The 71,846-nt window shown below is 44.5% G+C and overlaps 3 protein-coding genes across 5 annotated transcripts; 2 read left to right on the forward strand and 1 right to left on the reverse strand.

Moving 5' to 3' along the window:
* Positions 1 to 10,059: 10,059 nt before the first annotated feature.
* LOC142661426 (izumo sperm-egg fusion protein 1-like) lies at positions 10,060 to 18,522 on the forward strand. Of its 3 annotated transcripts, none has more exons than XM_075838820.1 (7): positions 10,060 to 10,164; positions 10,723 to 10,770; positions 11,120 to 11,194; positions 11,303 to 11,403; positions 11,599 to 11,740; positions 16,603 to 16,780; positions 18,303 to 18,522. In XM_075838820.1, exons 1-7 carry the CDS (start codon positions 10,086 to 10,088, stop codon positions 18,361 to 18,363), a joined length of 684 nt encoding a protein of 227 aa, XP_075694935.1. In that variant the 5' UTR covers positions 10,060 to 10,085; the 3' UTR covers positions 18,364 to 18,522. The 3 variants fall into 3 exon arrangements, with proteins under 3 accessions (XP_075694935.1, XP_075694937.1, XP_075694936.1); XM_075838822.1 differs by lacking the exon at positions 10,060 to 10,164 and adding an exon at positions 10,419 to 10,437; XM_075838821.1 differs by lacking the exon at positions 10,060 to 10,164 and adding an exon at positions 10,575 to 10,642.
* A 12,258-nt stretch (positions 18,523 to 30,780) lies between these two features.
* Positions 30,781 to 38,429, forward strand: LOC142661428 (protein kinase C delta type-like). The gene is made up of 7 exons (XM_075838823.1): positions 30,781 to 31,014; positions 32,667 to 32,755; positions 35,639 to 35,797; positions 35,980 to 36,071; positions 36,573 to 36,635; positions 36,945 to 37,404; positions 37,525 to 38,429. Exons 1-7 carry the CDS (start codon positions 30,810 to 30,812, stop codon positions 37,621 to 37,623), a joined length of 1,167 nt encoding a protein of 388 aa, XP_075694938.1. The 5' UTR covers positions 30,781 to 30,809; the 3' UTR covers positions 37,624 to 38,429.
* A 21,000-nt stretch (positions 38,430 to 59,429) lies between these two features.
* LOC142662026 (ferritin, higher subunit) lies at positions 59,430 to 62,683 on the reverse strand. The gene is made up of 4 exons (XM_075839845.1): positions 62,423 to 62,683; positions 60,903 to 61,049; positions 60,337 to 60,462; positions 59,430 to 59,768 (listed from the first exon to the last, which is right to left on the reverse strand). Exons 1-4 carry the CDS (start codon positions 62,522 to 62,524, stop codon positions 59,613 to 59,615), a joined length of 531 nt encoding a protein of 176 aa, XP_075695960.1. The 5' UTR covers positions 62,525 to 62,683; the 3' UTR covers positions 59,430 to 59,612.
* Positions 62,684 to 71,846: the final 9,163 nt, after the last annotated feature.

Consider the following 71,846-nt stretch of genomic DNA (forward strand, 5'->3'; position numbering starts at 1 on the left):
CGGGGTAAAGAAAATAAAAAAAATAATCCATAGATGTGTGTTACCTGGTGACACAATCCTTTCTGCACAGGCCGGTGTCTCACTAATAAATGGTCCTTACTTATACCCCTTTTGGTCCACACTGGGCATCTTTGCAGTTTGAGGAATTTTGCTGGGAAGTGTTGTCCTGGTATAATACGGGCACCCTTCCAGCAGATATGTTTGGGCCCTCCCCTTCCTGGTTCCCTAATTTTAGGGGCCTTGATAATTCGCCACTTGAAACAGAAGAAATGTTCCCCTCGGGTCGGCACAACTGCATATTTTTTCTTTCCTGACTTATTGGAGTCTTAACTAATTTTATTGTTTTATAGATGTAGTGGTATGAAGGCTGTTTTTATGCGGACGAGCTGTAGTTTTTATTGGTATCATTTTGGGGTACATGCGACTTTTTGATCACTTGTTATCCTTTCTTTTTTGGGAGGCAAGGTGACCAAAAAACAGCAATTCTGGCATAGATTTTTAGTTGTTTTTTTTATACAGCGTTCACCATGCGTTATCAATTACATGTTACCTTTATTCTGCGGGTCAGTCCGATTCTGGCAATTCCTTATTTATAGCACTTTTTTATGTTTTACAACTTTTTGCACAATAAAATAACTTCTGTAAAGAGAATGGATTTTTTTTGTCGCCAAGTTGTGAGAGCCATAGCTTTTTAATTTTTTCGTCGACGGAGCTGTATGAGGGCTTGTTTTTTGCGAGACGAGCTATAGTTTTTATAGGTACCATTTTTGGGTACATGCGACTTTTTGATCACTTTTAATTTCAATTTTTGGAAGACAAAGTGACCAAAAAATAGCAATTATGTCAGTATCTTTTAGTTGTTTTTTTTTTTTTACGGCATTTACTGTGCGGAATAAATAACATAATATTTTTATAGTTCAGGTCGTTACAGTCGCAGCGATACCAAATATGTATGGCTTTATTATTTTTATCAATAATAAATGACTTGATAAGGGAGAAAGGGCCATTGTGTTTTATGTTATTACTTGAAACTTTTATTGTATTTTTTACAACTTTTATTTTTACTTTTTTTACTTTTTTTTTACACTTTTCTTTAGTCCCACTAGGGGACTTGAAGCTCCAACTGTTTGTTTGATGTTCTAATACATTGCACTACCTATGTAGTGCAATGTATTAGAACTGTCAGTTGTTCACTGACATCAAGCTGATCAGGCGGGGCCTAATCGGCTTCCGTAATGGCAGATAGCAAGCCATTGTTAGGCATCCTGTTTCCATAGTAACAGTCGCCAGCCTTGCCATCGCATGGCAGGCTGCCGATTTCATACAAACCACTTTGATGCAGCGATTGCATTGGATCGCTGCATTTAAGGGGTTAATGTCAGGAATCGGAGCTAGCTCCGGCTCCTGCCTTTACAGTGGAAAGTCCGCTGTAACATACAGCGGACACCCACTGCTGATGATACCGGCTCAGCTTCTGAGCCCGAATCTGAGCCGGCGCTATCTTGCCAATGGTACCGGAAGCCTTTTGGGCCCCGCCGACGATGGGGCATAGGAGGATTTCGTTGCTGGCAGACCGGGAGGTAAGTATTAGGCCTTTGATCACCTTTGGAGCCACCGGTAACCCAGCGATCACGTTGCTGGGGTGCCGGTGGCTATAGACTCCTCACATGCTGCGATCTCTATTGAACGCAGCATGGGAGGGGTTAATCGGTCGGATCGGAGGCTAGCTTCGGTCCTGGCCGATACCTCAGGGTGCCAGCTGTAACATACAGCTGTCTCCCGGCGGTGATGTCGCTGGCTCAGCTCCTGAGCCAGCTCCATCTCCTACACGTACAGTTACATGGAATTGCGGGAAAACACCAGCTCCCATCGCGTAACTGAAAGTGAAAATGCGGGAAGGGGTTAAACTGTGTGGGTAGCTGATATGTGGGGCATTATACCGTGGGGGCTTATATGGGGAAAATTATACTGTGTGGGGCAGCTATGGGGGGCATTATACTGTATTGGGGCATTATACTGTGTGGGGGCAGCTATGGGGGCATTTTACTGTATGGGGCCAGCTATGGGGGCATTATACTGTGTGGGGGGCAGCTATGGGAACATTATATTGTGTGGGGGCATTATACTGTGTGGGGGCAGCTATGGGGGCATTACACTGTGTTGGGGCATTATACTGTGGAGGCAGCTATGGGGGGGGGGGCATTATAGTGTGTAAGCATCCATTGGGGCTGTTGGGCAGGGCGGCTGAGCATAGGCATGCGCAGGGGTCTGGTGGTGTTGGGGTAGGGAGGCTCATGCTGAATTCTTGCACCAGGGCCCAAGAGCCTTTAGCTACGCCCCTGGGTTTATTAAAACCACATTTATCTGCATTGTGCTGTACTTTGTTAAAGAATAAGGGTATGTTCACACTACCTATTTTCAGATGTAATTCAGGCGTTTTACACCTCGAATTATGCCTGAAAAGACGGCTCCATTACGCCTGCAAACATCTGCCCATTGCCTGCATTTCTGTTCCCACGAGCCTTTATTTTACACGTCGCTGTCAAAATATGGCGCGTAAAATGACGTCTCGTCAAAAGAAGTGCAGGACACTTCTTGGGATGTTTTTGGAGTCGTTTTTTCATAGACTCTATTGAAAACAGCTCCAAAAACGGCCGTAAAAACGCAGCGAAAAATGCGAGTTGCTCAAAAAACGTCTGAAAACCAGGAGCTGTTTTCTCTTGAAAATAGCTCCGTATTTTTAGATGTATTTTGTTAATCGTGTGAACATACCCTTAAAGTGCAGATTCCACAACTGAAATTCTGCATCAAGAATGGGATGTGTGAATCCATCCATAGGGTATGTTCACACGCAAACTCAAAAACGTCTGAAAATACGGAGCTGTTTTCAAGGGAAAACAGCTCCTGATTTTCAGACGTTTTTTAAGCCACTTTTCATTTTCGCTGCGCTTTTCACTGCGTTTTTTTACGGCCGTTTTTGGAGCTGTTTTCAATAGAATCAATGACAAACGGCTCCAAAAACGTCCCAAGAAGTGACCTGCACTTCTTTTTCGCAGCCGTTTCTTTACGCAGCCGTTTTTCAAAATGGCCGAGTAAAATAACGGCCCGTCTGAACAGAACGCCGTTTTTCCTATTGCAATCAATGGGCAGATGTTTGGAGTCATTCTGTTTCTGATTTTTCTGGTGTTTTTCTGCCATTTACGGCCCGAAAAACAGCCGAAAATAGGCCGTGTGAACATACCCTTATTATTAAGAATTCAACCTACAAACACTGGAGAAATAAAGCCTCCTACACGCAATATTCCTTTAGGTTAATTCCACAAGGGTCGGATATGCTGCAGATTATTTCAGCAGCAATTTTGTAGCAGTAATCTGCAGAAAAATCCACAAAGCCATTACATGTGGATTTAACAAGATCTGTGGGGTTGTCTGGAAATGTGGTGGTTTTTCATACAGATGACCTATCCACAGGACCCCGGACCCCGCACGAACAGCTATTCCTGCTGCCTCCTGCACCGAAAGTTGTGCAGTGGTCGGTGCCGGAAGCAGATGGCTCCGACCAATGTATAGCGACTGTACAATATATAGCGGTTGTACTAGTATACAGACACTGCTACACTGAGAAATATACAGACCACTGCCAAGTACTCTAAGGCTGGATTCACACGAGCACATTAGGTCCGTAATGGATGGAACGTATTTCGGCTGCAAGTCCCGGACTGAATACAGTGCAGGGAGCCGGGCTCCTAGCATCAGAGTTATGTACGATGCTAGGAGTCCCTGCCTCACTGCAGGACAACTGTCCCGTACTGAAAACATGATTACAGTACAGGACAGTTGTCCGGCAGCGAGGCAGGGACTCCTACCATCGTACATAACTATGATGCTAGGAGCCCGGCTCCCTGCACTGTGTTCGGTCCGGGACTTCCAGCCGAAATACGTTCCGTCCATTACGGACGTAACATGGTCGTGTGAACCCAGCCTAAGGTATATAGAATCAATACAGCAGTGTATATATATAACTCAGTGGCGGATCATCATATGGGCGGTTCGGACGGACACCCGGGGCCCACACATGTCCGCGATGCTCCCGTGGTTAAACCGACATCCCAAGATGGCGGAAGCCGCCCTGCTTAAAGTTGTTTTTTGTTTTGGTTTCTTTAGTCCGTTTACGGCGCAGACTGCCCCGGTTTTGTGTCGGAATTTGAAGTCGGCTTTGGAGTTTCCAGATGCCATTAGAAGTAAGGTGGCGAAAGAAGTCGAGCTTGCCCGTTTTCTGACTTGCCCTAATCTTAGTGTGTCGCGGCTGGGCGTGGTTCCTAAGAAGGAGCCTGGTAAGTTCCGTCTCATTCATCATCTGTCTCATCCTGGGGGCGGTCGGTGAATGACGGTATTGGAGGTGAGTTGGCAACGGTTTCCTATGTTTCTTTTGATTGGGCGGTCTACTTAGTGTGTCGCGCGGGGGTGGGCGCCCTTATGGCCAAGTCCGATATTGCGTCCGCTTTTAGTTTATTGCCTGTTCATGCAGATTGTTTTCATTTGTTGGGCTGTGCCTTGGAGGGGTTTTTCTATTGACATGTGTTTGTCTATGGGCTGTTCGATTTCTTGTTATTATTTTGAGGTGTTTAGCTCATTTCTGGAATGGGCGGTGCGGGATCTCACCGGTTCTGGGTCAGTGACTCATTACCTGGATGATTGTTTGTGGGGCCCGCTTCCTCTGAGCAGTATCAGTTTTTGTTGAGGTCTTTTCAATTTCTTTCACAGCGTTTTGGGGTCCCCCTTTCTGAGGAAAAAATGGAGGGGCCCGTGACGGTGTTGTGTTTCTTGGGCATCTATATAGATTCTGTTGCTATGGTTTTTCACCTCCCGGTCGAGAAGGTTGTGAAGTTGCGTTCTGTGTTGGAAGTGGCCTTGTCTGCGCGTAAGTTGGAGTTGCGGCAGATCCTTGTTGGGTTTGTTGGATTTTGCATGTCGTATTATTCCCATGGGTCGGGTATTTTCCAGGCAGCTGTCCTTAGCTACAGTGTGCGGATTTCTAGTTCGGTTAAGGCGGATTTGCGCGTCTGGCGCACCTTCTTGGAGGATTATAATGGTAGTATAATGGATTATAATGGAGGGCGCCTCCTATTTCCAGCGTTGATCTCGAATTGTTTACGGATGCTGCTGGTGTGGTGGGTTTTGGTGCATTGCTCGTTTCATCGTGGTGTGCTGAATCTTGGCATGATTCCTGGCGGGACAGGGGTTGGTGTGCGAATTTGACGTTGTTGGAACTTTTTCCCATAGTTGTCGCTGTTGAATTATGGGGGTTGCGGCTTTCCAATCGGTCTGTGGTGTTTTGGTCTGATAGTTTGAGTGTTGTTTTAGCTGTTAACCAACCACCTCAGGTCCGGTTTTGGCTTTGCTTCGTCATCTGGTGTTGCGTTGCTTGCAATGTAACATACGTTTTCGAGCTCGCCATATTCCAGTTATTCATAATGTTGTTGCTAATGCTTTATCTCGTTTTCATTTGCAGGTTTTTCGCTCCCTTTGCGCGCCGGTTGATCTGGAGGGGGCCAGCTGCCCAGAGTTCTTGTGGAAGCTGCTGGATCAGAGTTAGTTCCATTGGTGAGGTCGTCCCTTGCGCCCTCTACCTGGGCTACTTACGGTAATGCGTGGAAGGAGTGGTTGGGTGCTGCGGAGATAGTCTTGTTGGGGAGGATCCGGTGCTGCGCACAACTGTAACACTTGAGTATTTGACTGCTTTGCGCGAATGTGGAGTTTCAGGGGTGGTAGCGCAGCAGCGTTTGGCCGGGGTTGCCTTCTTTTCTAAGTTAAGGGGTGGTCGGATGTTACTAAGTCCTTTTTTATTTTGCAAGCGTTGAAGGGTTGGAAGAAACTGGTCTCCAGGAGGGAGTCACGTCAGTGTCGGTGGTTAATTTATTTGAGAGTATTTAAGTAGACTACCAGGGGGTTACGTTTTTCTATATGCATACAGTCCGGTATGGATCAATAGAAGGGTCTTTAAGCTGATAGAAGTAATTCCCAATGATCTTATTTGGGGCAGGAAAAGGGTTAGGATCAAACAGAAGTACTTATGGATAAAGGTAAGAGAGGGAGGTTTAACCCTCCCATGGATGCAGGTTTAGGCCCCATGCACACAAACGTATTTCATCTATCCCGAAATACTGTCTGTAGTCATCCGTAACTTGTCGTATATACGGAAGGGTGTCCGTAAATACGGTCCGTATTGCATGCGTCTTTGATCCGTATATACAGATACGTAAAAAAAGAGGGAGGCTGCAAATTATGTCACCAACATGTTGCATAGTGGTTTACGGATGCACATCCGTAGCCGTCCGTATTTACGGAAGCGCCCATAGACTTCTATGGGAGAGTCCATGTCTTAATTACGGAGAAGAATAGGACATCCCGGCGTGTGACGTCATTGTGATGTCAGAATGTGAGCTACGTGCGCTGATGCGTTTCATTACCATGTGAACTTATCAGTGCATGCGCAGCATTGTGAGTATAGGGTAATCACTTAAATAAACAGGCAGCCAATAAGGGGCCTACTTCAACATCAATTCAGTTAACCCTTAGTAAAACAGAAGAACTGCAATAGTCATACAACACAATATCAAACTTTTTGAATCATTCCCTGGTTATGTATATAGCCCATCTTGTCATTCATTTACGAAAGCAGCTCTGGACTATAAGGCCATATACCCATGATGCGTATTACGCGCTTATTTTCCTGCAGCAAATCCGCAGCGTAATACAGTACCAGCAAAGTGAATGAGATTTCAAGTAATCTCACCTACATGTTACAGATTTTTTCTGCACGTAAATTGACCTGCGGTGCATATTTTAAAATCCACCTTATGTCAATTTATCCTGCGTTTCCGCCTGGGAATTGTATCTGACTAATTTATAAAACAAAGCGCACCAAAATCAGCAGCATAAAACTGCACCTATTTCTGCATCAAAATGTAAAAACTGCACCTAAAAACGCATCAAAAAGCGTTAGGTGTGGCTTTTAGCTGCAGAATTACCTGCAAATATTTACCTGCGGTTTTGATGCAGATTTTCTGCACCAAATTACTCAACGTGTGCATGTAGCCTAAAACACCAAGCCAATTTCAGCAAGCAAAGAATTTTTTTTCCGTTTCCCAGTAATATGGTAGTTTAAATGGTGGCATTAGAAACTACATCTCCTCCCGCAAAAAATAAGCCCTCGCACCACTCTATTAACAGAAAAATAAAAAAGTTATGACTCTTGGAAGGCTGGGAGTGAAAAACTAAAATGAAAAATAAAGAAATGCCTCAGTCCTTAAGGGGTTAACTGGTTGCCGACACATGTCAAGAATACTCGCCCTGAGCGGCGGGTACTTGGCGCATTAGGATGAGTATTCTCGTCCTGTGTGACAGCCAGTGTCCGCGCGCCACGATGAGCGGGGCAGCAGCTGTAATGTCTGTAATACACAGCCGCAGCCCTGCTCTACCGGCGGAGAGAAGAGAAACCTCTTCTCTCTGCCGTTAACCCCTTCAATGCCGCGATCAAAGCTGATTGCGGCAGCATTCAAATCTTAAGTGAGAAGGGGGTCTCCCCTTTGATCGCATCACAAGAAATCCCTGTGACGCGATGAATACCTGGTATGGGCAGACAGCCCAGGGTCCATTGAAGGACCCCCGAGCTGTCTGACCATATTTCCTGTTGTCAGGGCATACTTAGGTAGATATATGCCAGTAAATTAAAGTTCAAAAATCAAAATGAAAAATCCCTTTATGGGATTAAAAAACAAAAGTTCAATTAATAATTATTTATTTTTTAAAAAGAAGGATATAAAAAAAATAGTTCGGTCCTCAAGGCCAAAATTGGCCTTGTCCTTAAGGGGTTAAAGGTAAACATACTATTCAATTCATCTAATATCTCATGAGTCCAGAGCATCATTTGCGTATGTCATGGGATGATGTCATAATAAAAATTTTCTCCCTAGTCTTTCTGATAGCTCATAGGTCACAGAGCATAATTTGCATATTCCTTATGACATCTCGGGTTCCATAGTGATGTCACAAAGACATTTTCCGGTAAGGCAGTGCCTGAGGTTATCAAATGTATCAGTGCTGTGTCTTCTCCGTGGGACATAGTTCTGTATTTTGCAATTTATAGCGACTAGTGGCTACTAGAAGCAATTTATTTCAGAAAGTTTGGTTCTTACCAGATCATGATTGGCCTTGTACTTATGATAACATCTTGCTTCATCACAAGATCCCTCTGCTGCATCGAATGCGACGCAAGAGGGAAAATGGCTATGGCTAAATATCATACTTTTATCAGAAGCCAAGTGGATGAAAGCACAGAGGCCTATGTGACCATCAGGCAATTTTCTAAAATTGCAGAAAAAGAAATCCTAAATTACCTTGAGGATGAAGTCGAAATGCTGGGTAATTGTCTTATTAGTATTACTATTATTATTATTATTACCATTATTACTATTATTATTATTACTACTATTATTATAATTTGAATGATGATATATAGATAATGACTGTATCTTTGGTGTTTCCATTCCAGATGACTATGCTATTTCAGATATAGTTTCTGAGTATAAAAAGTCTGTGGATATCATTGAGGCAATAGATTTTAAAGGTAAATATTACATTTTGCTTCTCTTATTAATAGAAAATAAAAATGACCTTTGTTTTGGGGGTCCAGACTAATAGATTGGGGAATTAGCTGCCATTATTATTTCTCTTCATTTATTCTAGATGTCCAGCTTCTTCATATAATTATATATCAATTTAAAGAACTTAAAGAAAAGCTGAAGGTGATAGCCCAGGAGTCTCAGGAAAGTAAGTGAAACATTCATGTCTAGCCAGTGTTGCCAGTTTACCCACCCGAAGATGACAGATCTATATAGTGGGAGCTCTGGTAATACTGATGCGGTGTGCCAGTGTCTCTCCCCGGTGCAGCGTGTAACAGATTAGGGTGCACTCCCTGTTGACATTTCTGAGCAAAGTTAAAAAACGTCAGGTCGGACCTTTTACTTGTGCAAACAGAAACTTCATGACTATAACGCTCGGTCTGATCACCATATTTTTCATATTTACACCAGGCAACTTACAAATGTACATTGATCAATTCCCTGCTTCCCTTCACACTGTGCATTATAAAACTGTCTGTCTGCAGCCACCACTAGAGGGAGCTCAGTGCATATAAATATATACAGATACCATTGAACTCAATGAAAGGTAAACAAATCTATGTCAGGAAGCCAAAAGAGTAAATTGTCAGGCTCCCTTCTCACTTCGGGCCCCATAGCAGCGGCCGTGGTCTGCGTCTATGGTAAGTGCGCCACCGGACCTGGCAGAGAATGGGTATCGAATTCAAATAGTAAGAAACCTGACTGTTTCTTAGATTGTCAGAAGTGACTTTTTTTCTGTTACTTCTCCTTGTCAGTGTAGCATTCGACATTCTATTGACAGACGGGAGCAAATTTGCTAAAAATATAATATTGAGAACTGCTATTTGTGCAGTTCTGTAATGTATATATGTGAACCTATACTATACGCCGCGCTTTCAGTGCCATTTTTTTTATAATTAGTAATTTTGCATTTCTTTCACTTTTAGGGAGGTGCCCAAATAAAAAAGGTGAGTTCTTATAGATATATTATTACCCCATAACATGCTGCAACATTATTACATGTGACTGTACTAGACGCCTGCGCCTCATGTAGAAATACTGGTGCAGGCAGAAACTGCAGGTCTTCCCCATAGCCACCAATCACATCACTGCTTTTATTTTCTACCCTACACTGGACACATGACAGCAGGAATCTGATTGGCTGCTGTGGATGTCAGTTCTAGGAGCTGCTGGGCTCTATATAGGACCCGGACTCTACTGGGGCAGCTCAGAGATTTCAATGGAAATTTATAAGTTCAATGTTTATGAGTCTGACAACGACAACATTAAGTAACAAGTTCTTTTTTTCTTTATTTCTCAGGTGAAGACAGCTGTGGTAAGTACATCTTATACTTTTTATTTGTTTTTGATATTTTCTATAACATTGTACGTTTTTAAAACAAGTGTATTTCCCCAGGTATAATGGTGCAAACGTACACCAATTGTAAGACCTGTGACGAGGAAAATGTTGTCTGCGCCGGGGGCCATCCAAAAAATCAAGGTATAGTATGAGTTTTATTCATTGGCCAGAGGAACTGGGATTATTGTTAATATAATATGTGTGAATTGTGACTTACCGTTCATGTGTATGGAAAATATATTTGTATTATATATTTATGGTGTTGTCAGAACACCTCTATTATACATGGATGACAGCACTATATAGACGCTGCACACCTCCCCCCGCAGAGGACAAAAAAGTTACATGTAAGCGGCCGCTGACTGGTTACTTACATATAACTATGAGAGCGGGCAGCACTGTAGAGAACGTGAAGTAAGTAAACAGAGGCTGCTGTATTTTGGGAGGTTATTGTGGTTGTCACTATGTACGGGGGGGGGGGGGGGTTGTGACTGACGTTGTCTTTGAGTACCAGCCGACACTTTATGAGGGTCATTGTGACCAGTGCTCTATGGGGACAACTTTGCATAGCGCTATATAAAGGGCACTGTCGCTGGCACTGTTTAGGGAGACACTCACTGTATGTGGGGACATTGTAATGACAATCTTCTCCTGACTGGATGATGAGAGTTGTAGTAAAATACTTTCCTCTCTTCACAGAAAACATGGATAGATGCAGCTGTGTGTGCACCGAGAGTGGATGCTCTGGTAAGTAGCGGCTTTTATTCCTTTATATAAATCCATATATTAAATTAGTAATAAACACCGGACACAAAGCGCTCACTGTCCACTCTGTAAATATGCAGAACACTTCCAATAATCCATAGTTCATGCCGGAAAATCTGATTTACTGAACCAGAAGGAAATTTAGATTCATGTGATTCTGTCCAATGATAATCCTGCAGGAGCCACTAGTATAATAGGAGCGCCATTTGTGGCAGCCTGTGCTTTCTCCATGTGACAGGGGGATACACGTCAACACATGATTATGATATTTATTCTAAAGAAATCTTATAAACTCCTCCACTCATATTTGATATTTTTCTTCTTTTATCAGATTTGAAAACTGGACTTTTCTGCTCTCCATGTAAAGATCAAAAAGCTTACATTGCCGAGACGATAAACTGTGGACGTAAGTAGATGGTATAATAATATCAGTGACTGTGAGTTACAATGTAGTGTACAGCGCAGGGGCCGAGTAGATACATAACTAACACTCTAACACTTTCTTTTTGTCTAGAAATATTTATGCAAGTTACAGAGGACGAAGATCTATATCTAGACTGTAACTTTATGTGGCATGCCAGGCTGCAGGAGCCCTATAAGAATGTGTTCATCATGGTAAATATTTGACATATTTCTAAGGGAATGAGGGTAAAATGGGAGATTTTTGATAAAGTAACCAGGAAAGTGCCTGATATCATTGTACATACGGCCATCAAGTCAAGGCGTTTGTTTCTCCCCCAGTGATAATGACATTGATATAAATAATTGAGACATAGAAGGTTCTAACAATTGTCCATATTATCTTTTCAGCCCGGTGAAAATGAACCAAAAGTCACCGAGGACAGCTTTTTAAGAATCATAGGCGTACAGATGCAAGAGTCCGGTGTTTACCAGTGTACCACCATGCTGCAATCCGGTGTGCCAGTCAGCCACCTTGTGTATAATGTGAGAGGTAAGTGCATATTATCACCGCCACTATGCGGAACTGTAATACATAGACGGCCTACGCTGATATATGAGGGATGGATTTCCCGGTAGGAATATTGGATGTAGCAGTTTGCCACTTGGCTCATCCTTTCATCTCCAGCGCACTGTATTTTGTAGACAGTTTTCTAGTGACGGTGCTGTCCTTTATAATTCTACATTTTTATGGTAAGAGTTTATTATGAACTATAATGAGAACAGATAATTGTGATGTCCTGATATATTATATCTTTATTATTATTTCTGTCTTAACCCCTTCCCGCCGGATCACGTATATATACGTCATTAAAATCGGTGGCTTACCGCATTTTCACGTAAATATACGTCATGGAGATGAAGCTGGCTCAGGAGCTGAGCCAGCGACATCACCACCGGGTGACAGCTGTATGTTACAGCTGGCACCCTAAGGTATCGGCCAGGACCGGAGCTAGCCTCCGATCGGACCGATTAACCCCTCACATGCTGCGTTCAATAGAGATCGCAGCATGTGAGGAGTTTATAGCCACCGGCACCCCAGCAACGTGATCGCTGGGTTGCCGGTGGCTGCAAAGGCGATCGGAGGGCTAATGCTTACCTCCCGATCAGCCTGTAACGGAATCCTCTTATGCCCCGTCGTCGGCGGGGCCCAGGAGGCTTCCGGTAACATCGGCAAGATGGCGCCGGCTCAGCTTCCGGCTCAGAAGCTGAGCCGGCGTCATCAGCAGTGGGTGTCCGCTGTATGTTACAGCGGACACCCCGATCTATCGCCAGGAACCGGAGCTAGCTCCGATTCCTGGCATTAACCCCTTCGATGCAGCGATCCATTGTGATCGCTGCATCCTAGAGGTTTGTAGAAAATCGGCAGCCTTGCCATGCGATGGCAAGGCTGGCGACTGCTACCATGGCAACAGGAGCCCTAACAATGGACTCCTGTCTGCCATTACGTAAGCTGATTAGGCCCCGCCCAGAGGCGGAGCCTGATCGGCTTGCTGTCAGTGAACAACTGACAGTTCCAATACATTGCACTACATAGGTAGTGCAATGTATTAGAACATCAAACAAATAGTTGGACATTCAAGTCCCCTAGTGGGACTAAAGAAAAGTGTAAAAAAAAGTGTAAAAAAAGTAAAAATAAAAGTTGGAAAACATACAATAAAAGTTTCAAATAATAACACAAAACACAATCGCCCTTTTTCCCTTATAAGTCATTTATTATTGAAAAAAATAATAAAGCCATACATATTTGGTATCGCTGCGACCGTAACGACCTGAACTATAAAATTATTATGTTATTTATCCAGCGCAGTGAACGCCGTAAAAAAAAACCTCAAAAACACTGCCATAATTACTGTTTTTTTGGTCACTGTCTTCCAAAAATTGAAATAAAAAGTGATCAAAAAGTCGCATGTATCCAAAAATGGTACCGATAAAATCTATACCTCACCTCGCAAAAAAAAACAAGCCCTCACACAGCTCCATCGATGAGAAAATGTAAAAGTTATGGCTCTCACAACTTGGCGACAGAAAAAATACATTCTCTTTCCAAAAGTAATTTTATTGTGCAAAAAGTTATAAAAAAGTTCTATAAATTTGGTATCGCCGGAATCGTACTGACCCGCAGAATAAAGGTAACATGTAGTTTATAACGTACGGTGAACGGTGTATATAAAAAAAAAAGTGGCACAAGCTAGGCATGACATTTGACACTGAATTGGCATATCTAGGGAAACTATTTAATTTGTACCTTCCGCAGCGCAATCATTTATGGAAAAGATACGTGGGGTGAAAATGCTCACTACACCTCTTAATAAATGCCTTGAGGGGTGCAGTTTCCAAAATGGGGTCACTTCTCAGGGGTTTCTTTTATTATTTCACATCAAAGCCTCTGCAATTGTGAACCAATACTTTATAAGTCGCCAAATTAGGCCTCAATTTTACATGGTACTCTTTCACTCCTGAGCCCTGTCGAATGTCCAGGCAAAAGATTAGGGCCACATGTAGGGTGATTCTAAAACAGGGAAACACCGCATAATAATTGAGAGCTGTCTTGTTATGGTGGCACAAGCTGGGCACCACATATTGGCGTATCTAAGGAAAAATTCCCATTTTCATTCTCCCACATCGTGTGCACACGAATTTCTGCAAAACACCTGTGGGGTTAACATGCTCACTACACCCCTAGGTGAATACCTTGAGGGTGTTGTTTCCAAAATGGGGTCACTTCTGGGGGGGATCCACTGTTTTGGTCCCACATGGACTTTGCAAATGCAACATAGCGACCAGAAACCAAATGCAGCAAAATCTGTACACCAAAAGCAAATGGCGCTCCTTCCCTTCTGAGCCCTGCCGTGTGCCCAAACAGCATTTTACGACCACGTGTGGGGTATTGCCGTACTCCAGAGAAGTTGCTTTACAAGCGTTGGGGTTCTTTTTTTCCTTTATTTGTTGAGAAAATTAAAAATTTGGAGCTAAAGCTACGTCTTATTGAAGAAAAAGGATTTTTTTTATTTTCACTGCCCAATTCTAATAAAATCTATGAAACACCTGTGGGGGCAAAATGCTCACTACACCCCTAGATGGATTCCTCAAGGGGTGTAGTTTTCTCAATGGAGTCACTTTTTTGGTGTTTTCACTGTTTTGGTCCCTCAGGGGCTTTGCAAATGCGACATGGCCGCCGCAAACCATTCCTGCTAAATTTGAGCTCCAAAAGCCAAATGGCGCTCTTTCCCTTCTAAGCTCCGCCGTGTGTCCAAACATCCGTTTATTACCACATGTGAGGTATTGTTTTACTCGGGAGAAATTGCTTTACAAATGTTGTGGTGCTTTTTCTCCTTTAGTCCTCGTGGAAATTAGAAAAAATTAGCTAAACCTACATAATCTTTGAAAGAATGACGATTTTTATTTTCACGGCCTACTTCCAATAATTTCTGCAAAAAACCTGCGGGGTCAAAATGCTCACTATACCCCTAGATAATTTCCTCAAGGGGTGTAGTTTCCAAAATGGGGTCACTTTTGGTGGATTTCCACTGTTTTGGCACCGAAAGAGCCCTTGAAACCTGACATGGAGCCTAAAATATTTTCTAATAAAAAGGAGGCCCAAAATCCACTGGGTGCTCCTTTGCTTCTGAGGCCGGTGCTTCAGTCCATTACCACACTAGGGCCACATGTGGGATATTTCTAAAAACTGCAGAATCTGGGCAATAAATATTGAGTTGCGTTTCTCTGGTAAAAACTTCTGTGTTACAAAAAAAATAGAATAAAAATGAATTTCTGCAAAAAAAAATGAAATTTGAAAATTTCACCTCTACGTTGCTTTAATTCCTGTGAAACGTTTAAAGGGTTAAGAAACTTTCTAAATGCTGTTTTGAATACTTTGAGGGGTGAAGATTTTAAAATGGGGTGACTTTTTGGCGGTTTCTAATATATAAGGCCCTAAAAGCCGCTTCACAACTGAACTGGCCCCTGTAAAAATAGCCTTTTGAAATTTTCTTGAAAATGTGAGAAATTGCTGCTAAAGTTCTAAGCCTTGTGATGTCATAGAACAATAAAAGGATGTTCAAAAAACGATGCCAATCTAAAGTAGACATATGGGGGATGTTAATTAGCAACAATTTTGTGTGGTATAACTGCCTGTCTTACAAGCAGATACATTTACATTTAGAAAAATGCAAATTTTTGCAATTTTTCACCAAATTTTGGTGTTTTTCACTGGTAAATATTGAATTTATCGACCACATTTTTCCACTATCATAAAGTCCAATGTGTCACGAGAAAACAATCTCAGAATCACTTTGATAGGTAAAAGCGTTCCGGAGTTATTACCACATAAAGTGAAATATGTCAGATTTGAAAAAATGGGTCTGGTCCTGAAGGCCAAAATGAGCTTGGTCCTGAAGGGGTTAAAGAGGCTCTGTCACCAGATTTTGCAGCCCCTATCTGCTATTGCAGCAGATAGGCGCTGCAATGTAGATTACAGTAACGTTTTTATTTTTTAAAAACGAGCATTTTTGGCCAAGTTATGACCATTTTTGTATTTATGCAAATGAGGCTTGCAAAAGTCCAAGTGGGCGTGTTTAAAGTAAAAGTCCAACTGGGCGTGTATTATGTGCGTACATCGGGGCGGTTTTACTACTTTTACTAGCTGGGCGTTCTGACGAGAAGTATCATCCACTTCTCTTCATGACCACCCAGCTTCTGGCAGTGCAGACACAGCCGTGTTCTCGAGAGATCACGCTGTGTCGTCACTCACAGGTCCTGCATCGTGTCGGACGAGCGAGGACACATCGGCACCAGAGGCTACAGTTGATTCTGCAGCAGCATCGGCGTTTGCAGGTAAGTCGATGTAGCTACTTACCTGCAAACGCTGATGCTGCTGCAGAATCAACTGTAGCCTCTGGTGCCGATGTGGCCGACACGATGCAGGACCTGGGGCAGGAAGTGAGTGACGTCACAGCGTGATCTCTCGAGAACACGCTGTGTGTCTGCACTGCCAGAAGCTGGGCGTTCTGAAGAGAAGTGGATGAAACTTCTCGTCAGAACGCCCAGCTAGTAAAAGTAGTAAGAACGCCCCGATGTACGCACATAATACACGCCCAGTTGGACTTTTACTTTAAACACGCCCACATGGACTTTTGCAAGCCTCATTTGCATAAATACAAAAATGGTCATAACTTGGCCAAAAATGCTCGTTTTTTAAAAATAAAAACGTTACTGTAATCTACAGTGCAGCGCCGATCTGCTGCAATAGCAGATAGGGGCTGCAAAATCTGGTGACAGAGCCTCTTTAAAATCACCTAAAATGCAATTTCTTTACTCCCTTGATACTGATAAAATTAATTATTTTTTATCTAGTTCTCAGTGGATCAACGAGAACAACGACGGTATACCAGCCTCGTCCCACACTGCCTGACGTGCTTGACATCACAGCGCCTGAGACGGTATTTCAGAAGACATTAAAAATCAACAGTAAAGTCTTCATAGCGATATCTGTACCCACCATCGTTACCATCATGATAATTGCTGGCATAGGGTATGTAAAAAAACAACCATTACTTATGTACATGTAGCTGAGCTGAACAAATCTTGTCAGGTTGTGTACATGAATAATTGATCATGACTGGCCTAAGTAGAGTCCTGTGCTGATTGACCCTGTTAACCTTTTATTCCCCTTTCCCTTCCCATAAAGACACGTGACAACCGAGGTTGGATGTGAAATGGCCACAGCAGCCGTTTATTAATTGACATTATTTTTAATGCAATTTAATCCGAAACATTCGGATAACTCCCTTAGGAATTCGACCAGAGAATTCCTCCTATAATTCCATGACCCAACATGGGTCAGAATCATAAATAACAATCAACATTATTAACACTTAACAGAGCAGGGGAAGTCCTTGAAGCCCTTTTAACACCGGATTTCCTTTAAGTTAGCCATCTGCAAACCACCACCAACTCTTTACCTCCAGCCGTAAACCAGCTCGGAGGCACCGCTCACCTCTGCAGATGGCTCCAACCACCAGAAGACCACTTCAAAGGGAAAAACACCCGATGAAGCCTTCAAGTGATATACCTTCCACCAGAAGACCACTTCAAAGGGATAACACCCGATGAAGCCTTCAAGTGATATACCTTCCACCAGAAGACCACTTCAAAGGGATAACACCCTATGAAGTCTTCAAATGATCTACCGTTTTGGGGGACGCATACCCCCGATGCGACCCCCCCACCATTTTGTACTGACCAACCTCAAAGACTCCCCCCGCCAGCTGCCATGACACCCGGACCTGCTCAAAAGAAATAAAAGAAAACACAAGTTACATAAGCATACCTCAAAAGCACAATAAAATAGACAAACCCACCAACCAATCCAGATCCCCAAAATGACCACCTAATTCAGGGCGGGAGGGTGGGAGCTGATTATTTTACTTGCTGCTCCTCCCGCTGCTTCCGGCTCAATGCCGAAAACAGCGGGAAGAACAGCAACACCCCCGGCTCCTCCCCGCTCCATCTCCTCCCTCTCCCTGCCTCAACTAACCTTCTCTTCCCCTATTGGCTGTCCCTCCTATGGCAGTCATGGAGGCTTCCCGTTAAGCCCTCCGTGCTGCCGTCCAGCCTCTTCTGGAGATGCAGTACTTTTACTACTTAAATATGATGCAGTTCTCAAGATTTAGGTTCTGTACACACTGGTATATGTTTTGTTTTTTTGTTTTTTTAAAACCTACATTGTATGGTATATGAGAGCCAGTAATTGGCTTGTTAGCTTCTGTCCCATCAGATTTCCTTTGCTCCTGACAGGTAGAATAGTATAATCTGCAACACTGTTTTACCCAGTAAAAAAACAGAAACTTGGCAGAACCTATTAAAGTTACTGAAGTCAATGCACTACATAGTGATGAGATGATATTTTCAGGAGACTGATAAGCAGGTGAAGTACAGAGAACACACCAGGGGACATCTGCACACACTCCACCCATGTTCAGGATAGTAGAATTCAGAGTTCACATGTAAATAGCAGATATCGAATAACTGATATTCATTATTCTTCTTTTTAGCATCTACATCTGCTGGATAAAAAGAAAATCAAAAGCACCTGTGGAAGAAGAGCCGGTATAGAGGCGACATGTCAAGTTCCAGCCTTTATCACCATCAGCCTTTGTCATCAAGGCAAAAAAAAAAACTAAAATATCTCCTAAACCTTTACTCAAAAAAATAAAAACAAAAGCTTCTCCAAAGTCTATCTGTGAGGGTCTTCCTTCCCTTTCTTCCCCATCCCCACCCTAATAAAAAAAAAAAAAAATGTGACTGCAGCATTTTCATGATTTCCACTCATACCAATAAGAGCCCATAATGATCAAGATCTATAGAGACCAAGTACTCCTAAGGATAAGGACAAACGGAACTTGCAGCCAGGCGGCCGAAAACAGCTCTGACATGCTGTTTGGTGCGGATCTTAAATTGATTGTTAATGGCCGCTAGGTTTTGCAGGTAAACAGCAGTTTTACCCAAAAGACCACGTGGGCATTGGAGTGGGTTTTTCTCTGGAGGGTTGAGGCAGAATTTGTGATTGGAAGTAATTTCATCGATGTGGTGAAGGTGATGTATAGTTCTCCCACTGCTAGAGTCAGTGTCTGTGGGGACTTATCCCATTCTGTTGAACTCTTTCGAGGAACTCGGCAGGGGTGTCCCCTTTCTCTGCTCTTGTTCGCCATGGTTATTCAACTTTTGGCAATTCTAATAAGAGAGGATGAGTCTATTTCTGGATTCGGTTGTGGAGTGGTGAGGGACAAAATCCTTTTATATGCAAATTATGTTTTATTATGCCTGAACGACGCAGTGAGGTCTGTCCCGAGGGCCATTCAGGTGATAGAATTTGGTTTGTTGTCTGGATTAGCGATTAATTGGGGAAAATTTATTCTGCACCATTGTATGCAATAGATTTAGATTTTTCGGGAAAATTATCTGTCTTGAGTCCCCCACATCACTTTGAATACCTGGAGATTAAGATAGATGGTAATCTGGAAAATCATATCTCTTTAAATGTTATGCCATTAATTTAAAAAACTAGAGCTAAAAACTCCTGTACCACTGAGTGAAACTCTGCAACAGATTTTAAATTCGCAGCAAAAACAACAGCCGCTTGCCTAACATGCGGAATATAAAAACCTTTTGAAAAGCCTTCAATTAGCATTACGGCTTCCTCTGTCCTGTGATACCTGTCCAGCCATGGGCGCATCTTTTTGACGCTCAATGGTGTCCTCCGGCTTACCTGAAGACACGAGTCTGGCAGGTATCTTACCCTTTTTGAAACAGCGCAAGGCCGTATGCGAGCCACCACAGAAGGAACATTCATGCTTAAATTTACATGAGGCAAAAAACCTGCAGTGACCCTCGTTAAAGAGCCAGCACGCTGCGGACTGTACTGAATGTCCCGCATGATTGAAAGGAATTAGATGGCTTTTGAGGCAACATTGGTTGAATCCAAACATCCGTAGCTTTAGAAGACCAGCCGACCTCCGGCCTCAGCGCCAGACGTCGTCTGAATTCGTAATCGTATCTCCACCAAGCGGTTCCAACATGCAATTTATAAGCCGAATATATCGTATCTAAATATGTAAACAACTCAAAACCTTTTTCAGGGTACTTTTTACTACAAACAATTACTAAAATAGCAAAAGCTTGCACCCAATTCCCAAATGTTTTAGCCACTTTAGGCTTTTTATCCTCCGTTTACTCAAACCGTCTCTCCTTATCCACTGTTAATTGTTCCGGTGATAATAATGACCATATATCAACAAATTCAAATTTTTCCACTTTTTCCCTCGTTTCTGAGGATAAATGCGTCCCCAAGGGGGCGACGCCACAAAAATAAGAATCCCGAAATAGTAAACCCGGATTAGTCGGGGGCCGGCTCAGGCTGTGCCATGGGCGCCCCTGGAGAATGCACCGAGGGGCAAGGAACCTCCATTTTAGCCAACATCCATTTTAAAATATCCAACATTTCACCCCCGCCATTCAAGGCGACCTTACTCCAAGCTGGAACGCAGGACAACTCACCAGTCATATGCGTAGAGGGTAGTGCATCAGGAGTCAGCACGGTAGGCAGCGGTTGAACTACGGTAACCGCATCAGCAGGCGCAGATGGATGTCTCTCCTGATCTCGGTTGTGGGACCGCCTGCTCCGCCCATGTCTCCGGCACCTATGCGAACACCTTGTAAAACGACTGTCCTTACTGCTCACAGACGATGACGAGGAATAGTGACCAGACCAGCCCCTGCGGGAACTGCGGGAACGTTTCCTACTGTGCCTGCTCTTTGAACGGCGTCTATAACCGCTCCGGCTTTCCCCGGAAACTGCGCCTCCTATGAGTGTTGTCCAGGCAGCGACTTGACCCAGCCACGGACGGGGAAAGGCTACACCCATTGTGAGGCCCAACTCTCTGGCATGACATACGGGCCTGAGATGCTGTTCAGCAATGAGGACCTGAGCGTCATATGTAGGCGTGCCTGGCACGCAATCAAAAAGCTCATCCAAGCTGTTCAAGTCTTGAGAGCTGAGCTCCTCTTGGGGAGCTAAATCGCTGTCATTCCTCCCCTGTTGAGCTTGCTGCCCAGCTGCATTGACACTAGGGGCAGTGGTGCTGCGTTCATGGTGGAGGAGGTGCTGGTTTGGCCACCCCACGGCCAAACCACCTAGCCAAACGACTGGGTAGCTTGGAGACTGGCCGTTCTGCAGCAGCCTCCAGACCAACCCCACTATCTACCATGTGCAGACTAGCAGCAAGGGAAGTCGCCCTAGCAATCCCCTGCTGGCCCGCACGCTGCTCTGCTGCTAATGCAGAGTGGTCACGTGTCGCGGCACTCCCAGCCGCTGGAGCTGTATTAGGCAGCGCCCGGGGGTTTCTAGCTGGAGCTCTGCCTCTCTGACAAGGCAGAGCCGGAGAGGGACTCAGGCGAGAGGTGGGACGGCAGCGCCGCGCAGGCCACGCCTGCCTTACTGCTGCACGCCCAGCCACATCAGACGGCTGATCAGGGGGAGAACTGGGCAGAGAGGAGAGCCATAAAGCTCCCTCTCTCTCTCTCTCTCTCTCTCTCTCTCAATCTTCTCTTTCAGGAGCGCCATTAATGCTGCGTCTGCCATGCTTACTACACTACCAGGTTAGTAGGACATTCTCTTAGGGTTCCTTCCAAGGTCCAGGGGGAGTCCAAGAGGAAGTAATCCCCCCGTGTAACGTTATTTATATGGGTGGGAGGGGCCCACCCAGGAAGCTGACAGAAACTCCACCCTACCTAAGGGAAAAAACTGCTAGGTAAATCCCTTAAGGGGACATACCCTATAGTCACCAGCTCCCAAGCCTAAACAGCATGGGGGCAGTGAGAAGATAAGAGCTAAAAAGCAGAACCAACTATGTAAATAGGAGGAACTTTGGGGTGTCTGGAATTTATGTAAAGTGTAGGGGTTTTTTGGTTGTTTTTCTTTGTTGTTCCTTGGATCTGGCGGGTGGGTGGGGTGGGTTGGGAATCTGTAGGGTATTGTGTGGAGTATTATTTTGTATTACTCTCCAATGTGTTTGTATCACAATAATTTACCGAATAAAATATAAAAAAACAAAAACCAATCAATAGTAAAACTGCGCCCAACAACATGTCGGGATTCTTAGGTCAAGATAACACACTGTTTGGATGTAGGTTTTGTGGCAGTTTTTGGCTTCGTTTCTTGAGTCAAACACCGTAGTGAATATATGGAGTGCCTGCCGGCAAACAGAGCCCTTGTTTCCCAACTACCAAAATTAAAATAACAAGTTTTATTTGGTATAGACGACCATAGACAGACTACATGAAGGTTAAAATTCCTGGTCCATTGCTGATTAGGATCAGCATAGTGCAATGTGTAGACACTCGAAAAAAGCAAGGTGCTAGCAACTGCAGTCCGCAACACCACGCTGTATGTTAAATTTCTAGAGGATCAGCAAGACCAGAGATTAAAATTCAAAAAAGCCCCCCCAGCGTGGTGTTGCGGACTGCAGTCGCTAGCACCTTGTTTTTTCGAGTGTCTACACATTGCACTATGCTGATCCTAATCAGCAATGGACCAGGAATTTTAACCTTCATGTAGTCTGTCTATGGTCGTCTATACCAAATAAAACTTGTTATTTTAATTTTGGTAGTTGGGAAACAAGGGCTCTGTTTGCCGGCAGGCACTCCATATATTCTGTATCTCTTGCGCCCAGCAACTATTGGGGTCCATCCCTTAGTAATTGCTTAAACACCGTAGTGGACACAAAAGAAAGGAGATGCTGATATCAGTCTTTTCTTTATACCTTAACTTCTTTTTGAATGCACTTTTGGCTTTGGCTCAAGAAACAGAGCAAAACACTGCACCAAAAACTGCATCAAAACTGTGTGTGTGATCCTGACTTCACAAAGCAAATTTCATTGCCATTTAGACTGGAAGTCTCTTTCGCTGTCGAATCGGCCTAAAAATCCATATCAAAATCCACCATGAAAGTTACATATGTTACATGCGGATTTCGTTGTTAATTTTGGGGCAGAATTTACTAATCTTGCAATGAATGAAATCCATGGTGAAAAACGCAGCATTTCCGCAACAAATAAGGCATGCTGCAGATTTAAGAATCCACAGCCAGCCTAGAATTTGCTGCATATTTTTTACACTGATTTAATGTAGTTTGTTCAGTAGCGTAGCTATAGGGGTCACAGCGGTCGCAGTTACGACAGGTCCCCTAAGCCTGGGGGCCCACAGTGCCCCCACTGCCACACAGCACGATTGAATAAATTCTCCGGTGCTTCCTGGTTACGGGCCAGTCTCCTTGACGTCACGGACACATGGTACACTCAGTGCACCATGTGACCGTGATGTCACGTGAGGGTAGATCCAGCCAGCGTGGAAGAGCCGGCGCGGAATTTGGGGTATTATACTGTATGGGGGCTGATATGGGGGGGCATTATACTGTATGGGGAGCTGATATGGGGGGCATTATACTGTATGGGGAGCTGATATGGGGGCATTATACTGTATGGGGCTGATATGGGGGGCATTATACTGTATGGGGGCTGATATGGGGGGCTATGGGCAGCTGATATGAGGGCATTATACTGTATGGGGGCTGATATGGGGGCATTATACTGTATGGGGCCTAATATGGGGGTGCATTATACTGTACGGGGGCTGATACGGGGGGCATTATACTGTATGCGGAGCTGATATGGAGGGCCATTATACTGTATGGGGAGCTGATATGGGGGCATTATACTGTATATGGAGCTGATAAGGGGGGCATTATACTATGGGGAGCTGATATGGGGGTCATTAACCCCTTAAGGACACAGCCTGTTTTGGCCTTCAGGACACAGGCAATTTTTTCAAATCTGACATGTTTCACTTTATGTGGTAATAACTTCGGAATGCTTTTACCTATCCAAGCGATTCTGAGATTGATTTCTCGTGACACAGTACAGATTTTGCTGGATTGGTTTCTGGGCGCTATGTCGCATTTGCAAAGTCCCTGTGGGACCAAAACAGTGGATCCACCCCAGAAGTGACCCCATTTTGGAAACTACACTCCTCAAGGTATTCTCCTAGGGGTATAGTGAGCATATTAACCCCACAGGTGATTGGCAGAAATTGGTGTGCACTCGATGTTGCAGAGTGAAAATTGGATTTTTTCCATAGATATGCCGATGTGGTGCCCAGCTTATGCCATCATAACAAGACAGCTCTCTAATTATTATGCTGTGTTTCGCGGTTTTAGAAGCACCCTACACGTGGCCCTAATCTGTTGCCTGGACATTCGACCAGGCTCAGGAGTGAAAGTGTACCATGAAAAAAATTAAGGCCTAATTTGGCAATTTACGAAGTATTGGATCACAATTGCAGGGCTCTGATGTGAAATAATAAAAGAAACTGCTGAGAAGTGACCCCATTTTGGAAACTGCACTCCTCAAGGCATTTATTAAGGGGTGTAGTGATTCATTTTCACCCCACAGGCCTTTTCCATGAATGATTGCCTTGCCTTGCGGAAGGTGCAAAGTAAAAATTTAAATTTTTCCCTAGATATGCCATTTTAGCGGGAAATATGTTGTGCCCAGCTTATGCCACTGGAGACACACACCCCAAAAATTGTTAAAAGGGTTCTCCCAGGTATGGCGATGCCATTTATGTGGAAGTAAACTGCTGTTTGGGCACACTGTAGGGTTCAGAAGGGAGGTAGCGCCATTTGGCTTTTGGAGCATTGATTTTGCTTGGTAGTAGTTTTGTTTGGAGTCTTACTGGTGTTTCAGTTTATAATGTGGGGGTACATGTAAGCCGGGTGGAGTATATAAGGGGCATAGTCAGGTGGTATAATAATGGGGTAAAAGAAAACAATAAAATAATCTATAGATATTTGTTACGCTGTGAAGCAATCCTTTCTGCACAGGCCGGTGTCGCACTAATAAATGGTCCTTACTTATTCCCCTTTTGGTCTACACTCGGCATCTTTGCAGTTTGAGGAATTTTGCTGGGAAGTGTTGTCCTGGTACAATACGGGCACCCTCACTTCCAGCAGATATGTTTGGGCCCTCCCCTTCCTGGTTCCCTAATTTTAGGGGCCTTGATAATTCACCACTTGAAACAGAAGAAATGTTCCACTCGGGCCGGCACAACTGCATATTTTTTCTTTCCTGACTTATTGGAGCCTTTACTAATTTTATTTTTTCATAGACGTAGTGGTATGAGGGCTGTTTTTTTTTGCGGGACGAGCTGTAGTTTTTATTGGTACCATTTTGGGGTACATACGACTTTTTGATCACTTGTTATCCTTTTTTTTTTGGGAGGCAAGGTGACCAAAAAACAGCAATTCTGGCATATTTTTTTAGTTCTTTTTATACAGCGTTCACCACGCATTATAAATTACATGTTACCTTTATTCTGTGATTCCGGTGATACCTAATTTATAGCTTTTTTATGTTTAACAACTTTTTGCACAATAAAATAACTTTTGTAAAGAGAATGGATTTTTTTCTGTCGCCAAGTTGTGAGAGCCATAACGGTTTTAATTTTTTAGTCGACGAAGCTGTATGAGGGCTTGTTTTTAGCGAGACGAGTTATAGTTTTTATAGGTACCATTTTTGGGCACATGCGACTTTTTTGATCACTTTTTATTTAAATTTTTGGAAGACAAAGTGACCAAAAAATAGCAATTATTTCAGTATTTTTTAGAGTTTTCTTTACGGCGTTCACTGTGCAGAATAAATAGCATAATATTTTTATAGTTCAGGTCGTTACGGTCGCAGCGATACCAAATATGTATGGCTTTATTATTTTTTTCAATAATAAATGACTTGATAAGGGAAAAAGGGAGATTTGTGTTTTATTTTATTACTTGAAATATTTATTGTATTTTTTACAACTTTTATTTTTACATTTTTTACTTTTTTTTTACACTTTTCTTTAGTCCCACTAGAGGACTTGAAGCTCCGACTGTTTGTTTGATGTTATAATACATTGCACTACCTATGTAGTGCAATGTATTAGAACTGTCAGTTGTTCACTGACAGCAAGCCGATCAGGCTCCGCCTCCGGACGGGGCCTAATCAGCTTCCGTAATGGCAGATAGGAAGCTATTGTAGGCCTCCTGTTGCCATGGTAGCAGTCGCCAGCCTTGCCATCGCATGGTAAGTTGCCGATTTCATACAAACCACTTTGATGCAGCGATTGCATTGGATCGCTGCATTGAAGGGGTTAATGGCAGGAATTGGAGCTAGCTCAGGTTCCTGCCTTTACAGTGGGATGTCCGCTGTAACATACAGCGGACACCCACTGCTGATGACGCCGGCTCAGCTTCTCAGCTGGAAGCTGAGCCGGCGCCATCTTGCCGATGGCACCAGAAGCCTTTTGGGCCCCGCTGACGACAGGGCATAGGAGGATTCAGTTACTGGCAGACCGGGAGGTAAGTATTAGGCCTCCGATCGCCTTTGTAGCCACCGGCAACCCAGCGATCACGTTGCTGGGGTGCCGGTGGCTATAAACTCCTCACATGCTGCGATCTCTATTGAACGCAGCATGTGAGGGGTTAATCGGTCGGATCGGAGGCTAGCTCCGGTCCTGTCCGATACCTCAGGATGCCAGCTGTAACATACAGCTGTCACCCGGCGGTGATGTCGCTGGCTCAGCTCCTGAGCCAGCTCCATCTCTTTCACGTACAGTTACGTGGAATTGCGGGAAAACATCAGCTCCCATCATGTAACTGTACGTGAAATTGCGGGAAGGGGTTATCCACGGACGTAATCCTTGTCTGAAGAAGGTCGAATGTATAGACTGAAACGTTAAATCTATTTTTGGATTACTACTTCTCACTATATATGTGAAATAAAATATCACTTATTGCATAATACCTTGGAGTGTTGAGTTCCCATTTTTTATTACTCATCTAAAACAATAATGCACTTTACCCCAGCTACAGCACACCGGAAAACCAGAAAAGTAATGCTCTGTTCACACTGAATCTGCAGTATATGCTGGACGTATAGTCCAGACGTATGCCACTGTATACCATACAGTGGCGTATGTCTAACATTGACTAACATTGTATAACAATAGAATTGTAAAAAGGTATGCCTATGCATACCGGCTAGATGCATGCCACAAGGACACTATTTTGGCATATGTTCTGTCCATTATAGGTTATGGATACGGTTGACATATATTTCCTGGCATATTCACCGAACTTACACACGAAATGCCGTGTGAACAACTTAACTTAAACTTCCTATATCTTGTATACAGCAAAAAGGTCCTGACACAATAGAACTTTCATGTTTGCCTAACCCCTGTGTATAGCACACAAGATCTCTTGGGAAATATTAAATGAACACTAACTTTTCAAGCAACTTGTGTTAATCTAATAATATGCCTTATATAGATCAACTGTGTAGTTTACTTACTGTTAAAATGTTGTTGTTTTATCAATGCAAATTCTGTGTGAATTTACAACCACTAGATATTTCCCTTTTTGTAATCTGCTGTCCACCCTCTGTTGTCAAGCATTGTCCATCCCTGGTTACAGAGCAGAATTGACGGTGGGAGGGGGGGGGGTGTTAATTCACTGCCTGCCTATACAAGTCTATGGAGAGGGGAGGGGGGAGCAGAGAGAGAGAGTGTGAGTTAGACACAGACATGCTGCCATTACAAGTCTATAGAGAGGGGAACAGGAGGAGGGAGCAGAGTGAAAAGGACATGGACAAATGCTGCAGCTTCCTGGTAAGTCATATCCCACACCAGTGCTGGATTCTCAGCTACAATGCTCATTAGTGCTGTATAATCTCCTTCATGCTGATGCGGCATTCTGTATTTCTCTCATAGATATATACTGTATGTATATATATATATATATATATATATATATATATATATATATATATATATATATATATATATATATGTAGTGTAAAGAAGAAATTATAGCAGTGAGACTACTGAGATTTAGATATAGAGCCTGCAGAGGGAAAAACTGCTAAAAAAAATCCAGACTACAAATCATATAATGCCAGAAATAGTGTTATTCCTTCTGAAAAGTCACCTGAAAAGTTAGGCATCCATTAAATCTCACTCTTTGTATAGTACACAGAATCTGCATTAGAGTTTCTAACATGCACCGCTTTCCATTCTCAATCATTTAGTACATAAAATCAGGCACAAACTCACTTGCACAACCCTGCACAGGCCCCTACCTGACGAGGCCCCTGCACCACATAGGAACATCGCTAATCTGTGTTAGTTCACTACTTACTGGAACTGCTCCAGTGGCTGCGCGTTCTCCTGACTTGTTGGATTCATAAGAAGAAATTGTGAGCTCTGAAGATGGGGCAGTGATATACTGTATAAGACGAGGATCTTTAATTAGCCCCAGATGAAATCTAAATTGCCAAATGGAGGGTGACTCACTATTAGCCTCACGATGGTTGTGTGTGGAAGTGACACTGGTGATTTCAATATCCCAAGATATTTTTTTTAAATAAATTACATTACCAACATTTTGCATTATCCTCCCTCATTGTTTAATGTTCACTTCCCCCTCCTTATACGTATAACTAAATATAAGGATGTGAAGTGTTGGGGGGGTAATGGCCCACTGGGTTTTGAGGCCCAGTCTCCGGAGTGACCAATGCGCCACCAAAACCTGCCACCGAAGAGTTGCATCCCCTTCACTGCAGCACCAACACACTTTTCCATGCCGCTGTATGGGATACTGAAGCGCAGTCCCAATCACTTGAGTGAATCTTCTACTGCTCCCTGGTGCTGCTGATCATTGGAGGTCCCAGGGTTGGGACACCCACAGAATACACATTGAAGGAAAGGCCATTAATGTAAAATTCCAGAAAACTCCTTAATCCACAATACCCTCAGGCACTGCCCTACTAATTGACTATTTTGCATTTGATTTAAGGTGGTCTTAGCATCCGTCCTCGGCCAAAACTTCTATAAGGCCATAATGATAGTCACCAAAAGTGATAATGTAGAAAGCCTACTTCAAGAAATCTCTCTCTTAAAATATGTTTCTATTTTACTAATATTGTGCTTATATATTTTCTTATACAGGACCGTGCCTATTTCATCATGGAGTATCTGTCCGGCGGCAACCTGGGGCCACTCATTAAAATGTGCGGCAGCCTGAACATCGACAATGTGCAGTGGGTAATCATGGAATAGACGGCAAAATATAGAAAAGAAAATGGCCTACAGGTTTGGGGGTAAAGAGGTTAGTGATAATATACCTGTAATGCACCTGGTAGACTACAGTGATTGAGAGGTTAATACCGATTATCTGTAATTGTCTCGGGTGCTGAAAGGGATAATATTAATAATTAGAAACTGTGGTCTAGAGTGGTTATGAGATAATCTGTAATATACCTGGAGGTCTGATGTGGTTCAGTAATGAACACCTAATATTATATAATGAAATAGTCGTTTATGTAGAGTTTAGGAAGGGGTTAATGGTGGTGGTCTTAGGCAGAAGAATGAACCTAGGCCTTAGAACCTAGGCCATATCTCCAAAACTATACCTGTTGATATAAAACTCTCATAGTGTCCCTATAACAGAGAGTGCCCCAAAAATAATAAGGCCAAAAACATAGTCCTCCCTGAAATAGCACCATACTGATAGTGTCCCAAAATGAATAGCGCCATAGAAATAGTGCCCCCAGATTTTGCAGCATTGTCCATGTGAAGACATTATTTTGAATAGTCTGTATTGTTCTGTTTTGAGCAGCACTAATTGTTCTATACATATAGTGCCCCCAAAATAAAAGTACCACAGCAATAGTGCCCCCAACTAACGTGCCAGCCACATAGTGCTCCCCAAATAATAGTGCCAGTCAAGAGTTCATTACAAATAGGAGAGCCAGTGCAATAGAAGTGCCTGTCAAACAATGCAGCCGAAAATAGTTGCAGTCACACAGTTCCCCACAAATATGGTACCGTACTCATAGCGCCCCCAGAAAGATAATTATTTAATTACTAATCTGTATCGTGAACTGCAACCGGTTGTAGAGAATGCAATTATGTCAGTTTATCGTGCCGGCCTTAGGTTACGTGATGCCCCGTGCAGGATTATTTTTGTCAATGAGTCAAGGCACACAATTTAGTTAACATTGGCGCAGTATTTTGCATTAAGTATCATTTAAACATTATGTCCCCGTACTAATTATTATAGGAGAACACTGGGGCAGACAGTATTTTTTTTTCTTTTCTCCAAAAAATAGCAGACACTCATTATACACCATAATCTACACTGACGAGTGCCCATAACATGCCAGTCATTATACACCACAATTTACACTGAGGAGTGCCAATAAAATGCCAGTCATTATACACCATAATCTACACTGGGAAGTGCCCATAACGTGCCAGAGACTCATTATACACCACAATGTACACCAGGGAGTGCCCATAAATGCCAACATCAATGTAAACCCCCAGTATGGAATCTTCACCATTGGGAAAAGGTTCCATTTTTCTTGGGAAAACTGAAACCTTGTTGACTTGAGCCCCCAAAATTATAGTATTACAATGTTCTTCTACAGGGATGGTCCTCTCAAAGAAGAAGGACAATATACATAGGATATAAGTGAGAATCTAGCACTGGAAAATCTGATCTAGATCAGGAGTCGTCTTCTTAAAGAGATTTCACTGTAATAATTCATCAAAAGAAAAATGTCCAGCAACTGACGTTATTATCAAACCCCATAAAGAGTCTGTTATAAAATATGGGCACCGCAGCCAACACAGATATAACAGTCATATCAGCTGAACTATTATTACAGTAATGGAATATCCAGCCATGAATTTCTATATCCATCTATACACTAGATGCCAAGCATGATCCCTACATTACAGTGGCAGAGCAGGTAGATGGAGTACCAACATGGCAGTTGCCACCTGAAGATTCTATTTCCTGTCCTGAGGTCATGTGACTGGCACACGGTCAACTGTCGTTCACTTTTCAACTGTCGACTGCAGCGAGTGGAAGAGAGTTGAATTGATCGGTGAGATTTGATAGAAAATGGCGTCCAGTGGACAAGAAGACGATGAGAAGAGGAGAGAAGAAGAGGGAAAGATGAAGAGAGGAGAAGAGACGGAGAAGAAAGAAGTAGAGATGAAGAGAGAAGAGAAGAGGAAGAGAGGAGAAGACAGCCTGGAGGAAGACATGAAGAAGAAGAGAATTGGACCCAACACCAGAGAGTTGGAGGATGAGGAGCCAAGAGAAGGTAGGGGGGGACACTTTATCCATATGGGGTACTTTTAAGTCCTTCCAAGTCTCATGTACAATGTGGTTGCAGTTAATCTTCTACCTGTCTACATTTATTTATTATTGTAAGTGGTCACATGACACAACACTGTCCCTGGCCCCATTCCTCGGGTGTTTTCTCAGTTTTCCCCACATTCAGGTGTAAGAACGGCCTGTAAATAACACAAGTGCAGCTCCTACATGCGGCATCACACATGGGGCTTCAACTGGAAACTCCTCTAAAACCGTTTCTGTACTTGATGGAAAACTTTCTACTTGCTGAAAATTGTGGAGCGGACTTTTACAATTCCCTCCGATCCTTACACTACAAAGTGACAGTTTCCAGTCTGATTCTAAGGAACATCTGACAGAATTATAGTTGTCTGTGTGGGAAATCACAGCGCAGCACAAACCCAATTATATTGTTGGGCTAGCGACGTGATTTTTGCATTGTTTTTTTCCGTAGACAATGCAAGCTTCTTTTATCAACATTTTTAAACACATCCTTTTTGCTGTTTTAGAATTTTCAGGCTTAAAGTTTGAAAATAATAGTAAAAAAATAAGTATTTTTTTACATTTTAGCTATTTTTTCTGGTAATAACATAGTTTACCCTAAAATAGACCTTTTATTTGTGATCGTCATTGTCTACCGTGCATTTTGATATTTTACATGTCTATTTTAGGGTAGTTGGGTCAGGGCTAGCGTTATGACAATGATTGGCGTGGGGAATGTTTTTTTGGGGTGGGTATTTTATGTGTATTATTAACGTTTTTTTCACTTTAACGTTTTCACTTTAACGTTTTTTTTTATTACTATGGTCTGTCCCTCAAAGATCAGAAAAGACCTTTTGAGGGGCTTTGTTTTTTTTTCTTTCTTCTTTGACATCATATTTTTCCACTGTAACTGGGGCTGCACAGTAAGACCTAGCAGCAACCTGCCACTAACGGCACCCGGCGATCAAGTGACTAGTCACATGATCAATGGGACCACTGCCACTGCCTCTATTCATTTACACAGTGCTCATTGAGCGCTGTGTAGAAGAGATCAGAGAGAATAGAAGCAGCAAAAGCTGCTTCTATCTTCTCCTCAGGGTCCCGGCAATCACTGACTGCCCAGCACCCGACATTCAGCTGCCTGATCGCTCGGGCAGCAAGCTGCACGGTAAATAGTCTATGGCGCAGGTTTTAAGGACCCCAACCACCGTACGTATATACACAGCCAGCAGTCAGGAACCGGTTGAAGGGACACTAAATCTAAGGTCTATTATACCTACTATATGATTCTCTGTTGTATTTTCTCTATTGTTCTCTGTTATCAGACATTGCAGGATGGACGAGGTTAACTGTATGGTTCCTCAATGGGATTACTGACTCGGACAACTATCCACCCATCATTACTACTTTATCTCACGTATCTCCAGTTCTGATGCCCTCAGGAAGTATTTCCATACATATGTGTGAATGATATCCGCGGCTCTTACTATTATCTTTGACTTCATAATAGTAAATGATTCTGTAATACAATCACTGGACCTTGTAGGATAATTTCTGTAATAATCTCCTGTTCTCGGCTTTTCTCATTACATGACTTCCAAGTAAACTAATCTTCTATTTCTTATTTTCTTCCATCAGGGCCCAGCACCGCTATAGCATCCAGTGCCCGACTTTCTATCAGCGGGTTCACATTCCATCAGGTGCTGGGCAAGGGCAGCTTCGGTACAGTAAGTTTGAGAACTTTCTACTTCATACTAAGGTCGAGCCGGAACAAGGGGCAGGAGATCTAGGCTCCATTTAGGGGATGGAGAGGAGCTCAAGGTATGGATTAAAAAAAATACCAAAAAAAAACTTGTGTCTGAGGTGCTGATAAGGATCCATACATGTGGCAGAGACGACTGCACAGACCCTGTAAGTTGGCACTCGGAGAAATCACAAGACTATATTACAGAACCAGAGGCACTCCATGTGCTACCATATGGTTAGGGTATGTTCACACGGCTTATTTTCGGTCGTAAAGAATATGTGAACAGGATTTTAAACAAGGATGTAACGGATTTACGTTGCAAAAATATTCAACAACTGATAAACGATTGGTGGTATAATAAGTTGTGCAATGAGTATCTGAAGGTTAAATCCATTGGTACCAGGCGTGTCATTGTTAGTGACAGCTGTTATGAGAGCTGTGATCTAGGCACCAATGTCTATTGTAAGGGTAAGTTCACACGTAGCGTAAATACTGCGGATTTTCTGCAACGGATTCAGTTGCGGAAAAACCTCACCATATGGGCTTGTCTACACGAACGTGTATTACGTCCGTGCAACGCACGTGATTTTCAAGCGTGTTGTACGGACCTATGTTAGTCTATGGGGCAGTGCAGATAGCCAGTGATTTTTGCGCAGCGTGAGTCCGCTGCGAAAAACTCACGACATGTCCTATATTTGTGCGTTGTTCGCGCATCACGCAGCCATTGAAGTCAATGGGTGCGTGAAAACCATGCATGTCACACGGAAGCAGTTCCGTGGGACAAGCGTGATTCGCGCAACAGCACTGAAAAGGATGAATGAAAACAGAAAAGCACCACGTGCTTTTCTGTTTACAAACATCCAAGCAGAGTGTTATAATGATGGCGGCTGCGCGAAAATCACGCAGCCGCGCATCATATGGTGATGACACACGGAGCTGTTAAGTGCCTTTTGTGCACGCAAAATGCAGCGTTTTTTGCGTGCGCAAAACGCACACTCTCGTGTATACCCGGCCTGATACAGTAGTAGAAAGTGGATGAGATCTGAACAAATCTCATCCACACGCTGCGTAAATAATGAGCGGAAAACACGCTCAGAAATTGACCTGCGGTGTGTTTTTTTTTAAATCTTTAGCATGTCAATTGTATTTACGTAATCGCTACTTATTTGTTGCAGGTTTTCCCCTTTGAATTAAATGGGGAGGTGAAACCCGCAACAAATAACAGTTGTTGCATTTTTTTGTGGTGGAAAAGCAGCGATTCCAACGCAAAAATGCAACTCAGAAAACATAAAATGTATACTTACCCAGAATTCTGTGTATCTTCATCCAGGCCGGCCCCCTGGGATGACGTTTCTTCCCATGTGACTGCTGCAGCCAATCACAGGCTGCTGCAGTCACATCAGATGAAACGTCATCCTAAGAGGCCGAGCTGCAGGAAAACAGAGGGACGACTCGCCATGGCTACGTAAGTATCAAACTTTTTTATTTTTATATGTGCAGTTTTCTGCAGCGGAATGCAAGAAAATGCACCACAATTGTCTGTTTTTTTAGCTCGAATTCTCTGCGTTTACCAGGGCGGATACGCGGTGTACTTTTAGGAACATATACTGATCATGCCGTCGATAACGATCATTTTTACAACACGGGATCAATGAGGATCAACAATAAACAATCGTTTGTGTGTTGAGATTTTTCTGCATTTACACTGAACAATTATTGCTACGAAAATATTAAAGGGGTTGTCACAGAATTAAACATTATCACCTATCCACAGGATAAGTGACAGTGGTCTGACTGCTGGGGGCCCCACCGCTGGGACCCCCACTGATCGTGAGAATCGGGATCCCGAACCGCTTGATCCCCCTTACTGAACCATCCGCAGTGAGGAGAAGCTTGAATGTCGCATTAAATGTCTATAAGAATTATGGAAACAGCTTAGCACCATACTCGGCTGTTTCCGTCAATCCCATAGACTTTGAATGAAGAACGCCTGCTTGAGCGCTACTCCATTCAATGTCCTCCTCACTAAGGTCGAGCAGTGAGGAGAAATAGGGTTTCAGAATCCCCATTCTCGCAATCAGTGGGAGTCCCAGTGGTGGGGCCCCCAGCAATCAGACAACTACCACTTATCCTGTGGTGGGGCGATCAGACGATTATCATCTATTCTGTGGAGAGGTGATCATTTTGGATTTTAGGAATACCCTTTTAATGATAATTGGTCAATGTAAACGACCTTTCCATAACTTTACACAAATCAATTTTTAATAAAATTACAATTCCAACATTTTACATTATTCTCCCCCATTTTATAATTTTCCCCTCCCCGTCCTTACACGTATAAATAAATATAAGGATGTGATAGTGACAGGATAATACTGTGTGATAGGAGCTGCTCTGTAACCAATGAGCGTTCCTCTTTAGTAGAAGGGAAACATTCGTTGGTTTTCTCCCTCCCTGCATATAATTTGCAGCACAGACACAACACTGAGCAACTGTAAGGAAAAAGGTGCAATAAAGTGGTTGGAGGTAACGTCCCACTGGGTTTTGAGGCCGGTCTCCAGGGCAACAAATGTGCCACTGGGCACTGCCACCAAAGAGTTGCAGCCACTGGTACCAACACAATTGTCTATGCCGCTGTATCTAGTACTGAAGCGCAGACCCGATGAGCTGAGCTGATGCTTGATACTGTAACAAGTACTGAAGCGTAGGAGCTGAGGTGATCTATTGCCTTCCACTGCACCCTCGCGCTGCTGATCACTGGAGGTCCTGGGGGTGGTACACCCACCGAACACACGTTGACGGAGAGGCCTTCAATGTAAAACTAAGGAATACTAATTGACTATTTTGCATTTGTTTTTCTCAGGTGGTCTTAGCATCTGTCCCCGGCCACAACATCTATAAGGCCATAAAGATCATCACCAAGAGGGATAATGCAGAAAGCCTACTGCAAGAGAGACGGATACTCCTGGCGGCCAGAGACTGTCCATTCTTGTGTCATCTCTGCGCCGCACTGCAGTCTCAGGTACAGATAGGTCTGACTCTTCTCTCTCTCACACTATATATATATATATATATATATATATATATATATATATATATATATATATATATATATATATATATTATATATTCTGCTTTATAACACAGATGACACATAATAAAATATGTTTCTCTTTTTCTAATATTGTGCTATTTGTTATGCAGGACGTCGCCTATTTCATCATGGAGTATTTGTCCGGCGGCAGCCTGAGGTCACTCATTAAAATGTGCGGCAGCCTGAACATCGGCAATGTGCGGTGAGTAATCATGGAATAGATGGCAAAATATAGGAAACCAAATGGCCTAGAGTTAGGGGGTTAAGAGGTTAGTGCTAGTATTCCTGTAATACTCCTAGTAGTCTACAGTGGTTTAGAGGTTAATACCTATTATCTCTAATAGTCTAAGGTGATGAAAGGTTTAATATTAATATTCATTCGAAAGAGTGGTTTAGAGTGGTCATGAGATAACATCTAATATACCTGGAGGTCTCAGTGATGAACACCTAATATTATATAATGAAATAATCATTCATGTAAAGTTTAGGATGGTGAAGGGGTCAATGGTGGTGGTCTTGGGCAGGAGAGTGAACCTTTAATTTCATTCTATCGACGTCTGGAATTCTTTGAAGGGATCGGAGATCGGTTCTTCTGATACAGAGGTTAAACTATATATTAGAGATGATGTTGGAATTCTCTATTATATAGTCCTACAGAATGATCTCATGTCATTGATACTAAGCACTCTGCTCTCTTTATCAGGTTCTACACAGCAGAATTGATTTGTGGTCTCCAGTTCCTCCACAGGCATGGCATCGCCCATCGGTAAGAGCAACAGTAGTTATAACAGTCTCTTTGTCTCCTTTACATTGTTGAGAATGATTCACTGTCCGGGGTATTATTACATTTAAATTTATATACAGTATGTATTTCGATGAATAAGGAACATAATAAAAGACTTGGAGAAATCCTGATCCCAGCCCTTTGCTTTCTCCTGCTTCTCTCTTTTTTTTTGTGTCATCGGTGTGCATTTGTTACCCCCTGCCAGAATTGTCTAATGCTCAGTCACCTTTCAGATGTGTCCGGTGGTTATATTTCAAAGCCACAGACAGAAATGTTCTTATTTAATTGCAGAGACATCAAGCCAGCCAACATCATGCTGGACAGAGATGGTCATGTCCGAATTATAGACCTGGGTCTGGCGCAAGACGGTCTGACCGCGTCTAGTAAGATCTATGGACAGACGGGAACGTATCGCTACATGGCCCCAGAGGTGCTCCTGGATGAAGGATACAATGTAGCAGTGGATTGGTGGAGCCTGGGGATAGTTGTGTCCAAAATGTCATCTGGACTTTCCCCATTTTACAATGGCCCCAAAAGGCAAATGGTCTACAAGTCAGTTACCACCGAGAAGCCAATATTTCCATCTTGGCTGAATGTAGACCTGAAACATCTTATAAAGAAGCTGCTACGGAAGAATCCTGACAGGCGCCTGGGTGTGTCAGGAAACATCAGAGACCACCCATTTTTCGGAACCATCTGTTGGGAGGAACTGGAGAATAGGAGAGCACAGCCTCCATTTACACCTTTCCATGTAAGTAAAGGAATATTGGATACAGGTCTCTGGAGTTACAGAGTGTATACTGGACTATAACCATAGTTACCAAGTGAAACTAAACTAATAGTCCAATCTCTACATTTCTTTCTCTCATAGCACGTTCTGGAGATGAACCATCTGGATGTGCCAGTAGATGAACCAGATCTTCATCCTGTGTCCGGTTTTTCATTTCTATCACCAAGCTGGACACAGTAGAAAAAAACTTGTGCCTCCTGCCCAGAACCTTGAGCCTCCTCTGCCTGCTGCTTGTGTACCTGACCTTGGCTTGCCCTGGACCACGTCTCTCTCTGCTGATTTAGTGCCGTTAATACCATCATATTGCTGCCCCAGACTCTTGGCTCTGAATCTTCTGACCTCTGGCCTGACCCCGACGTCTCTTCGGATCTTCAGAATCCTTAGGCCCTTAACATCTGCTTCCAACAGGGGCCGGTAAGTTCAGGTTAAAAGTCCTGCAGCCAGCTGAGTACCGGGGAACAAGTCAAGTTCTAAGGGAAAGAGAAGATCCATCTGACCATCAATGCTGAGCTGACAGATTTCCATCTCTACATAATATGTATGTGAGGTGAGTATTTTTATGGGCTTTTGATCCAGGGATTATTTTCACCGACTGCTATATTTGGAGTCAGGAAGGAATGTTTTTCCCCTTATATCAGGACAAATTGGCAAATGTCTCAAAGGGGTTTTTTCTCGCCTTCCTCTGGATCAAAACAGCAGCCCACCACCCCCCACCCCATTCAGCCACTGCCCTAATCCAAAACACAATTCGGCAATTTTTTTAGGGGACAAATTATTATGTAGTAATTGATCCAGGGACTTGTCTGACTGTCATGCGTGGAGTCGGGAAGGAATTTTTCCCCATTTGAGCTAAATTGGCACATGGCTCATCCGGGTTTTTCGCCTTCCCCTGGATCAATGAAAGTCAATGGATCTAACATATCCTTGACTTTATTTAGAAGTCCCCTTCATTAATAAAAAACACAAATTAAATAAAATCCTCCATTTTACCCCCCTATGTCTTTGTGTACCTGGTTTTATTTCCATTGACTGTCCACGTGCTGCTCAGGGTTGTATTTATTGGGTTCTCTGGTCTCTTCATATGAGAAGTTTCTGTTCTTTACATTCTGTACTTAAAATACGAACACATCTTATACAATCTTGATTATGAGGGCACAAGAACAAAGTGGAAGAAAAGATAAAACCATTGATTATTCTTGTTTGCCAAACGTGGAAAGTAAATATGAGGGTAAACCTATAGACAGAATACACTGTAGAGGCCCCCACACCTATGGAATCTATAGTAACGCTCTGTATAGAATATTAGATTAGTAATGTATGACGAGGTTATTAGGGTAACTACAGGTCTAGTATTCAGTACATTACAACAAAGCCTTCCATACACTGTATATACTCATTATTGAACACCTCTATATGTAAGGTCTGATGTTCCTCTGGTTGTCACTGAATGAGACATTTTTATAGTAAATTAATATCAAAAACACAACAGCAGATCAACAACACAACTCACACAGGATTGTCCTGGGCACAGTTGGCATGTGTTAAATCAGTGGCCCATAGTCTTCTAACCCTTTGAAAACATCAGTTACTTATTCAAATCAGTAAAAAGTGTCCCTCTTCCCACTTTTATAGCAGCTTTTATGCCCAGAACCCCTTTGGGCCAGCCTGAATTTAACTGAATTTTATGCGGGGCATCCCTAGCTGTGTGTTGCCAGTGTTAGATTAGTGGCCCTTTAAAAATACCAGTTAATTATTCAAATAAGTTAACAGCGTCCATCTGCCCACTTTGATGACACTTTTTTTGTCCAGAACAACTTTGGGCCAGCCTGTACTCGACTGAATTTGATGCGGGACATCTTTTTTCTGTGTGTTGGTAGTGTTAGATGAGAGGCCCAAAGTACTTTTACCCTTTCAAAACACCCATTACTTATTCAAATCAGTAAAACGTTGCTAGCTGTCAACTTTGCTGCCAACTTTGATGCCCAGAACCACTTCTGGCCAGCCTGGATTCTGCTGAATGTGATGCGGGCCATCCATATGTGTTTTGGCAGTGTTAGATTAGTGGCCCAATGTCATTAACTCTTTAAATCACACATTTGGTTGCTCACTTTGATGGCAATTTTTGTTGCAAATATTCCTGCTTTTGGGCTACTTTCAACTTTATTCTCCTCATGGCATCCGTGTTATTGTAATTTATCAATAAAATAAGTTCTAGTGACTGAACCAGTAAAAAATAAAAAGATTTCCACTTAAATAAGAAACTGGACGAGTAAGGGTATGTTCACACGCAGTGACCAAAAACGTCTGAAAATATGGAGCTGTTTTCAGGTGAAAACAGCTCCTGATTTTCAGACGTTTTTATAGCAACTCACGTTTTTCGCTGCGTATTTTACGGCCGTTATTGGAGCTGTTTTTCAAAGGAGTCAATAAAAAAACGGCTCCAAAAATGTCCCAAGAAATTACATGAACTTCTTTTTCGCATACGTTTTTTTACACGCCGTATTTTGACAGCGACACGTAAAATTACACCTCGTGGGAACAGAACACCGTAAAACCCATTGCAAGCAATGGGCATCTGCGTTTGTAGGCGTATTGGGGGCATTTTTTCAGGCGTAATTCGAGGCATAAAAACGCCCGAATCACGTCTGAAAACACTCCGTGAAAACATACCCTAAGAATCCAACTTCAGCACCGTGTCCCACAGCACCCCCCACAGACATTTATCAGCTCTTACTAGAGGTTCTGCTTGTGACTGCAGACCTTGGGGTTGTGCTTGTGCTGAGTGACGGCTCTTTATCTTCTATATTATATCTCCTCCTCCTAATTCTCCTCCTCCTCCTCCTCCCATCCATCCATCTCCTTCTCCTCCTCCCATCCATCCATCTCTTCCTATCTCCTCCTCCCATCCATCATCTCCTCCTCCTCCCATCCATCCATCCATCCATCCATCTCCTCCTCCTCCTCCCATCCATACTCCTCCTCTCATCCATCCATCCATTTCCTCCTCCTCCTCCTCCCAACCATCCATCCATCTCCTCTTCCTCCCATCCATCCATCTCCTCCTCCTCTTACTCCCATCCATACATCCATCCATCTCCTCCTCTTCCCATCCATTCATTGATCTCCTCCTCCTCCTCCCATCTATATCCTACTCCTCCTACTCCTCCCATCCATCTCCTCCTCCCATCCATCCATCTCTTCCTCCCATCCATCTCCTCCTCCCATCCATCTATCCATCCATCTCCTCCTCCTCCTCTCATCCATCCATCCATCTCCTCCTCCTCCCATCCATCAATCACCTCCTCCTCCTCCCATCCATCCATCTCCTCCCATCCATCCATCTCCTCCTCTTCCCATCCATCCATCTCCTCCTCCTTCGTTACTTCCTTCCTTCCATCTCCTCCTCCTCCTCCTTCATCCATCATCTCCTCCTCCTCCTTCATCCATTATCTCCTCCTGCTCCTCTTTCTCCTCCTCCTCCTCCTTCACCCATCATCTCCTCCTCCTCTTTCTCCTACTCCTTCATCCATCATCTCCTCCTCCTCCTCTTTCTCCTCCTCCTCCTTCATCCATCATCTCCTCCTCCTTCATCCATCTCACGAGGTTCGTCAGGAGCGTCGGCGCCCTAGACTGGCGCCCAACTTTCAGCAACCCCTCTTGCCTGCTTCTATTGCTTTGCCCAAGGTCCCAATGCAAGTAGACCGACTAAAATTATCGGTCCAGGAGAAACAGCGCAGGCGCACCTCTGGACTTTGCTTATATTGCAGCCTCGCTGGCCATGTCGTGCGTCTGTGTCCTCACAAGCCAAAAAACCCCAGTGCCTAGGTTTGGTTGGAGAGACAACACTGGGCGTCAACACATTGAATCAAGAACTCTCTTCCAAACTATTCATTCCCGTAACCATTATTGCTGGCGAGAGGTCCCATCAGGTCTCCGCATATCTGGACTCCGGCTCTGCAGCCAACTTCGTCTGCCAGGACCTTGTGGATCTACTACAGTTGCCTACTATCCCACTTGAAAGGCCGCTGAGCGTTGCCTTGGTGGATGGACTGACATTGCCGGACCCAGTTGTTTCTTTAACCAAGCCACTCCAAGTGGGAGCCCTTCATGCTGAACTCATCTCCCTGTTTGTCCTGTCCAAGGCCGTCAACCCCGTGCTGCTGGGTTTGCCTTGGCTTCGTCTGCACACCCCCGTCCTGGATTGGAACTCTGGAGAGGTTCTCCAGTGGGGCTCGAAGTGTCTTGACCGCTGTCTGGGCCATATCCAGTCACCACAGCCTGCCCCTCTTCAGTCTTTGACAGGGTTGCCTTCTTGTTTCTCCATGTTCTGCGATGTCTTCAATAAAAAGGAGGCTGAGACCTTGCCGCCACACCGGGCATATGACTGTCTGATCGACCTGGTTCCTGAATCGTGTCCTCCTCATGGTAGAGTGTACCCTCTCTCCCTGCCAGAGACCCAGTCCATGTCGGCTTACATTAAGGAGAACCTGAAGAAAGGTTTCATTCGTAAATCCTCATCCCTGGCCGGAGCGGGGTTCTTCTTTGTTAAAAAGAAAGAAGGAACGTTACGTCCTTGCATTGACTACCGAGGCCTAAACCAGATCATGGTGAAGAACAGGTACCCCCTGCCTTTGATTTCTGAACTGTTTGATCGCATACGGGGGGGGGGGGATTTTTTCTAAACTAGGCCTACAATCTTATTCGGATTCGTCGAGGTGACGAATGGAAGACTGCCTTTAATACTCATGATGGGCACTACAAATACTTAGTTATGCCCTTCGGCATGTGTAACGCCCCCGCAGTATTTAAAGAATTTGTCAATGGCATTTTTCGTGATCTCCTTTATGTTTGTGTTGTGGTGTATCTCGATGACATTATGAATTTTTCCCCAGATCCAGTAACTCATCAGAGTCATGTTCGCCAGGTGTTGCTCCGTCTAAGAGAGAATCGCCTTTATGCCAAGTTGGAGAAGTGTGTTTTTGAAAAGAAGTCCCTATCCTTTCTGGGCTATATTATCTCCGATCAGGGCCTCAAGTTGGACCCCCAGAAGGTAAAGGTTGTCCTGGAGTGGCCACACCCCCAAGGCTTAAGGGCCATACAACACTTCCTAGGATTCGCCAACTTCTACCGACTGTTCATCCCCAACTTCTCATCTTTGACTGCTCCTATCTCCACCCCCACTAAGAAGGGTATGAATGCCAAGCTGTGGACTTCGGAGGCTGAAGCCGCATTTGAATCCTTAAAGAAAGCCTTCATGTCTGCCTCCATTCTGCACCATCCTGATGTATCCCTACAGTTTTCTGTTGTTCCAGAAAAGATCAAAAGGCAAGTCTGTGGTATGTGGCTACTATTCCAAGCTGTTTTCTTCCGCAGAGCGCAACTACTCGATTGGGGATCGGGAGTTACTGCCCATCAAGCTGGCTCTGCAGGAGTGGAGACATCTACTGGAGGGCGCGGTTCATCCTATCCTGATCTTCACGGATCACAAGAATTTGACCTACCTACAGACGGCCCAGCGGTTGAATCCTCGTCAAGCCAGGTGGTCGTTGTTCTTTGCTCGGTTCCGGTTCGAACTCCACTACCGACCCGCCGACAAGAATGTGAGGGCCGATGCCTTGTCTAGATCTTTTGAAACCGAAGACGCCATGGAATCTCCACAGAATATTATTGACCCATCCTGCATCTTCTCTGTGAATCCCCTGCAAGTTAGAGATATTCCTCCGGGTAGGACTTTTGTACGTCTGGCTGACCGAGGAAGAATTCTTCGCTGGGGTCACAGTTCTAAGCTGGCAGGTCACGCAGGTGCTCGTAAGACCCAAGATCTAATCACCCGTCAGTTCTGGTGGCCCACGCGGCCCAAAGACGTTATGGACTTTGTTTCCTCTTGCACAGTATGCGCAGCAAATAAAGTTGCTCACACCAGACCTGCTGGCCTGCTCCAACCACTGCCTGTGCCTGTTGCCCTGTGGCAACATGTCGCTATGGACTTTGTCACGGATCTTCCTTCTTCTGCGAGTTGCAGTGTGATCTGTGTGGTGGTGGATCGATTTTCCAAAATGGCTCACTTCATTCACTTGACCGCCCTGACGTCTGCTACGCGATTGGCTGACCTCTTCATACAACACATTTTCCGTCTGCACGGCTTGCCTCTGAATATTGTCTCTGACCGAGGGATCCAGTTCACCTCGAAGTTTTGGAGAGCACTCTGCGGCCTCCTCGGTGTAAAATTGAACTTCTCCTCGGCCTATCATCCCCAGTCCAATGGGCAAATCGAGAGAGTTAACCAGATTATGGAGAACTATCTACGTCACTTTGTTTCCAGGCGCCATGATGATTGGGTGCAGTTGCTCCCGTGGGCAGAGTTCTCTTATAACAACCACACCAGTGAATCGACCACCTCCAGTCCATTATTCATCGTCTACGGCCAACATCCTCGGATACCTCTTCCTGTTTCTACTTTGTCCCAGGTGCCTGCAGCCGATTATACCTTCAGGGGCTTTCTACAGATATGGCAACAGACCCGATCTTCTATCCTGTTGGCGGTGGACCGCATGAAGAGAAAGGTAGATACAAGGAGACGGGCGCCTCTGCAGTCCCTTCCAGGGACTAAAGTCTAGTTGTCTTCTAGGAATATCCGGCTGAAGGTGCCGTCATGCAAATTTGCTCCTAAGTTCCTCGGTACCTTCGAAATCCTGCTACAGATCAACCCGGTATCCTACAAGCTGCGGCTCCCCCCTACCCTCAGGATTCCTAACTCCTTTCACGTCTCCTTGCTGAAACCCGTGGTGATGAACTGCTACTCCAGGACTCGTACCTCAACAGTGGCCCCTGGTGGCTCATCGGGGACTTTCGAAGTAAAGGAGATTCTGGCTACCATGAAGGTGGGAGGAAGGACATTTTATTTAGTGGATTGGAGGGGGTTCAGCCCAGAGGAGAGGTCTTGGGAGCCAGAGGAGAACATCGATGCTCCAGTCCTCGTGAGGAAGTTTCTCTCCCGCTCTGGTCCCAAGAAGAGGGGGCGTAAGTGGGGGGATGCTGTAACGTCTATGGCCACGGTCCATCGTTAGGTCGTTAACCTCGACGGCCGTGGCCATGGACATCTTACCTCGCTGCAGCGTGGTCCTCCTGTGAGGCGCCGGCACTCACTTCCGGACTTTGAGTGTCTCCGGCGAGCGCGCGTGCCCGCGCATGCACGGCCTTAAAGGGCCAGTGCGCGCATTTTTGCAGGAAGTCTGCAATCTAGCCCAGGATGCCCTGGGCTATAAAAAGGGCTCTGTCCTCTTGCTCCTTGCCAGAGCGTTGTTTGTTACCCATCGTTTGTCGTGCTTATGGTCTCCCAGTGTCTTCCAGTTTCCCAGTGTACCTTGTTCCTGTACCCCGTATCCTGTTTCCGTGCTACCTAGTTCTAGTGCCGTGCTGTGCTATTGCCGTGCTGTGCTACAGTCTACGCATGATCTGCTACGCCTCACCTGACGACTTCCCGCTGCCTGGTACTGGACGTGCCTGCCTCGCTACTGCCTACGATTGCCTCAGGTACCCTCGCTGAACTAATTGAACTCTGTACTTACCTGTTTGGCCAGCTGCCATCCCGCTACGCGGTACGGCCCAGTGGGTCCACACCCGAATCGTGACAGGGGCATTTATGGGGGGCATTATACTGTGTTGGGAAGCTATGAGGGGCTTTACACTGTGGGGCGATAGGTATGAGGTCATTATACTGTATGTGGTGCTGATATGGTGGCAGCTATGGGGGCATTACACTGTGGGGGGACAGCTCTGGGGGGATTATACTGTATGGGGGACTGATATCGTGGCAACTATGGGGGCATTAAACTGTGGGGAGACAGCTAGGGGGCACTATACTGTGGGGGGGTTGGCTATGAGGGGCATTATACTGTATGGGGCTGCTATGGGGACATTAAACTGTGGGGAAACAGGAATGGGGGCATTATACCGTATGGGGGGCTGATATGGTGGCAGCTATGGGGGCATTACACTGTGGGTATACAGCTATGGGGGATTATACTGTGTGTGGCAGCCATGGGGCCATTACACTGTGGGGCGACAGGTATGGGGGCATTATACTGTATGGGGCTGCTATGGGGGCATTATACTGTATGGGGCATTTATGGGGGCATTATACTGTGTTGGGCAGCTATGAGGAGCATTATACAATATGGGGTCTGTATGGGGGCTTTATACTGTGTGGGGCAGCTAGGGGGGAATTCCACTGTGGGGGGCTGCTAAGGGGGGCATTATACTGTGTAGGGGCTGATATGGGGCATTATACTGTATGGGTCTGCTTTGGGGCATTATACTGTGTGGGGTCTGCTATGGGGGCATTATACTGTATGGGGTCTGCTATGGGGCATTATACTGTATGGGCCTGCTATGGGGGCATTATACTGTATGGGGTCTGCTATGGGGGCATTATACTGTATGGGGTCTGCTATGGGGCATTATACTGTATGGGGCTGCTATGGGGCAAGATACTGTATGTGGGATTTATGGGGGGAATTATACTGTGTTGGGCAGCAATGGGGGGCATTATACTGTATGGGGTCTGCTATGGGGGGCATTATACTATATGGGGCAGCTATGGGGGGATTATACTGTACGGGGAGCATTATACTGTGTGGGGTCTGCTATGGGGGCATTATACTGTATGGGGCTGCTATGGGGGCATTATACTGTATGGGGCTGCTATGGTGGCATTATACGGTATGGGGGCTGCTATGGGGGCATTATACTGTATGTGGTCTGCTATGGGGCATTATGCTGTATAAGGCTGCTATGGGGGCATTATGCTGAATAAGGCTGCTATGGGGGCATTATACTGTATGGGGCTGCTATGCGGCAAGATACTGTATGGGGGATTTATGGGGGGTATTATACTGTGTTGGACAACTATGGGGGCATTATACTGTATAGGGCAGCTATGGGGGCCAGTATACTATATGGGGGCAGCAATGGGCGGAATTATACTGTATGGGGGTATTATACTGTGTGTGGGGCAGCTATGGGAGCATTATACTGTATGATGGCAGCTATGGGGAGCATTATACTGTGTGTGGGGTGGCTATGGGGGGCATTATACTGTGTGGGCATCCATGGGGGCTGTTGGGCAAGGCGGCTGGGCATAGGCGACGCAGGGGTCTTGTAGTGGTGGAGAGGGGTAGGGGGGCCCAAGCTGAATTCTTGCACCAGGGCCTATGAGCCTTTAGTTACGCCCCTGACTGCCCCCATGTACTTATTATATTCAGTAATACTGAGTGGTTTTTCAGCTCGTGAGTGTCTCTGAATTGTGCTGAGTAAAGAAATGTTTTTCCTATCTCTGTTTCACAGCCAGCAGTTCTGAGCTGCATAGAGACGCTGACTCTCCCCTTTCTTTACATGTGACTCTGGGAAGACCTTCCTGTTTTTTCGAATTGTCTCACATGACACCGTACCCTTCTCCAGTGGCGTAGATATAGGGGTCACAGCGGTCGCAGCTGCGACCGGGCCCCTTAGCCTGGGGGCCCACGGGCCCCCCGCTACCCCACGCCACTAACTACAATCGATTTTTTATTGCCTTACTGGCCGGGCTGAGGGCCCCTCACGTGACATCACGATCACATGGTACACTTATTGTACCATGTGACATTACGTGAGGTTAGTTCCGGCCATTCATGAAGAGAACGCAACGAAGTGCAGACGGTGAGAGAGAGCCTGGATGCCCTGGAAGTTGGAGCCGATCATCCGACTCCTCAGGAAAAAGACCTGCTGAGCCGCAGAGGGGGCCCGTGATATGATGTGATGTATTGTATTGTATTGAGTGGAGAGAGGAGAGCACAATACATTACAAGCTGTGGGTCGCGACTCCCTGGGGGGGTCGTGTGAAGACCTCTGGGGGGGGTCGCGAGCCAGCCACTGAGGTTCCTGTTCCAACTGTATCTGCTTCGTCAGGATTCAGATACATTTGAATTCAGGGCTGGAGCAAGGAGCTGATGGCTCCTTGCTCCATCATTCACTGTGCTGTGAGCCATGAGCGGCTCAGCGTAGGCAGGCGTGATGTAGAGACGTCATCGCGCCTGCCTGCCCCGAGTCACTCACAGCACAGACCGGAGAAGAAAGATTTCCTCCACCCATCGGGGGAACAGGGATATGTAAGTTTGTTTCTATTCGGCACATATGGGGCATAATATTGGGTATGGGAGGGGGGCTGTCTTATATGGTGGCAGATATGGGGGTGCATTATACTATAGGGTCAGCTATAGGGGGGCATTATACTGTGTGGGGGCAGCTATGGGGGGCATTATACTGTGTGGGGTATTATACTGTGGGGGCTTCTATGGGTAGCATTATACTGTGGGGGCTGCTATGGGGGCATTATACTGTATGGGGGCATTATACTGTGTTGGGCAGCTATGAGAGGCATTATACTGTATGGGGCTGCTATGAGGGCATTACACTTTATGGGGGCATTATACTGTATGGGGTCTGCTATGGGGGGCATTATACCATATGAGGTCTGCTATGCGGGCATTATACTGTGTGGGGCAGCTATCGGGGGAATTATAGTGTATGGGGGCAGCTACGGGTAGCATTATACTGTATGGGGGCAGCTATGGGGGCATTATACAGTGGGGGCTGTTGGGCCAGGTGGCTGGGCATAGGCTCTGCAGGGTTCTTGTGGTGTTTGGGAGGGGTAGGGGGGCCCAAGCTGAATTCTTGCACCAGGGCCCATGAGCCTTTAGCTACGCCCCTGCCCTTCTCGTACAAGTGTTTGAACAGCGGAGTACTTGTATACCTGTTGCAGACAGGAAATGATAGCCATGTCTAGGTAGTGGGTTGGTAAGATCCATAACAACTTTCCCATTAGTGCCCATATAGGATGGGCAGTCCGGGGGATCCAGCTGGCTATCTTTTCCTTCGTACATCCTAAGTGTAGCCGGTGCTACTTTCATACAACTTATACATCTTGACATCATATCGGGATTGTTTGCTTGGGTTGTACTGTTTAAATGGTCAGTGAGGTGAATCAAGGATTGTTCTTCTGATATTTTTTTTGGCAGTATACATTTCTAAAAATGTTCCCCCAAGGTATGAGATAAGGGGTCTCAGCTTATAGAGTATGTCTTGCACAGTTTAATTATCTTAAAATGAAAAAATCGCATCAAAATTTGGTAAAGTAACCTGGCCATCACAGAGGGGAAAATTGGCATGTGATGAATGAGATGTGTAGACCAATAGAATGTCAACTCGCTTTGATGAAAATGCGGGCAAAGAATTTTTTTTTTCGTTTCTGGCACATTGTTTGGCTCCCAATATTGTGGTTTTGCATAACAGGAAGTTGGATTGTTTGCCAAGTCTTGCTGGGCATATTAAATTGTCTGATGTATAATCTTCTCCAAAAGTTCATCAGTTATAAAAAGTTTAAAAATATCAATGGGGAACATGTTTTGCACATTAATGCCACTTGTTCCGTAAATGGTGAAATGTTTGGCATATTATTTGAGGGGCACCACACTGGATTTAATATGTTCAATAGGGCACCTTGTGTTTGACGCTGACTATGTAACCCAGCACTTGTAACTGCAAGCACAATCCACCAATCTTTTCACCGCTGCTGATACGAGCACTTTGTTCCACATAGTTTGTAGATGGCCTTGGAACATCAATGCTGGTACCCGCCCTGCATTCCTCAATACTGACAACTAAACTCTGCTGGTTTTTCTGGATTGTTTTGGTATGTGGCTGTCAGAATTCGTCCCCAGAGCTAGAAGTGTCGCTGCCTTCAAGGGTTCATACTCAGAACCTGGTTGTTCCTCACTGTCCTCATTAAAGGAACAAAAAAAGGCATATGCCTCATCAGCAATATAATATATGCGTGCTATTTTATTTTAAAAGATCACCCAACTGTGAAACTACAGACTAGTGTGTGTGTATATATATGTATATATATATATATATATATATATATATATATATATGATACACTCAAAGAAAACAAATTATTTGCGTATATGTCAAGAGACAGCTTGAAGAGACTTTCTTTATGAAAAAGTAGAAAAGATGTATATGCAGTATGTCTATACACAGTTGAGCCACATTATTATGACCTCCTCCTACTTTCGACGTCGACAGCACGTAGCCCATGAAGTAAGTGATGTGTCGTGCACTGGCTTGGTGGGTATATAAGGTGTGCGATAGGCTGTCTGAACACATATCACTCGTTGTTGCCATGGGTAAAAGGGGCAATTTATCAGTTACATAAAGGGATGATTATTGGCTTTCGGGCCAAGGGTGTCAGTATTTCTCAAACAGCGCAGTTTGTGAACTGTTCGCGTGCTGCTGTGGTTAAAGTGTATCGTGGAGAGGACAAATGGCACCATTGGGAATAACCGATGTGGAAACTGCCATTGATATGAGAGGTGAACGTGAACGCTACAGTGGAGCAGGTCACCATGAAAATCAACCAGACGTATGTCTAAAACAACAGTTCCGTGAACCCTACTGTGTATGGGGTTTCGAAGTATCGAGAAAAAAGGCTTCAATTTGCATGGCAGTATCAGAATTGGACAACTGATGACTGGCAAAGGGTTTCCTTCTCTGATGAGTCACGTTTTGTGCTTCATCGAACAGATGGACGTTGGCGTGTCAGGCGAGAAACATCAGAGAACAAACACCCTGCAACCATTGCTGGAAGAACACAAGCTGGTGGCGGCAGCGTTATGGTCTGGGGAATTTTTTCATGGCATTCTCTGGGTCCACTCATCCATGTGGGAGGCACTCTGAACCGATTTGGGTATAAATCCATTGTTGCAGATCACGTTCACCCATACATGCTGTTTGTCTTCCCTGGGGCAGATGGAATCTTCCAGCAATACAATGCGACATGTCACACGGCTAGAAATGTCCAAAACCGATTGGAAGAGCACGACCAAGAATTCCAAGTACTTATCTGGCCCCCTAATTCGCCAGACTTGAACCCAATTGAGCATCTATGGGACACCCTCGATCATCTTGTTGGCTCTATGGATCCTCCCCCCACGCACCCTCCAGTAAATGTGGGATCCACTGCAGTCAGCATGGCTCCAGATACCCGAGACAACCTACCAGCACCTTATTGCGTCACTCCCAGCCCGTCTAGCTGCTCTCAGTGCTGCACACGGCGGTTACTCTGGATATTAGCTGCTGGTCATAATAATGTGACTCGACTATGTGTAAACACTATTGTTTGCAATAACTTATTTCTGTGACCACTGTGACAGGCTTGCCTGTGTCCGCAGCTGTGTAGTAGCAGTGTGGTCAGAGGGATCTGCAGCGATATCAGGAGCCGGCGTGGATTTAAACACAAACCATTCAAAGACGGTGCGTCATAATTAATAGCCTACTTCTGCAACGTATATCTTTGTTCAGCGGTAGGCAAGTAAATAAGCAAGATTTTACAACATTTTTATTTTCCCTCTGCCACTTTATTAAAAAAAAGTGTGGGGGAGGGTTAAAAGAAGGGGGCGGTACTACTTGCGTCCCAAAACATTTACTATAATTTACACCAGAAACTGGCGTAAATTATATTGAAAATATACGCCAGCTGAGATTTCCCTCTCTGGTTCGCAGACAGACAGATGTGCGCCTCTTAATAAATTTATCACACCTTACCTCATCAACGTTCCTTGTTAGACTGGCATATCAAACGCCAGTCTATGTAAATATCCCTCATAGAGTTAGGCTCTGTTTACATCTGCGTTGAAGGCTCTGTTAGGGGCCTCCGTCACAGGTCCGGCCCAGATTAATCAAAACAATAGCGCAGTATGCTTTGCTATTGTTTCCGGGAAAACCACAGACACCCTGACGGAAAGCCAGCGGAACCCATTCAAGTCAATGGTGTCCGTTGGTGGTGCCCATGATGCAAGGGAATCGTCGCTTCCATTTTTCCCTTGTTCTGTTCCTCCAACGTAGGAGAACAATGGCAAGCCCAGACGCAGATGTGAACATAGCCTTATATGATAACATTTCAGCTACCTGCAAGTAATGCAGTAAGCTCATAGGCTCCCTCTAGTGGCAGCTGTACACAGCTAGAATTTTATCATGTAATACTATAGTTGCGATTTGCAGGAAAAAATATATACTTTTGTGCCGTTTCCTCCACTCATGCCACTTGTAAAAAAAAAAAAAAAGAGGAGGCTTAGCGTAAGGGGGCAAGGCCACCCACAGCCTGAAACATTTACTACAATTTACGCAAGAAGCTGGCGTAACTTACAGCGGAAACCGATGGCAGCTCCTAGCTGTAGGTTTCACTCTGTGGAGCACGGACAGTCGGAGATGCACCTAATTTATTAACAGGCCTGCGCCACTTAATAATCAAGGCTCATTTTACTCCAGCGCTCTTTATATTAAAACTGGCACATGATATGACAGTCTTTATAAATCTCCCCTCCTTATGTCCCTGCAGGGGATTTGCAGCTCTGTATCAAAAACACATCTAAAAATCATGATAAAAGAAATCAGTGCAGAATGTTAGACATAAAAATACGTAGTATTAAAAGGTGGACATTGACTCTGCGAAATGGTGCTGGCAATCGCCTTAAGTCCATTATTTGTTTTATCTATAGTTTATGCTTTGCTACAGTATTTCTTGTCATTCAAATACAATGCAGCCTTATGAAGCATAAACAGGTGGACATATATATATATATATATATATATATATATATATAAATCCATTTTTTATTTTTAACAGAACATTCACATATGCCATATGAAGTCATCAGCCATTGTGTTATGTTCATTCAGATAATAATTTATTCATAAACTTCTATCTGTTTCATGAATTATTGATTGTTGGAGCCACAAACAGTCTGTTAAAACAGAAGCACAAATAATTTATAGAGGTTTTCCTGTTTATACCTGATGCAATACAGTGATGATTTCATGTTACACCTGATACAAACAGTCATGATGTTATGTTACACTCGGTGTAATACTCCATATTTTTTTTCTTCCACATGGTGGGAAGTATTAAAAAAAATGAAATAATAATTTGACATGTGTTCCTATGTTGGCCACATGAGGGAGCACTATCCCAGAATTACGGCAAGGTGAATAAGGTAAAGCAACCTGACTCACAGCTGCTGTAAATGTGAGAATCTCACCCACCCTCTCTATTATTGGCTACAAGCAAGGAAAAGGTGTCTACACATTGCTAAGCATTGTCTGGCTCCCATTTTTGGAGTAATTGTACAATGCAGCTGGTAGACGCTATAGGACACACCAAAAGGCTAAGGGTATGTTCACACGCTTACTAAAAAAGACGTCTGAAAATAAGTTTTCCGCTGCATTTTTTACGGTTGTTTTTGGAACTGTTTTTTCTACAGAGTCAATGAGGTGTAAAAAATTGCCCCGTTGGAACAGAATGCCGTATTTCCCATTGAAATCAGTGGGCAGATGTTTGTAGGCGTTCTGCTTCCGATTTTTCAGCCGTTTTTGGAGACGTTTACGGCCCGAGAAATGGCTGAAAACACTACGCGTGCACATACCCTAAGAATGATGAAAGTGAAGTGAATGACTTTTCAATTGACAGATTCACACGGCGTGTATTTGACGTGGATTTTTGGCGCATTTTACGTGCCAAAAACTGTATTAAAAAACGCTTGATTACGCTTTTCATTTATATAATTGGTAAAGTGCGCTGTTAGTACATACAACACGCTTTTTTTACACACTCGTTTTTAAAATACACGTTGTGTAAATAAAGACGTGTTGAGTCAATTCCTTTGCACGTAAGACACACCAAATGTTCACATAGTCAATGGGAGTCCTAATTATGCACCAAAAAGCACACACAAAATAAGTAAAAAAAACACGCAAAAAAAGCATCAAGCGCTTGATTAAGCTTCCCATTTACATCAATGGGAAAGGGAGCCGTTAGTTATTTACGCAAGCGTTTTCTAAAAAACTTTTTGACTAAAAAAAGAACAGTGGGGGGGTTGTGTCTGGCACAGTTGCATGTTTGGGGGGATTTGTGCGTGCGTGCGTGTGTGTGTGTGTGTGTGTGTGTGTGTGTGTGTGTGTGTGTGTGTGTGTGTGTGTGTGTGTGTGTGTGTGAAGGGTGCTCGCCGCTGATTCTTCAAAACAGCTGATAATCGACTATGAAGGCTCAACGGCGCCCGTGCATACTCCGCTGCACCAAAATAGGACACAGCTCTTCTGCGCACACTACACACACACAGCTCTGCTGCCCCCCCCCCCCACACACACATACACACCGCTCTTCTACACACACAGTTCTGCTACACACACACACACAACTGCTGTACACAAACGCGCACACACGCACGCACGCACACACACACACACATGCACTTACAAAAAAGTTACAGCAGGTGTGCGGTGGGCCACGAGGGGTGGGTGTCGCGAGGGGGGGTCGCGAGAGGGGCGGTCACGAGGTGGAGGGGGACTGTGAGAGAAACAGACAGACAGAGACGCACACCTTACCTGCAGTGTGGCAAGTCTTCATAATGGCGCTGGCTTTCCCCCTACAAACCAGCTTCTATGCTGGGTCGCTCTAAACTGTGCTTGCGCAGTACAGAGTGCGATAGCAGAAGCAGAGGATACAATGAACGGCTCCCGTTCATTGTGTCCCATGCACTGTAGCTGCCGTATTCCATCTGTGTAAGTGCCGTTAAGAGACACATACACAGATGAAATAAAACATGGCAGCCCCCAGTAAAGTAAGAAAGTGTTGAGAAAAAAAAAACATTGTGTGTGAAAATAAAGTCAATATATTATGTAAAAAAAAACAACACATAAATTCAGAAATAAAAAATAAAATCATGACAGTGTCCCTTTAAGTATGGTCAGGTTCGCTTACATATACTATACCTTATATCTATCCCTGGATCTATCCCTAAGCATTGACTCTATCACAAGACCCGACTAACCCTCACATCCCAAACACTGTCCCTAATCTGCAGACGCAGTTCCTAACATGGAACAAAGAAAATACTAGGAGGAATGAAAACAAAACTAAACAGATCCAAAACCCAGTGAAACAAGGCAAGTAGATCAGAGAACAATAGAGACAGGACAAAACTGAACAACCAAACACAAGCAAACAAGGACTAAGAAAATACAAGACCGTGCAGAAAAAACACAAGATTAGTCTGGCAGGGGCAGAATAATTGTTATCATGGGCCCCCGGCATTTCACAAAGTGTGGGCCTCCCCGAACTCTGAAGACGCTGTACCGTATATATTTGTAGATTTCAGTTTAGGCGGCCACAGATCTGGCACGGTTTTGAATTCGCTGTAAAAGCAGAATAAGCCAAACAGAAGTGGGAAGGCAGAACACTGAGACACTAAAGAGGTTGGGAGCTTTAAATTGTTAGTGGTTTCCAGGAAAAAAAATATGCTGTGTGTAAATATAAAGAACCAGTCTCTGTTGTTTAACCCCTTAAAGTCGAAGCCATTTTATTTTTATTTTTTTAATTTTCACTCGCCGCCTTCTTAGAGCCATAACTTTTTTATTTTGACGTCAATGGAGTGGTGCGCGAAGGATTATTTTTTGCAGGAGGAGTTGTATTTTCTATTGGCACCATTTAAAGTACCATATTATGGCTGAATTGTAAAAAAAAAAAAACTGCTGTTCCATGTTTTTTGGGGTTTAGTTTTTACTGTATGTATATATGTACCTTATCTTAAGATTAGATTTAACATCTAATTTTACCTTAACATAAGGTAAATATATACAGCCCCAGAAACAAGCTCAGTACATAAATATATAGCCCCAGGACCAAGCACAGTAAATACAGTGCCAGAACCAAGCTCAGTACACATATGCAGTCCCAGAACCAAGCTCAGTACACATATACAGCCCCAAAACCAAGATCAGTACACATATACAGCCCGAGAACCAAGCTCAGTACACATATGCAGCCCCAGAACCAAGCTCAGTACACATATGCAGCCCCAGAACCAAGCTCAGTACACATATACATCCCCAGAATCAAGCTCATAACATATATACAGTGCCAGAACCAAGCTCAGTACACATATGCAGCCCCAGAACAAAGCTCAGTACACATATACAGCCCCAGACTCAAGCTCAGTACATGTATACAGCCCCAGAACCAAGATCAGTACATATATACAGCACAAGATTGCCCTCATTTTAATCCGCCCCTGTAGTCTGCGAACACACTATCTAAACCGAGTACAGAGAACACATAGCACCACTGACACCATAGTGCTGAGACCAGGGATTCATAAGGAGAGGCAGACCAATCAGGTCGCTCTATCCAACCAAGCCTCAGTGGCTCACAGAAGTGTGGACATCTGCCTTTCACTGATGAATCAGCTGTACAGCAGTTGTCTTTTGCAACTGTCCCAGCTGCTGTTTTAGGGTGTAGTCCCAGGTATCGGCGGCAGCATATGGCCGAAACTAACGCCCACATGTGGTGGCAAATGGCCGCATGATTTTGCAGTTAATACCCGGCAAAATAGTGCGCCCATTGGTCACAAGTGAGCGTGGTTTGGGCCGCATGTCAGAGCTAGGTGTTGAGGAGCCTGCAGGAACAGACCTGCTGCTCGTAACCGCAAATCAAGTGAACAAGGTAACACAATAATAAGGCCGAATGTGCTGGGTAATTACGTGTAATTTATACGCTCCCCTTATCCCAACACTCTATACTGTTCGGAAGGTGTGAAGAGGTAATGTTATCCTACAACTCACTATGTCACTTTATCATGATTACAATTGCCTCATTTTCAAAACACAAGACCAGGGACGTAAACACAAAGATTAGATGCTGTAATCTGGTACCAAGTCACCAATATCAATTTACTTTGAATATAAGCTGCTGTTCCTCTTTTCACTGGCCAATAATCAGGGGAAAAGTGTAACTTTTTTTCGTGCCTTTGGCCAACTTTGTGGGTTTAGGAAATTGACGTTTTTCACGCCCAGGGTGCGTCCGTGCTGCGGGATGCAATATCACGCATCCCCCATAGACTAGAGTCTACGGAGGGATGCGTAAAAAAATAGGACGTCCTATTTTCTCAGGGACCCTTCACACGGTCCGTTGAATCAACGGCCGTGTGAACGGCCACATTGAATAATATAGGTCCGTGTGATGGCCATTGTTTCAACACGTTCATTTGAATAAGGCCTAAGTAGGTTGTTTTTTTTTCCATAGACTCCTCTATCGGACTTCAAAAGCGCATGCCTTTTTTTGTTTAACAAAAAAAAGTGTGAAGCAGGCACCAAGCAAGGCTCCACTGCAACTTTTTGTGTGCCTTCAACATTATTAAGATAAACTGGCTAAGGCAAAGTAAATGTCACATTAACACACAATAAGCAAATAGTCTGTTTGCCCAACATTAAGGTCTATGATCTTGAAATAACCATGATGCCCATTCAAGTACCATTGACCCAAAAACTGCAGTTAAAGGAACAGTGTCATCACAAATTATTTTTTTATATGTTAAAGATGTTAGTGCTTTATTAAAAACGTTTATATTCATTTGTGTGTTTGTGTTTTACTTTTTCTTATTTTTACACTTTTTCTTCCCTATGGGGGCTGCCATTTTTTGTTCCATTTCAGTATGTCGATTAACGACACATACAGACATGGAATACGGCAGCCACAGTCCCATAGGGACTGCGAACGGCTCCCGTCCCATTGACTTCAGTGTACGGCGTCTGTGTGGGAACTGCGCATGCGCCGCCCCCACACAGTCCAATTCGAAATTGGCGCCGTCCGGCGCCATTTTCCTGTGGACCGGAAGTCGCGGCCGGACAGTAATATTACTACTTCCGGTCGCGGCTTCCGGATTTGTGCACTTGGACCAGCGGCAGCAAACGGAGCGGACGGGCCGGAGGGAGCCGCGGCGGCAGGAGCAGGTAAGAGATTTCAATGTATGTTCGTGTTTGTGTGTGTTTACTACTGTATGTAAACCTACTACACTGTGTTAGCTCAAAAAATGGCGACACACAGTGTAGGAGGTTACACCGTTCAAACCCCTCGTTTATATCGGCACTAGCCAGGATAAAGGAGGGGGGGATGCTGAGAGCTCACTAGAGCGAGGGCTTTTTACCCAATTTTGCAAAGCTGCAATTTTGGGAATAGCTCCATCTAGTGACCAAAAATGGGTAGTATTATAAATTAGAATTAATTTATAATATTTCCTGACTCGTGAAAAAAATAAAAAAAATGTGAACAATGTTTAATCACCCACACACTAAATGTTTAATTTAAAAAAAAAAACATGTTTTTCTGGCAACACATTGCCTTTAAGGTCAGACCTATTTTATTTAACTTGTAGGGTGTGCCCCAAACCCACTTATGAATATATGTTAAAGGGTAACTAAACATTTGACAAACTTACATGTCATAGTGACATGTCAGAAGTTTTGGTTGGTGGGTGTCCAAGCACTAAGACCCCCAACCAACTGCTAGAACAAAGTGGCAGAAGGGCTCAGCCGCTTTGTTTCTGCTCGGCTTATTTCGGAAAGCCGATGCATCGGACGGAGTACAGGCTCAGACATTCTATCGAGCCTGTACTCCGATATTTCAGGAAAAAGACGAATTCATGCCACTTAATTTTAGCGACTGGTGGGGGCCATTAATCAAACAAAACTTCTGACTTGTCACAAGTTTCTCGTTATGTAATGCAACTGAATTTGTATTAGGAGAAAAGGTTATTTTCCATAGAGCACTATGTTTTGCACAGACAGGACTCTGAAGGCCCATTAGTGTCAGAGTTTAGTTGTGGAGTGCGACCCTTTAAGAATTTTTTATATATATATATATATATATATATATATACAGTTGGTGGGTGATTGAGGAAAGAGACATGACTGTGGGATAAGCAGGAGAGGGTGAAATAAGTCAGTACAGAGTGGGTGGATTTGCCAAGCAAGGCCTAAGCCGCTGTTGGATAGTCAGGCAAGAGCTGCCAGATTGGATAGCCAAGCAGGGCGCAAGTTATCAAGTCACTGATTCAACAAAAAGAGACTTTGTATTGCTCAGCGGAGTTTGGTATCGCTAGCTCCGCACTTCATATGAGAACAAATATCCCCTGCGCCACAAGATTAACTTGAGGCTGAACCATTAGCCAATACCATGTCCCATTCTCATCAGTTAAATCAGAAACTGCCAAGTATAGAGCCTATTCGTGAAACCATCCAGCTTATGTACTAGGTATTGTAACCGTGAAGATCGTGCCTCTGTTGGAGTAAAGTTCTGTTCAGCATCTTATACCTGGGTCATCTGAAGCGCTTGCTTTGAAATTTCCTGTGTGATACTAACCATCCCCAACCCTCTCCCACGTTACATACTGCTTCATCGTCAATACCTGCCAGTATTCAGATACGCACCTTGCTTAGCTGGATAATTAAGTGCTTCATTAACAAAAGCTAAAATGAAAAAAAAAAATATATATATATATGAGCCATAGTTGCCCCATTACTAGTAACAAACCCCACGCTAGTCCAGATGTAATTCTTGCCTTGGAGCCGCTGCTTCAGATCCTACATCACCGCACAGCTGACTGCGGCCATTACAGTCAGTGTCACCAAGCCCCATCCATTTCTCCAGAATTTCTGGTTCCAGAAGAGATGTCACGCTGGTGCAGTGTCAGTCCCCAGCCAAAGGCCACATTATTTTGCATGAGTATTTGTGAACCAAAACAAGGAGTGGCTACAGAATACGTAAGAGATGCAAATCTTTCCATTATACTTTGTGTGTAGGTTTTAACTTACAAATACTGATGCAAAATACTGCCATGTGAAACAGACCAAAGATGGAGGATGGGAGGAGAGGGCATCCCCTTTCCTACACAATTCCAGCAAAATTGTTTTTACCGCAGCTAGGGCATGTCTGCAGGGAACACGCCGATGTATGCATTTTTTCTCTTTGCATTAGAGGTTTAGGGTTCTTTTAAAATTTCACTTGACTATGCACAAATTCATAAACTACGAAGATTAGATGCAATAGAAATAAAGGGTTAAATTGCAGAAAATCTTTATTGGAAAACTTGTTGACAAGCACAGTCACGTCTGCTTAGGTAACAGAAAGATCACACAAGGTATAAATGGGCCACTACAACTCAGGTGGGCACTAGATTTAGGCCACAGATAGACTTGTAAGTGCAGAGTAGACTGGTTGGATTCTCTTGGAAGACGACATCTTAGCTGCTCTCTCCCAGAGTGTGCTTGTCAAACAGGTACTCGCCCATGCCGTTCTGGGGTACCCCAAGGCGCTTCAGGTTGGTGATGTAGTCTCCAAGCTGCTTAATAGACTTCACCTGTTCTTCCAGGTACTCAGATTCCAAGAAGTCACAGAGCTGGAAGAGAAGAGGTCCATCAATAATTTGCCAGAAATACCCAATTAGGAAAACAATAAGTCACCAACGCAGCAATACAAAAAAAATAAGGTGGTGCCACTTCCGAAAAATTAGCTGTCCCCCCCTCCAATCCTGTAAAACCCCTTTGACCTTTGAATAGGCATACCAATCTGACACTAATGGCATAGTCACAGGAGTGACCATAAACTAGATAAATGTGGATCCCAGCTCTATGAACTGAATCTGACATCTAAGGCTTATCTTGTGATTAAGAAAAAACATCCAATATGGGAATTCCCCTTCAAGCCAAGAGCAGAAGTTTTATTATATGATTAAGCAACTATAGGAGTTAAAAAAATAAAAAATAAAGTTATGCATCAGCTCAAAATCTGCCAAGAATGCAATAGATATGAATGTGCTGCGCAAACATGTCCGAGTCTAACTGCTGCTACGCCCAGAGTTACACAACGGGGGGGGGGGGGGGGGACTGTAGAATTCAATGAGTATGTATGAAGTTAGTGTGGGGCTGTACTATCCACAGGAGGCCAAAGTTCGTAGAGGCACTTACTTGAGGGTCAACCTTGTCAGTGGCCACTTTGTGAAGATCCAGAAGGGCCTGGTTCACGGTCTTCTCCAGCAGCAGAGCAGCCTGCATGGCTTCCAGAGTGTTGGCCCACTCATCACGATCAGGTTTCTATGAGAAAAATAGGGACCATCACTAAAGTTGTCCTCACAAATCACTTCACTGATCTGGTCATTTTTCCTATGGGAAACTAGACAGGCATTATTTCTAGATACAAGAACCAGGCTCGAGCCAAGTAACTAAGGTCTCACGACTCAGTTTGATTGTTATGCGTGGCAAACAGTTCCCTTCCACTAGGAGAATTCCACTAATGGTCTTCAGGTCTAATAGTATGTACTGCATGAGGACATGTGAAGAACACTATAGATTACATACCACCTTATAGGTTTTTGTTTGAGAATGCCCGGCTGTCATAAGGGTCAGATGTCTATGGGAAAGTCTGACCCATTGTGATATTTAGAGAGATTAACAGCAGTTATGGACATCTGGTGTCCACCAGCATGGTACGTTTCTTCCCAATTAAGAGCCTCTTTTCTTCGTCAAAGTCTTACCTTAATGTCCTGTAGGACAACACGACCCCCACGCTTGTTCTGGTACTTCAGGAACTTCTCAGCATGCTCTCTCTCCTCATGACTCTGTTCCTTGAAGTACTTAGCCACATTGTGAAGAGCGACGTCATCACGGTCAAAGTAGAAGGACTGAAAGAAAAGGTGGAGAAGATCAAACCATGTCCTTATTGATCTCTATACACAATTATAGTCACGAGGGACGTACGACAGTTGACTGTGTGCTACTGAAATAACCCGGTGTACAGAAGAGGGAGGACTAATACTGCACAGGTTGTAAAGAACAAATCCTCCGGAGTGCTGGTCTTCATATACATACAATGTATACCATGAAGACGTGTTACTGGCATTTATGTGATCCTGAAGATAAAGCAAATGGGCCAATGTAAACTGTAGAGATGAATGATCGGTAATACGATTCCTATAGTTTTCATATGATTGACAAGTCTCCAGTTTAGACAGGGAGACATGCTGCACCAAAAAATGTTTTTTTTTTAGGGCTGCATAAAGACGTGATCATCTGACAAACAAGCGTTTGCTGATTCGTTGGCAGTCTGATCACTGCCCTTTTCATACAGGCCAGCGATCGTGAACAAGCATTTGTCGAACACTTGGTCACTGGGCCAGGAAAATGGGCCTAAAAAGGAAACATGGCCACAGATGCTCCACTTGTACCCCAGGTGTAATACACCACGTCTCTATGGGTTACTCACTACCCTTATTAAGTGCAGCATAGCGTATGATCATGGCCTTGGGGGTACTCAGAAGACATTTGTGCAGGAGGCGCTTAGCTCAATAACATGCAACCAGATGTCTTCCCATGAATCCTAAAGCAATTCAGTAAACACATTGTTGCTTTAGTTTTCCTTTCTGCTCACTATGAGAACTTTGTTTATAGGAGATACAAACAATATGTGAGAGGATAGAAAGAAGGATTCCTTGTCCCCACCCCACGATGTCCCTGCTTAACCACATCTGCCCCAGGATTCAGAGATCATGTGATGTCCACATACAGGGTGTGTACCGGTAACCTGTGCATGGAGGAGATACTACAACGGAGATGGAGAGGTTTACTAAGAAGACTGCAAGACACGTACAGAGCGAGGAGGGAGAACAAGAACCTCCATGAAGGAGAAGCTCAGCGCTGAACACCTTATGGTATACAGGAGATCTGCTATGGAGCTCCATGGTGAGACCCAGCTTGTATCTGAGGCTACATGGAGCGCCATGGGGAGATGCAGCTTGTATCTGAGGCTACATGGAGCTCCATGATGAGACCCAGCTTGTATCTAGGACTACATGGAGCTGCATGGGGAGATGCAGCTTGTATCGGAGGCTACATGGAGCTCCGTGGTGAGATGCAGCTTGTATCTGAGGCTACATGGAGCTGCCAGCGCTAGTACGAGGCTCAGCAGGTTGAGTTACATAGACATGAGACATACGGATACGGTTCCACAACAACATGAAGACTATGGACAATATAGAACACTATAGAGAGTACTCACCATGGAGAGATAGGTGTAGGAGGCATATAGCTCCATGTTCACCATGCGGTTGATGGCAGCCTCGCTGTCGCGGTGGAAGTTCTGGCGCACCTGGGATTCCATTGCGGCTTCTTGGTGGATTTAGTGGCGCAAAAAAAGAACAAGAAAGTCTCAATGCAGGACTAGAAGAGGATGGAGGAGAAGACTCGGAGACAGTTCCGTTCAAACACTGTTGAAGCAAGAACTCTGCTCGGAGCCAAAGGATGTTGTGATCTGTACAATAGAGCTCTGTATTTATAGCCGAGAGTCCGGAGAAGGGCGGGGCTTCCCTGCTCTTACATCATCTGTCAGCAGCCAATCATGTATGGATCTGCAGCAGCCGACCACAGGAAAACGGTGGGCGGAGCTAGCGTGGGCGGAGCTAGCGTGGGCGGAGCTCCCCGCCCTTACTGCCGCCTCTGCACTCACTGCCCCCTGTAATGTCAGTGACACGGAGGAATTCAATGTAGCAATTGTCGTGTCATACAGTGATCCAAGGAAATGCTCCCCTCCCCCTCCGTACACATTATGAAGCCACAACTAAGCATTATAGGAAATTACATGAAGAACAATTCCACAATATATAATAATAATAATAATAACTATTATTATTATTATTGTATTCCCTCCTATTAGTTTTACTAATAATGGTGCACAATTACTGGGAATTTCATATCATCAGCGGACACTTTATTATTGATCTGTCTGGCACTATATTAGGTTATACCTCTGTAATATGGCGTCTTATGGAGGGTTCTATCATTTTTTGCTGTCGGACTGTATTTGAACCTGACTGAAAAATCTGTGTGTAAAATCTGTGTGTGTGTTTGATATAATAAGATTAGGGCGTTCAGTGCGATCAGCAATCCTAGTATGTCTTAAGAGGGGCTCACATAGAAAGTCTATGAGCGATCATCAGTATGAAGACTTTCTATGTGAGCTCGTCTTCAGGCAGACTAGGATTGCTGATCGCATGCGAGGAGGCAAAGCGTTCAAGTGAGCGCTTCTGCCCAGTGGCGTAACTACCGCGGTAGCAGCCGTAGCGGGTGCTACGGGGCCCGCGGCTCGAGGGGGCCGGTGCCGCCAGCTGACACGCCCCCCCCCCATATGCCCGCTGGCGCCACTAGCAGCCATTATGGCTGCTACAGCAGTAGTGCCGCTACTATGGGGACCGCGCCGCCGAGCCTCCAACAAGTATGGGCCGGGCGACACAGGCCCTCTCATGCCTGTAGGCGTGTCGCTAGCACCGGAGGGGGCCCCAGTGCTAGCGACAGCCATATGCATGCATTAGCGCTGAATGGCCGGGCGTGTTCTGTGCCCGACCATCCAGTGCCTTACAATGATGCTGATTGGCTAGCAGCGCAATTACATCATCGCGCCGCTTCCATGCTTGAAAGGTGCTGATTGACGGGGCAAGTCATTCTGCCCCACCAATCAGCGTCATTGGACGACGCTCGTTCAGCTCCAGCAGACCTGCTCAGAAGAGAGCTTGTCTGCATTGCCAGCGAACAGCGTGGGAACGAGATCATCTGAGTATGTAAAGTTTTTCTGTGGGTGGCATTATCTATAGTGGGGGCTCTATCTACAGGGGGGTCGTCTATATGTGGCCCACTATATACAGGGGGGTCTATATGTGGGGATGTGGGGCACTAGCTACGGGGGGGTCTGTATGTGGGGATGTGGGGCACAATCTACAGGGGGGTCTATATGTGGGGATGTGGGCCACTATATACAGGGGGCTCTATATGTGGGCCACTATCTACAGGGGGGTCTATATGTGGGGTGCTATCTACAGGGGGGGTCTATATGTGGGCACTATATGTAAGACACTATACAGGGGTGGGCTATATGTAGAGCACTATCTATAGGGGAGCTATTTTTTAGGGTACTTTCTATAAGGATGGGCTATATGTGGGACACTATATACAGGGGTGGATTACCTGTGGGGCACTAGCAACAGGGTTTTCTATATGTAGTGTACAGTCTATAGGGGTGGGCTATATGTGGGACACTATATACAGGGGGAGCTATATGTGAGACACTATCTACAGAGGTGGCCAATACGTGGAGCACTATCTATAGGGGAAGCTATATGTAGGGCAGCATGCTGGCTCAGTGGTTAGCACTATTGCCTTGCATCTCTGGAGTCCATATGTGGGCACTATCTACAGGGGCTTCTATGTAGGACACTATCTATAGGGGCTTCTATGTAGATCACTATCTACAGAGGCTCTATGGGGTCACTATCTAAAGGGGGCTATGGGGACACTATCTACAGTGGGCACGGTGTGTGTGACAGTGTATGGTACTATTATAATCAGGGACACAGTGTATGGCGATATTATAGTTAGAGGTGCAGTGTATGGTGCTTTATTATACTTAGAGGTGTTGAGAATTTTAACTTTGTTTATAGGTGCAGAAATGTTTTAAAAGTGAGAAGTTGAAGACATCTGAGCGGAAAACTGCAGAAATGGGTCATGGCCGGTAGAAATCCATCACAGATGTCTGGATCGGAGGGAGAAGAAAAGAACTAGAATCTGAGACGTCACCGGTGAGTCAATTAATGTAAATGTTTATTCTGCCTCTAATCAGTACTGTAGTCACTGTGTGATCTGCAGCGAGATAATGGTGGTATGATTTTTTTTTTGTGAAACAGCATCTCCCAGCATATCCTTACTATTGTTCGGGCCATGCTGGGAGCTGTAGTTTTATGCCGTACAATCCTATACGGCAGGGGTTGCACTAAATTGAGCTGTATTTGTTCTGGTGTTGTATATATGTACTGATCTTGGTTCTGATGCTGTATGTAAGTACTGAACTTGGTTCTGGTGCTGTATATACATATGAGATTGGTTTTGGTGCTGTGTATATATGTAATGAGTTTTGTTCTGGTGCTGTATATATGTACTGAGCTTGGTTGTGCTGTATTTATGTACTGAGGTTTGTTCTGGTGCTGTATTTATGTAATGAGGTTGGTTCTGGTGCTGTATATATATGTAAGGGCTTTGTTTTAGTGCTGTATATATGTACTGAGCTTGGTTGTGCTGTATTTATGTACTGAACTTTGTTCTGGTGCTGTATATATGTACTGAGCTTTGTTCTGGTGCTGTATATATGTCAGAGCTTGGTTCTAGTGCTGTATATATGTACTTAGCTTGGTTCTAGCGCTGTATTTATGTACTGGGCTTGGTTGTGGTACTGTATATATGTCAGATCTTGGTTCTGGATCTGTAGTTATATAGGATATATTTATAATAACAAAATTGCAGCGCAGATGGATTTGTTCTCAATTCATTGTATATACTTAATGGGAATCTGTCAGGTAGTTTTAACCCCTTGAACTGCCACCATGCAGTAATACATGACCTGACAATATTTCCAAACATTCCCTTGTATTTTTATTTCAGACGCAGCAAAATCCTTAAAATCCACTTTTAAAACGGCGCACACTATGCTAATTACTCATTAGAGGGTCATGGGGCGGTGCCGCTAAGCTGAAGAGTCACATAGTCCTGCCTCCAAAACCACCTTTCCATGTATGAGTGACATCTCTCTGGCTGACACAACATTCTCGGATGCGCCATTCCCTTGTGGCACTATACACAAGGGGGGGGGCTGTGTGGCACGATACACAAAGGGGGGCTGTGTGCCACTATACACAAGGGGGAGCGGTGTGGCACTATACACAAGGGGGAGTTGTGCGGCACTATACACATGGGGGAACTGTATGGCACTGTCTACAAGGGGGAGGTGGGGGCGCTATCTACAAATGGGGTGTGACACTGTCTATAGGCAGGGCTATATAGCACTGTCTACAGGGTGGCTGTATGGCACATTCTACAGGGGGCACTATTTATAAGGGAGCTGCTTGTGGCACCCGGGGGAGGGGCCTCGGTCAAGAGTTTGCTTTGGGGCCCACTCTTTCCTAGTTACGCCCCTGCTTCTACCCGTTCATTTTAGTGATGGGTGGGGATCTAGGCACCGGGATTCTCACCGATCAAAACTTCTGACATTTCACTATGACATTTCAAAAGTTGGCTGAAATGATAGCTACTCTTTAAAGAAGCACTCCCGCAAATAGTTATTGAACGCGTACTCTTCTATTTTCAGCCTCCGTTCGGTCCTTCCATTGGACCACATCACCTCTGCTCTGACTAACTGAGTTTGCGGAGTATCAGGTAAGCAATTACATTAAAAAATGTCAGTGCAAAAAAACGATTTGTGAAAGTTTTTCTTTAATATTTCATTTTCCTAGTGGTTTTCCGACATATTAGCACAAAATTCTACAGCTTTTTACAGAAAAACTGCATGCTCCACTGTTTCCGTCATTCACATGTAAGGGAATGGAGATAGCCACCTACATGTGTGTCTCAACATGGGGGACAGGCGTTGGGGGACCCCCATTCACAAAATAGCTCCAGATCCCAGAGCTGGAACCCACATCTACCAGAAATGGATAGTATATCCTGTGGATTTGCTATAAATGTCTTAAACGGGAATAGCCCTTAAACATAAATCCAGTGTATAAGGCTAAGTTCACTCTACCGTTATCAGTTTACATTTCTTCCGTCAGAGGAAGAGAGGATCGATACATTAAACGGAAAGCAACGGTTCCGTTAGAATTACCATTGATTTCAATGGTAATTCTTTTGTATCAGTTGCTTTCCGTCGGTCTCCGTTCACTAGGTTCACAAGTGCAGTCTGCAGAACTTTTGTTCCCGTGAAAAAAAACGGAAATCTAGCGAACGGAGACAAACGGAAAGCAACTGATACAAAAGAATTACCATTGAAATCAATGGTAATTCTAACGGAACCGTTGCTTTCCGTTTAATGTATCGATCCTCTCTTCCTCTGACGGAAGAAAGGTAAACTGATAGTAACGGCAGTATGCAAGAAGACTTATGGTTTAGTTGGTAAGGGGTCTGTGACCTTTAAAGGTTATGTAAACCTTTGAAGATTTTTTTCATTAGTAAAACTGTGTATTTTAGTGTTTTGTGCAGCTTTGTAGTTTTTACTTTTTCAGATACAGCTTCTATGTATCCTGGATACATAGAAGCTGTATCTTGAGCAGAAACCTGAATCCGTCAGGTCAGCGGGACTGACGGCTTCGGTGACAGCCGTTCCTGTGTGTCTCTGACACGCAGGATCCACTTGTTATCGATCACATCTAAGTTCACAATGCTTTCCGCTGCAACACCGGAGTGTTATGTCTATGCTTCCCTGCAAATTGTTGGTGGATGTAATACTGGTATGTAAGGTGACCATGTTTAGAAAGAAGGTGACAATGTATAGAAGGTGACCATGCGGACCGCCACAAGATACGGTTTTGGGACTGTTACTATACAGTTACTTGGACTCATTATGGTGTGGCATAGTAGGAGACAATAGGGGGGGTGGAGAAGTGTTTATTTGCATTTGACATAAAGATCAAAATTTCTCCGTGAATCTGTATTTAAATGTAATTCCTGCCTTATATATAATGAAATAAAACCACTGAACCGCTGTGTGAAAATGTAGCTATTAAATCCCTTTGTGAAGTTTTACTCTTGCCATAGAGCGTGTAAACATGATTCTTTGTACAGAACACTAAACCTGTTACACAATTAGACATTTTCCACTATAGGGGATCAGATAGACGTGACTCAGCAGAGTTTGCACAGTACACAGCCGGGCACAGTGGTGTGTGGAGCGCTCAGCCAGCATGACTAGGTAGAACTAGAGAACATAATAAAAAGGTGGGGAGTGACAGTGACGTGTGCTGGGTGTCATGGTGAGTGAGGAAGAAACTGTTCAGATTAGACCAGGCCCAGCAGCTGCTCAAGTCCTGTCAAATTTTACCTAAAAAAATAATGGTCTTATTAAGGCATGTTCAAAAAGTCCTTGAGTCGCCTTCCTCTGTGAAGTTCTGTCCGCCATTTCAGCTCTCACAGCGGTTGTCACCCCATGTTTCCATGGTCCAAATAATAGCTCCACACCATGACCACACAGTGAATGAATAATATTACCATACTGTTACTAAATAAAAAGCACTGTACATAGACCAATATTACCACCATACAGTACCATATAGTGGTAGATAGCAGTTCCACACAGGCACGCTGCAGACCATAAAAGTGATCATAGTACAGGTAAATCCAGGGACTCATTGGTGACATATTCTTTTATTAGAGTGATTTACTTTCCAACCGGCCCAGACTGCTATGACTACTTCTTCTAGGCAAGACCTGTTTGTTCCTTGCTTTACCAGCATCCTCCCTCGCTGACCATGAACTCCTTCCATCCAGTCGACGCTCTTCTCTCCAGAGATGTCTGCACATATGGCCGTCCTGTTCCACAGTGACCACCAGGGTGTGTTTGCGAGCTCAGTCCAGACTTAAGAAGCCAAAGCGCACACAGGTGGGAGATTGAGCTGATTGCTCTCAGAGCACCCTGGGCTATAATAAGGGCTGTGCCCCTCCCTGTAATGCCTGTGCGTTGTTTGTCATATCCAAAGTTTTTCTATGCAAATGGTCTTTTAGTGTTTTCCAGTTCCCAGTGTTCCCCGTACCTGTATCCTGTATCCTGTGCTATCCTGGTCAAGTGCCGTGCTGAGCTGTAGTCGTCCTGTGCTGTATTCCACGCCTGTCCTGCTACTCCACGCCTGACGTCTACCTGCTGCCTAGTCCTAGCTGAGCCTGCCTTGCTACTGTCCGAGCTGCCACAGGTACACTATACGAACTATAGACTGTGACCTGCGCCTTGTTGGCCAGCTGCCATACCGTTAAGGCGGTACGGCCCAGTGGGTCCACGAACCCAACGTGACACCTATACTCCACCCTTTAAATACACTAGCCATTCACAGTGCCCCAGACGGTAATAATGCCCACCTTAGTGCCCCACATAATATAAGTGCCCTCTTCAGTAACAGTGCCCCCTTTGTTCCCCGCACACAGTAAAATCCCCATTCAGTAATAGTTCCCCCTTCCATTTTTTGTGCCTCCATACAGTAAAAGTGCCTCCTCAGTAATAGTGACATGCTGAAAGAGAAGAAAGGACAGAGCGCTTCCTTAAATAGTATTTCTAGTCATGTAAAAAGGTTGGGGTGGATGAATAAAAGCTGCTCATCTTGTGCTGTTGTGTAAGATATTATTTTATACAGGAGGTACATTGATGATTTGATCCTTATATGGAAGGGATCAATTGAATCTCTGACGTCTTTTATTACATACTTAAATACCATCTGACTGGGGCCTGAGATTCTCGAGCACGAAATCTGAAATTATGGTTGAATAGCTAGACCAACTTTTAATGACAGATAAGAATAAAATCATTACAAAAATTTTCTTTACGAAAGTTGACTGTAATAGTTTGTTGAATTATAAGACTTGGAAAACAAATGTCCCTTTCGGACAGCTAAAACGCATCAGATGCAACTGTACAAGAGATTGCGACTTTGAGGCCCAGGGAAAAGTAATGATCAAAGCTGCATTCAAAAGAGTCAGCACATTGAGCCAATAGGAAAGAATCGAACCCTGCTTAAGACCAGGCACAATGACAGGTTAACAAAAAAAATTGTTACCATCATTAATTGCTCACATGCACATATTCAGAGATACCATTCCAAGTCGCCCCAGACTAACATTTAGACGTGGCAAGACAGTCAAAACCACAGTGGCTCCACAAAAACAAACAAACCAATAAACACGATCCTGAATTCCCCAATGCTAACAGGTCATTATAAATGTTGGTTGACTAGATGCAAATGTTTTGAGAACATTATCAATGTAATGGTCATGGTCGCGGACCGCCGGCATCTCAGACTCACCAGCGGCCGCAATCGCAGACTTCTGAACTTCTTCAGGCATCAACTCCCTCTGAAACACAGGGGCGCATTGCTGTCCTCTCCTGCTGCTGCCCATAGGGTGCGCACACTGGGCCTTTAAGAGCGGGAACGAGCATGAGCGCGCACCTTACGGGCAGCAGCAGGAGAGGACGGCAATGCGCCCCGGCGTCTCCTCCCTATGAGGGAGGAGTTCCGAGGTCTGCGGTCGCTGGTGAGCCTGAGATGAAAGGGGTTTGGTCCTGAGGAGAGGTCTTGGGAGCCTGAAGATAATGTGGATACCCCTGCTCTCAATAGGAAATTATTTATATGCTCCGGACCTAAGAAGAGGGGACGTAAGGGGGGGTACTGTAATGGTCGCGATCGCGGACCGCCGGTATCGCAGATTCACTTTCTGGTGAGACGCCAGGGTGCATTGCCATCCGCTCTTACTGCTGCCCGTAGGGTGCACGCGCTCGCTCTTAAAGGGCCAGCGTGTGCACCAGGAAAATCTCCCCTCAACCTATCCCAGCATACCACAAACTATTTAAGGAACCCTGCCCATTCTTTCAGTGCCTGAGCAATGTTGTGTCTACTCATGTTTGTCCTACAAATGATTCCTTAGCTGTATCCTGTATCCCGTATCTGTGTTTGAGTCAAGTTAAGTAAAGTATCCAAGATAACTGCATTATCTGTGTTCAGTGTCCATGCAAAGTCAAGTATCCATGTCAAGTCAAGTGTCCATGTGAAGTCAAATGTCTGTGTCAAGTCAAGTGTCTGTGTCAAGTCAAGTGTCGGCCAAGTCAAGTGTCAGCCAAGTCAAGTGCCTGCCAAGTCTAGTGTCAGCCAAGTCTTCTATCCAGGTACTCTAGTCCTAAAGACTATCATTGACTCTTGTCTGGCCAGCTGCTACTCCACTATAGCTTAGCGGCCTAGTGGGTCCACGTTTCCCATGAACCGTGACAGTTTGCGCAGGCCATGGACCCTGCTGGTCAACCCAGTTATTACAAGTAGACTTGCGGGATCTCCATGCACAACATGATCAGCTGTTACTGTCTTGATTCTTTGGTTGATTGTTTGGATCTTCCATCTGTGGCTGCTTCCTCTACTCCTCATCCTCTTAACCCACCTGCTTGTGCTGGGTCTGGAATTTCCTTGCCTCCACCACCTCGTTGCACTTGGGATGCCAAAACATGTAGAGGCTTCATCAATCAGTGTAAGATCCACTTTAAGCTACGTGCTCATCTCTTCCGCTCTAATGAGGCCAAGGTCGCTTTCATAGTCTCCCTCCTCTCTGGCGAGGCCCTGGCATGGGCGAATCCCATCTGGGAATGAAAGGGTCCGGAATCCCCTGGTTTACAACTATTTCTAGAGACTTTCCGTACTGTGTTTGAGGAACCGGGCCAAACATATTCTGCAGCTGCCTCACTCCTGACTCTCAGCCAAGGGGAATCAACTGTAGGGGAGTATGCCATCCACGTTTGTATGTTGGCAGCAGAACTGGCTTGGAATAATGAGGCCTTAGTGGCAACTTTCTGGCAGGGACTAGCTTCCCGAATAAAGGATGAGTTGGCGACTCAAGAGCTTCCTTCTACCTGGGATGCCCGA

This window comes from Rhinoderma darwinii, chromosome 10, assembly GCF_050947455.1.
Source record: "Rhinoderma darwinii isolate aRhiDar2 chromosome 10, aRhiDar2.hap1, whole genome shotgun sequence".
Taxonomy (NCBI): domain Eukaryota; kingdom Metazoa; phylum Chordata; class Amphibia; order Anura; family Rhinodermatidae; genus Rhinoderma; species Rhinoderma darwinii.

What these genes read in the sequence shown, in the direction of transcription:
- LOC142662026 (XM_075839845.1), bottom strand. Translation starts at nt 62,524, where the DNA reads ATGGAATCCCAGGTGCGCCAGAACTTCCACCGCGACAGCGAGGCTGCC. An exon ending in TTGTCCTACAGGACATTAAG is followed by an intron (nt 60,463 to 60,902) that starts GTAAGACTTTGA and finishes TTTTTCTCATAG; the next exon opens with AAACCTGATCGTGATGAGTG. An exon ending in CTGACAAGGTTGACCCTCAA is followed by an intron (nt 59,769 to 60,336) that starts GTAAGTGCCTCT and finishes CTTCTCTTCCAG; the next exon opens with CTCTGTGACTTCTTGGAATC.
- LOC142661428 (XM_075838823.1), top strand. Translation starts at nt 30,810, where the DNA reads ATGGCGTCCAGTGGACAAGAAGACGATGAGAAGAGGAGAGAAGAAGAG. An exon ending in GCGCCGCACTGCAGTCTCAG is followed by an intron (nt 35,798 to 35,979) that starts GTACAGATAGGT and finishes TTTGTTATGCAG; the next exon opens with GACGTCGCCTATTTCATCAT. An exon ending in CTCCATTTACACCTTTCCAT is followed by an intron (nt 37,405 to 37,524) that starts GTAAGTAAAGGA and finishes TTTCTCTCATAG; the next exon opens with CACGTTCTGGAGATGAACCA.
- LOC142661426 (XM_075838820.1), top strand. Translation starts at nt 10,086, where the DNA reads ATGGTGCAAACGTACACCAATTGTAAGACCTGTGACGAGGAAAATGTT. An exon ending in CGAGACGATAAACTGTGGAC is followed by an intron (nt 11,195 to 11,302) that starts GTAAGTAGATGG and finishes CTTTTTGTCTAG; the next exon opens with AAATATTTATGCAAGTTACA. An exon ending in CCTTGTGTATAATGTGAGAG is followed by an intron (nt 11,741 to 16,602) that starts GTAAGTGCATAT and finishes TTTTTTATCTAG; the next exon opens with TTCTCAGTGGATCAACGAGA.